Source organism: Drosophila serrata, unplaced genomic scaffold, assembly GCF_035046125.1.
Source record: "Drosophila serrata isolate PLE 108 unplaced genomic scaffold, ASM3504612v1 contig_320, whole genome shotgun sequence".
NCBI classification, from domain to species: domain Eukaryota; kingdom Metazoa; phylum Arthropoda; class Insecta; order Diptera; family Drosophilidae; genus Drosophila; species Drosophila serrata.
Genome location: NW_028257218.1, coordinates 28,196 through 97,505, shown reverse-complemented (window position 1 = coordinate 97,505; position 69,310 = coordinate 28,196). Strand labels below are relative to the sequence as shown.

General features: G+C 37.1%; 10 protein-coding genes, 2 long non-coding RNA genes and 1 pseudogene across 13 annotated transcripts in view; 6 read left to right on the top strand and 7 right to left on the bottom strand.

Annotated features, from left to right (window-relative positions):
- Window positions 1–9,159: 9,159 nt before the first annotated feature.
- On the bottom strand, window positions 9,160–9,709 carry LOC147642955 (uncharacterized). Its single transcript, XR_015272741.1, has 2 exons — window positions 9,625–9,709; window positions 9,160–9,558 (listed from the first exon to the last, which is right to left on the bottom strand). It is a non-coding gene; the product is annotated as an uncharacterized LOC147642955 (long non-coding RNA).
- A 4,192-nt stretch (window positions 9,710–13,901) lies between these two features.
- LOC147642954 (uncharacterized) lies at window positions 13,902–17,621 on the bottom strand. Its single transcript, XR_015272742.1, has 2 exons — window positions 17,481–17,621; window positions 13,902–14,345 (listed from the first exon to the last, which is right to left on the bottom strand). It is a non-coding gene; the product is annotated as an uncharacterized LOC147642954 (long non-coding RNA).
- Window positions 17,622–24,126: 6,505 nt separating this feature from the next.
- Ugt303A1 (UDP-glycosyltransferase family 303 member A1) lies at window positions 24,127–26,364 on the bottom strand. The gene is made up of 2 exons (XM_020957287.2): window positions 26,062–26,364; window positions 24,127–25,748 (listed from the first exon to the last, which is right to left on the bottom strand). The coding sequence occupies exons 1-2, from the start codon at window positions 26,321–26,323 to the stop codon at window positions 24,430–24,432; spliced, it is 1,581 nt and encodes a 526-aa protein (XP_020812946.2). The 5' UTR covers window positions 26,324–26,364; the 3' UTR covers window positions 24,127–24,429.
- A 123-nt stretch (window positions 26,365–26,487) lies between these two features.
- On the top strand, window positions 26,488–29,114 carry LOC110187808 (UDP-glycosyltransferase family 304 member A1). Its single transcript, XM_020957284.2, has 2 exons — window positions 26,488–26,760; window positions 27,176–29,114. Exons 1-2 carry the CDS (start codon window positions 26,514–26,516, stop codon window positions 28,549–28,551), a joined length of 1,623 nt encoding a protein of 540 aa, XP_020812943.2. The 5' UTR covers window positions 26,488–26,513; the 3' UTR covers window positions 28,552–29,114.
- Window positions 29,115–29,316: 202 nt separating this feature from the next.
- LOC110187809 (UDP-glucosyltransferase 2-like) lies at window positions 29,317–32,372 on the top strand. Its single transcript, XM_020957285.2, has 2 exons — window positions 29,317–29,566; window positions 29,725–32,372. The coding sequence occupies exons 1-2, from the start codon at window positions 29,326–29,328 to the stop codon at window positions 31,098–31,100; spliced, it is 1,617 nt and encodes a 538-aa protein (XP_020812944.2). The 5' UTR covers window positions 29,317–29,325; the 3' UTR covers window positions 31,101–32,372.
- On the top strand, window positions 32,367–34,420 carry Ugt35A1 (UDP-glycosyltransferase family 35 member A1). Its single transcript, XM_020957283.2, has 2 exons — window positions 32,367–32,827; window positions 32,926–34,420. The coding sequence occupies exons 1-2, from the start codon at window positions 32,533–32,535 to the stop codon at window positions 34,254–34,256; spliced, it is 1,626 nt and encodes a 541-aa protein (XP_020812942.2). The 5' UTR covers window positions 32,367–32,532; the 3' UTR covers window positions 34,257–34,420.
- Window positions 34,421–35,184: 764 nt separating this feature from the next.
- Ugt35B1 (UDP-glycosyltransferase family 35 member B1) lies at window positions 35,185–37,071 on the top strand. Its single transcript, XM_020957258.2, has 2 exons — window positions 35,185–35,559; window positions 35,620–37,071. The coding sequence occupies exons 1-2, from the start codon at window positions 35,322–35,324 to the stop codon at window positions 36,939–36,941; spliced, it is 1,560 nt and encodes a 519-aa protein (XP_020812917.2). The 5' UTR covers window positions 35,185–35,321; the 3' UTR covers window positions 36,942–37,071.
- Window positions 37,072–37,198: 127 nt separating this feature from the next.
- LOC110187858 (UDP-glucosyltransferase 2-like) lies at window positions 37,199–38,949 on the top strand (annotated as a pseudogene). The gene is made up of 2 exons (XR_015272737.1): window positions 37,199–37,513; window positions 37,618–38,949. The product of XR_015272737.1 is annotated as a UDP-glucosyltransferase 2-like (transcript).
- A 1,868-nt stretch (window positions 38,950–40,817) lies between these two features.
- Window positions 40,818–42,829, bottom strand: LOC110187692 (juvenile hormone esterase). The gene is made up of 4 exons (XM_020957125.2): window positions 41,775–42,829; window positions 41,376–41,705; window positions 41,183–41,315; window positions 40,818–41,123 (listed from the first exon to the last, which is right to left on the bottom strand). Exons 1-4 carry the CDS (start codon window positions 42,787–42,789, stop codon window positions 40,952–40,954), a joined length of 1,650 nt encoding a protein of 549 aa, XP_020812784.2. The 5' UTR covers window positions 42,790–42,829; the 3' UTR covers window positions 40,818–40,951.
- A 2,780-nt stretch (window positions 42,830–45,609) lies between these two features.
- Window positions 45,610–48,571, bottom strand: Ugt302C1 (UDP-glycosyltransferase family 302 member C1). The gene is made up of 3 exons (XM_020957526.2): window positions 48,059–48,571; window positions 46,970–47,229; window positions 45,610–46,901 (listed from the first exon to the last, which is right to left on the bottom strand). Exons 1-3 carry the CDS (start codon window positions 48,330–48,332, stop codon window positions 45,828–45,830), a joined length of 1,608 nt encoding a protein of 535 aa, XP_020813185.2. The 5' UTR covers window positions 48,333–48,571; the 3' UTR covers window positions 45,610–45,827.
- Window positions 48,572–49,887: 1,316 nt separating this feature from the next.
- Ugt302E1 (UDP-glycosyltransferase family 302 member E1) lies at window positions 49,888–51,788 on the bottom strand. The gene is made up of 2 exons (XM_086837544.1): window positions 51,524–51,788; window positions 49,888–51,332 (listed from the first exon to the last, which is right to left on the bottom strand). Exons 1-2 carry the CDS (start codon window positions 51,768–51,770, stop codon window positions 50,014–50,016), a joined length of 1,566 nt encoding a protein of 521 aa, XP_086693670.1. The 5' UTR covers window positions 51,771–51,788; the 3' UTR covers window positions 49,888–50,013.
- An 812-nt stretch (window positions 51,789–52,600) lies between these two features.
- On the top strand, window positions 52,601–54,665 carry Ugt302K1 (UDP-glycosyltransferase family 302 member K1). The gene is made up of 3 exons (XM_020957341.2): window positions 52,601–52,910; window positions 52,969–53,228; window positions 53,367–54,665. The coding sequence occupies exons 1-3, from the start codon at window positions 52,673–52,675 to the stop codon at window positions 54,426–54,428; spliced, it is 1,560 nt and encodes a 519-aa protein (XP_020813000.2). The 5' UTR covers window positions 52,601–52,672; the 3' UTR covers window positions 54,429–54,665.
- Window positions 54,666–68,534: 13,869 nt separating this feature from the next.
- mAcon2 (Mitochondrial aconitase 2) overlaps window positions 68,535–69,310 on the bottom strand; it is a 2,601-nt gene continuing 1,825 nt past the window's right edge. The window contains 1 exon segment of the mRNA XM_020957222.2: window positions 68,535–69,310. This exon segment is cut by the window's right edge and continues 326 nt beyond it. Within this exon segment, the coding sequence (XP_020812881.2) occupies window positions 68,668–69,310 (643 nt within the window). The 3' untranslated portion in view covers window positions 68,535–68,667.

Sequence of the window (69,310 nt, the reverse complement as noted above, 5' to 3'; positions counted from 1 at the left end):
CTGTTCCAGCAGATGAACTGATCTAGAAATTAATTCTTTTTGTGAATGGCTACCCTATTATTGGTATGTTTTAGAATGGATATTAATATGGTATCATCCGCGAGTCTTCCATAAAGTCATATCTTCTTTGTTGTTTACATATTTAAATACTAAAAAATCGTATAGGAATATAACGTACTTACACTTACCCACGCCTACTTTCTTATGGCTAATCTAATGTGATTACTACAATTAAAACCTTTTTTACAGATTAGAAATTATTCAAATTGAAACATATGCCTGAATCACGCTACTCAAAAAATTAGGTTTTCTCATTTGACGGCCTTTAAGTATGATTTTTTCCTCCTATTTTTTTGTTTGTCCTTGGTGTACCCATTCCCATTTCCTTTCCCATTTCGCATCCATCGCATTAAGGGGCCAACAACTGGCGGGCGAGATAAATGTATGCCCAATGCTGATGTGCATGCAAATCTCCATTTTTGGACGATTGTCAAAGCCGAAAAACTGGGTGGCTTCGCCAAAGTGGGTTGGTTGTGGGTGGGTGACTGTGGGCCCAGCCTGGTAGACAGATGTCAAGACATCAGACTCTCTTCTATGTATTCGTGGCTTAACATATGCGGCCCCAGCTGAAAAAGTAGGAAGGATATGGAGAATAAAGAGCAACTACATGAGCGCATTACAAGCACTAACAACAACGATGGTGGGGCCAACAAAAATGTTTGCAAAAAAATACAAGAAATAAGAAAAAACCACAAATAAGATCTTATTGGAAAAAGGAAACGAACACCTAATACCCTGTAATAGGTTTGTATACAAATTTTAATACTTATTCTATATTAAATACAACTTAAAAGTCTCTAATTGTGTGATGCTGAAGGTTAAAAATTCTTTCTTGTTCCATCCTTTAAATACAATAACGTGTACATAATATACCCTTAAACACAACTCGTTTTTGGGGTAGCATAAAAAGACAACGAAAAATGGAGGAAAAACAAATGAAAGTTTATGTTATAAAATGCCAAAGTGCGGTAGCACAATCTATTGGCGAGAAACAACAGCAGCAACATCAATGGACAAAGAGATGTCGTGGTATGGTGCAGGCATAAAATAGCGTATATAAGATAAAGGATATGTCCCAGACCCCCAACACTATACCATTCCCCCTCCTTTCCCAAAAAAAGTCCGTGGTGTCCCAGTTCTAGTGTGGGCCAGGATGAAAATTGTAGCAAAAGTCAACATATGGCGTTAAAGATGCGAACGTGCACCGAATCCTTGAAGTTTTCTGCCGAAATCCATTCCCTCCTTTATACTGACTTAGTTGCCTCTTCAAAATATTAGAAAGTTTAAATTTTTGTAGCTCTAAATTGTATACTTTTTTTAAAAAAGATTTTGTGGAAAAACTATTGTTTAGGCCTTGTTTATTTTTATTTTATTTGCATGATATCTAGATATCTTAATTAGTTTTTAATATTTTCTAGCTTTTCAGTTTGCTTTGGTGGTCAGCTTTATTTTTTCATATTTCCAATATGGTTTATTTTCACATATCGATACTAAAAATGTCGATTTAAATTTTGGCCCTTAAGGCCTGCCAAATTTTCAGGAAACAAATCCCATCAGCATTCTCTGGCCTAACAGAGAGAGAGCGAGAGAGAGAGAGAGTGAGGGAGGTCCTGCCATGAAGGAAGTTTTTATTTTTTTTTTTGTATTCTGCCTACATTTTCTACCCGTCCAATCGACCGACCATTTGGCTTAAATATTTTATGCAAATTTTCAATGTAATAAAAATTGTTTCTTCTCGTGCCAGCAGCAGCACACTCACATACCCGTGCTGGCAAATAAAAATTGATGTCAATGCCGTTTGTCTTTCAATACATTGTTCCTGATGCTTTTATTCGAATACCTGGTATTTGTAGAGCTAAAAATGGGTATATTGAATTTGTTTAAAGATAAATAATTCAGTCAGTGAGGGAGGATTGAGTACCTTAATATTGGATACAGAAACATAAAGAAGCTATAATTTAAAATTGATTTTGAAATATTGTTTTTCAACTTTTTGTTTCATAATTTATTTAATATCAATAACTTTCCATCAGTCTTTAGTATACTTCCAAAATAACGATCTTTATATTTCCTATAACTGCTTAAAAGTATGCAATGCTTTGAGTACCGGGTATTCTATAGTCTGCATATTCTATTTAGTTTTTTTCTTATTCCTTTTTTTTCGGCTTTTTCCCGCTCGAATGTGTCTGTGTGCAATGATTTTCAATATGTCGCAACTCTCGGCCGAACTCGACGCTATCTGTCCATCCCCTTAACCCCTGTAGCGTCCCTTAACCCATGTCGCCCTTCTCGGACTTGCCTCAGAGCAGCTTGAAACAAATGCCGAGTTAATGCCACGGCATATACGTCGCCATCGCCGCTGTCGACAATGAATATGCCGCATGGACATGGCAAGAACACACATACACACACACAGAGAGACGGACACACACTCTGAGAGGGAGAGGACACATATCCTCGTATTGGTTTGATCGACATCAATACGCAAGGGCCGTAATATGTGTGTGTTAACCCGCCAGGACCTCGCGTCCTTTGCCACTTGGCAACGACCACACCGTGGCGAGAATAACACATTGCCATCACTGTCATCTTTTAGGCTGACAAGTGCGAGTGCCGGCATTACGAGACTTTGACGTCGATATCGACAAGTGCAGCAGCAGTGGCAGCAGACCTGGGAGCACACTGAAAAGAATTTGTAGTACTTCAGTACTTTACTGAAACTATCAAATAAATTTATTCAAGGGATAAACACTATGCGTATTTCTTTCCTGATTTCCACGTATTTAGATTTTTAATATAAACTTATTTTCAAAAGAGATATATGTAGGATACCCGAAAGGTAATGATTTTAAATTACTATATATTATATTAACGGCATTCTTTATAAGTTGGTTGTAAAACCTAATATTATCCTATATACACTAACAAAAACTCCAAAATATCATTTAAACTGGCTAACTACCTCACTCCCTCAATTTAATATTTAATATCATTGTTTTAAATTTAAATCATTTAATCGAAAACAAAACTTCATTTTAAAACCCAACTAACTTTTCATGTAATACAAACTAATATTATCGTATATTTTATTAAATTATTAATATTGTATAAATGATCCATATTTAAACTGGCTAACTACCTCACTCCCTCAATTTAATATTTAATATCATTGTTTTAAATTTAAATCATTTTATCGAAAACAAAACTTCATTTTAAAACCTAACTAACTTTTCATGTAATACAAACTAATATTATCGTATATTTAATTAAATTATTAATATTTTATAAATTATCCACAAATCCCACAAACATTTGTTTCATCCTGTATTTTCTTGTGGTTCCGTTTTAAAGATCTCATGAAAATCTACTTAAAACAGCAACATCTCTTCCAGTTCGTTTCTTTTGTAAATACCAAGTATAATTTCGTTAATTTGTTCCTTGGAGAGTAACAAGATGAAGTTCTCTCAGAGCGTAGAAATTCTCTCTCCCGCTACTGATTGTACATTGCAGGCAAATTGTTGAACAGAGAGAAAAAATTCAGAGAGCGAGATAGAGTGTGTGCAAAAGAACTTTCCAAAAAGCAAACCGAAACCGGTAAAGGAAAGAGATCAACTGTGAGTGATTGATTTGATTTATTCGATATTTAATTAAGGAAGTAAGCAACTGTTATTTAACCGGAAAATGGAAAAGGGATCCCTTTTTCCCAGGCCATATTTAAACTAGCAAACTCAACATAAACAGAATTCAAATTGTTCTCTGAGAGATTTTCAAGTAATTTAAGATAAATCAGTGAAATATAAGTTTATGAAAAGAACTTTAAAGAAAATAAAATTAAGCCTGCAGCTTCCAGTGCAGTCCAGTTTTCCCTTTCCCCTTCCTGTTTTTTTTTGTGCAACTTAATCCAAGTCAGCCCACCTCGTCACCCCATGCCACCAGGTTTGGTTTAACATATTGTCAGTTGGCTTACGTTGGGGTCTCTCATCCTTTTTTGGGTTTGAGTTCGGATTTCCACGACTCCAGCTATCTCTCTCTCTCTCTCTTTGTATTTTTTGGTGTGATGAAAATTGAGGCGTCGACACTTTGCGCACAGGTAAACTCCCCTTCACATACTCGATGGCTGTCTCACTTGGCTGTCTGATGGGTTCATTGTTTTGCGTTTATGATGCACTTAAATTTAATATTTAATTTTAATGTGTTTTGCCAGCAAAGTTTCGTTTTTTTTTTCGTTGGCTTTGCGTTGATGGAATGGAATATATGTTTTGGCTGGCAGCCGGGAAATGTGGTTGGAAAAGTTGCCAGCTCGCTGACAGATGCTCTACAACAGTGAGAGGTAATAGGTGAACGAACTATGAACTTTTATTAGAAGGTAATAGGGTTTGGGTAATTATTGGTTAGTGAATTGTATATAATTTCAAAACCTAATTTCCTGTATAGTGTGTTTAGGGAATTTTTAAGACAAAAAGAACTTTGTATTTCTGAAAACTATTATCAACAATTATTTAGAAATTGTAAAAACTATGTTTCAAAATTAATTTACTTAGAATATCAGGTCTTTAAATGTTAAAGAAGTTTCTGACTTTTTAAATATATACTATATTTATAAAATAAACAGAGATCCTTTAAGAATTCTTTTATATCTTTTTTAAGTTCTTAAATCTACAGAAATCTTTTGTTTTATATTTCCTTCTCTAGTAAAGCTGACTTTAATCTCTTCTAGTTGAAGTCATAGGCACTTGTATAAATATTGTTACTCCATTAAACCAGGCGGCACACCTGCTCAGACAGCTCCCTGGAGTCCCAAGGTCTTCGTCCTTTTTCTGCTGACTCGCAGTTTTGTTGCATACTTTGGGGCGCCTTTCAAGGGACACGTGTATGTCTTTATTTATGTATATTTGCGACCTCATCTTCATCCAGTCTTTGTTCATCCTGTCTGTCTGTACAGCATAATTCCAATCAACAGCTTGCATCGATAAGTACATAACACTTAGCCATTCGAAATTCGCTCCCCTTCCCTCCCCCCGTAGATGAGACTAATGAGGGTCCTCGTGGCCTAAGCTACCTGCCAAAATGTCGAAAGGAAAAAAAAAACGGCAAACATAACTTTGAGTGTCTCGTAAAAATTTCAATTATCCTAAATGATTAACTTTGTTTATTACAACCGAAAAATAAAGACAGTCAGAGAGACAGAGAGGGGGAAAAAAACTGGGTAAACCGAGGAGAACCAAGGTTGCCCACTCATCCACATCCTCATCCTTGGTCCTGGGCACATCATTTATCAGTTTATGACTTGATTCTATTATTTATTGGCACTCGAATGGAAGTCGTCGGCTCACGGCTTCGTCGCAATTTCAATTATAATTATGTGCAAATCGTAAAAAAAAGAAGGAAGAAAATAAGAAACGCGAGGGCGGTTTTTCCCCCTACGCTCTAGATGAAAATCACTTAGCGGATGGGAAGGCAAGACACACACACGCATGAAAAGTTTATAGCTAACAAAAATCGTTAATAAATTAAGCGGAAATATATTTTCCTGTGCCTGGGGGTGGTGGCTCTTCCTCCCCCTGTTGCTTTTTTCCCTGCTCCAACATTTTTAGCAAATAATGCTTTTTGGCTGTTGGTAATGGTTTTTTAATTTTAGTGTCGTTGAAATTATGGTCGAAACAATAATTTAATAAGTTTGTGGGGGTCTTCTGCTCCCGGCAAAAGAGCTTCGTGGGCAGCGTAAACAATTTTCATTTTGCCCCAACTCTAGATCCCTCGCCTTGCCTCATATTCAGTGGCAACATTGTTATTTATATGCTTGCCTCGCTTGCTCGTTGTTATTGTTGTTTTTGTTGTGGGGGGAGGGGCCAGCAGGTGGGAATGTTATTTCCACGATGAGCAGGGGTTGGGGGGTGTATGTCCTAGCCAGAGGGTTGTAATAGTCCTTTATATGCGGGCGGTCTGTTAGTCCAAATTGTTTTCCACTCCGATCCCACTCCCTCTTCTTGCAGAAACAGGACACGCACATATAGCCAGCGGTTATTAGCCATTCAGGATACAATTGACTTTCACACATAAGTTTTTTCTCCCCGGAAAACCTATTAGGTTTAAATATTTGCTTTTGCAAGGAATTTTTAAGCATCGAGATTTAATTGATAAACTATAGGAATAGTAAGGTTTAATGTATTTTAAGCTTAACGATTAGTATTAATATAAATAAAGTTACTATCCTAAATCTTAATTAATTTCAATTGAATTGGAAAACATATGAGAAATGGAAGCTCCTATATTCAGACGATATATATCATATTTTGATATAAATTAAACCCTAAATATTCCATCAAAAATATCAAGATCGATGTTTTCTTATTTCAGCTTCATTTAATTTAATTATTATTTTTTCCCTATATATTATATAATTATAATTAATATTATATTATATAATTATAATTAATATATAATATAATTATTATATTTAAATATTTATATAAATCTTCTACTACGTTTTTGGTAATGCTGAGATTTTCTGATATATTTTGGACTTTGCTCAAAACTCGATATGGTATTGATATTTTTCATTTATTTTTTCTTTTTTTTTTATTCCTATTTTTCAAAACAGTCTTCAAAAAAACTTCCGTTTCTTAATCTTTATACGAACTTGCTTAAATTTATCAAGAACATACATTTTGCACATTTTTTCAGTAAAAAAATTCAGTAAAAACCTTTTATAATTAGGCGTACTTCTTGACTACTGAAGCATCTAATCCTAGCATTATTATTTACCTTTAAATATTTCAAATTCAGACAACTATTTTTATTTATTTATTTATTTTAATAATAGCACGAAAACAATTCTGAAATAAATTTAAACATGATCCAATTACTCTTTTGTCTCAAATTTTTCCTAAAGATCTGATGCTTTTTTGGCTTTTGTTCTTTCAGCTCACTTAGGTATTCATATATCATTCTGGCATCCACTCCATAATCGAGCTAATCAAATGCAATTTGTTCTAGTTACTTTCTGGCTGGCGACCTCCAGGTTCATTCCCCCTTCCGTCGACCTGAATTTGACCCCAGCAGAAAGCAAAGCAAGAACAAAGCATCAAAGAGTGAAGCTTACGCAGTGGCAAACAAACTTTATGACTTGATTTTTTATTATATGTAATTTCATATTTTATGTTAGGCTATGTGTTGGCCTGGCCAGAAGGCTAGCAAGCAATTTTTTGCATACATTTTTCAGCATTATACTTTATGATTTTTTACGATTTTGTTTTTATTCGCTTTTTGGGTTGAGCCGGAAAAATGTTTGAGAGGAAACATATATACATATATATGTAGAGAGAAGCAACCGAATGCCACTGAAACGATGTCCTGAACCACATGCCATGTATCCTGTCTAGGTATCCCAACATTTCCGGTTGTAAGAAAATCAAAAAAAAAGAAGAAGAAAAAGAAAACACCGAAAAAAACAGCAACATAAAACCAACTTCAAGGCAGGACACAAAAGCGACTCACACACATATGCAGCAACATAACCAATTTGTGTCATCATAATTGTAATTCGTCGTAGTCCTTTCCACCCTGCAACACGACATGTAGCTGTCCCACTCTCAGCAGGATACGGCTGTCAACTCCTTTGCCTCGCAGCTGTGTGTGTGTGTGTGTGGCAACATTTCCAGCATATTTTACTCGGCTTCAGATACAAAACATATGCATTCCAACATTTTAAAGAGATTTTTTTATGGTTAAACGCCCGCCAGCCAGTCAGCCTGCCGAGGGCTGATGAGGCAAACAGGAACATGCCCTCAATTAATTTTATAAAAATTAATTTGGTTAAATGAAACTTGGCCGTAATGCCCATGAAAAATGTCTGGCATTTGCCTTTAGACAAAAGTTCAACTGGAAAAAGGTTAAAAAAGAAAAGTAAAAGCCTCGACCAAAAAAAGGTAAAGGTATTGGGAAGACCTTTGCGGGCAATCAGCCGGAAAAGTCGTCATTATACTCTAAGTAAAAGAGTTAAAAGCATATTGAGTGAATAAAGATAATTATAAAATATCTAAAATTAAAAGGTTATGTCATATATAAGTATATCCGCTGTTTTAAAAATAGATTTTGTAAATCTTCGGCTCAAATTAACTTCTATTTCTAACCAACTAACTAATAAATTTAATAACTTATTCTATATCAATTCAAAATAAAGAGTATTACAGTCTTCGAATTCATAATAATACCAATTACCTTAGTATTTACAAGCATTTTCCCTTCTGGCATTGGGCAAATAATCGCCGATGCCACACAAAAGTATTTAGAAAGTAATAAAATGTTTGATAAAGAGTTTCGTGGCTTCAGCTTTCCAATCAAAAGAAAATTAATAATAAAAAGGACAACCATGTGGCATTCAAACTGAAAAGAAGAAAAAATGAAACACCCAATGAAATTCACCACAAAAGAGCAGAAATAGAGATGGAGATAAAAGGACGACCAATAGCCAATAATGATGGCAAAGTCAGGCTGCATGAAACAATCAGTGAGGAAGGACCCTGGAACCAGGGAGCAGGGAGCAGGGAGCAGGGAGCAAGTAGCAAGGATCTGGGAACGGGCTAATGGGCAGGAACGAGTAAGAGGAACTCATAGCCAAGCAATCAGCGCATAAGCACGCCCTGTAATCAAGCGTGGCGCCCGAGCACAGACCTTCAAGGATCCTTTCTCCTCTCCCCAGCTTCCAGGCCCGGCGTAGCAAAATGAAAAGTTTTGTAATTAAAATTGAAAAAAAGAAAGGAGAGCAAACGAAGTCGATGCGGAAGAACGAGTGAAGAATGTATTTCCGCTATTTTTGGACTTCCAGCAAAAGCGTGTTGTGTGTCCATGGCAGAAAGCACGTACATATGTGATACGTCTTAAATATCTTAGAGACAAGGAAAAGCCTGGGATGTAGCATAGTTTGGGATGAAAATTTAGACCGGAAGTCTGCAGCTTCTATATTATATTATTTAATCATTAATTAAACACTTTTTCAAAGAACTAATCCATGTAAGCTTTCTAAAATAATAAGAAATTGTTAAAACACGAAACATCTTACAAATCTTAAATCTTAAATAAATATAAAACGGCTAAAAATATGTTGCAGTTTTTTATTGTACATGTTTTGTTTTATATTTTTATGTTATGTAACAATTAACAATTTTTCAGCAGAAATGTCAAACGATCAATGCGAGGAAATGGGAAACTTATTACAGGAAAATGCGTTTGAGTCTTTTGTGGATCAATTTCTTCTTGCATAATGGACATTTGCGTTTACGGCGTATTGCTGCTTTAATGCATTTCTTACAAAATACATGGCCGCATGGTGTTGTCATTGGTTGGCAATTACTCACAAAGTGAAGGCAAATGGGACACTTGTAAGGTTTATGTAATGAACTATGCTTAACTGGAGTATCCATAGGCGAAGATGGTGGTGTATCCTCCAATTGGGTTAGATCTATAACTTCTGGAGTTTGATTTTCTTGATCGTCCATTCTATATGGTCAGGAATAGATGGATCTTGAGTTCTGGAGGAGCTAAAATTCTTAATAGATTTCTTACCTGAATGAATTCGGATATTTTTCGTTTTTTACTTTCTCTCTATCAATTTAATTCTTTGCTTAGCTATTTCAGTTTTGACATGAAATGAGAAGGAATCCCCACAATTGTCATAATTCTGTATATTTCTCTCTTTATATGTATGTGCTTAGGATTGGGTATTTTTCTATATATTTCAGAGTGTAAACAATTTTCAAAAAAATATATTTTCGTTAGGCTTTGAAAAAGTCGCAATTAAAGCTAAGAAATTAATGAGAAACATAATATATCTTAATATATTAATGCGCTAATATATTAAATAAAATAAACTAATATATGCTGTTTACATTGATACATAATGATATTTTAATATAAATTTGGTGCAAATTATATTAATAACTTAGTTACTTATCAGCAGTGGTAATTAAGCGTTGTAGGTCCGCCTTCAATGACTTAAAATTGAATGGAAAATTTGTTTTAAAAGCCTAAAGACAAATTAACGTAGAAAACAATAAGACGACTTAATAGTGATTGGAAAATGTCAGAGATTTCGGGGTGGCACTTGAGCATATCAATCATACGCAGTGTGGGCGTGATGATAACTTTTGTTATTAGCTCACAATTAACATTAATTTATGTGATAAATGCATAAAATCAATTACTGGCCAAAACCTAACATTCATATTGACAGATGACACAAATATTAGCAGTTATGCGCAATTCATTAAATATGCATTTGTTTCAATTATGTGCCAAGTACTCTGCTACGTATGTATGGCATATGTGTCCGTACATGTGCTTACGCTTGTGTGGAGCAAAAATCTTTAAAGCCCAGCCTCGAGCATTCGCTCAAAAAGTTATTTTCATGCTAATTACGAACACCGCAGACAACAAAAATCGCTGTTGCTTGTGAGATGCTGCGACAAGGAGTATGAAACACACATAGTATGTATGTACATACTTATGTGGCCACTTGTAAGACAGTTGAAGTTCCACACACTTAGGGCATTTAAATTTTCAAGTTTTAATGCAAAACACACATATACATGAAGCTACTTCATCCACACAAACTGCACTATACTGGCTGGAACTCAAATACATGCAAATGCAGGAGGCCTGCATATATGAGAAGCAAATTAACTTATGGCAACGATGTCTTCGTTTTCAATCCTCATCCCCAGCCTCATCCTCATCCCCATCATCGTCATCATAATGTCCATTGTTGTAGTTGGTTGCCGTTGACAACGCTGGATAATACCCAAGGTATACAAGTGTACCGGGGCTTGGGGCGTGGGTGGATGAGGCGAGCTGAGCTGACACAGTTGTCGTTTCCAAATGCCTTGACGAGGCTGCCAAAGTGGGGAAAATGTTCAAATTGAAAATGGGTTTAATATGAAGCTCTGGATGCTCTTTCAAATCCTATTCGATAAGCTGAAATTAATTTATTTCAAGCTTAAAACAGTTTATGCAAATTAAATGTTGAACTTTGTGAATGCTTATAGATTTTTAAAACTGATTTTAAGACATTTCTCTATGGAAAACCCTATAAAATGTATTCGAAAGAAGAAAATACCTACAGTGTCTTATATTTGACATGCTTTATGCATTCCTTTGGTTGGTGTGGAAATGCTTTTCCATGCTCACGGGCGTCTCTGTGAAATTGTGGCAATTCCAAAACGAAAGTGCGAGCATGCAACTCACTTTTTGCCTTGTTTTTGTTCTTAATTAATAATTAAGAAATAAGCACAAGGAGCAAAAGACGTCTGAGGCAGTACCAACCGAAACAGAGAACAGTAATCTGAAAAGGAGGCAATGGCAGAAATTTTACTGTTTCCACTCCTTTTCGTAGGTTTTATTATACTCTGTATATGTTTAAAGAAAGATTATACCATTTTCCATGGAATTTATATAAAGGAACATTTTCCTTTCTTTCTTTTTTCTTTTTCTTTTTTTTCTTTATACAAAATTTCAGTGAAAGTATTACCACATTTTCTTAAAACCCTCGATCAATCTTAAGACTAAAGTTTCTCAGAATTCAGGGTGGGGAATTTTCTAGTGAACTGAATATCATTATTCTTACCTGATGTATGAATGATAATCCTATATTTAATGTTTCAAGTATTTCAATATACAATTTCTACCATCACTGAGTAACTCCTGATCGAGACTCTGATATGTAGCATGCATTGCCTCGATTTTGCTGTCGAGTGTAATGCAACTTAAGGCGCACAATTCACGCGGTTTAATTAGACAGTTTGGTGGCCTTAAAGCGCAGTCAAGGCAACTGCTACAGTGTCCAATTGCAATGGCAAGCAAACCGTCTTAATGGGCAATGCCAATGGCTATCTAATTGCTAAGCCCAGGCCTTCAACAGAGAGATGAAATCCTGCAGGCCGCCGCCAATTCATTTGAGGTTTCACCATTCTTTTCTGGTTCCGCCTTCCATTCGATTCAATAAAATGCAAAAATAAAACCCAATGAGCGCGCGCGACGGCGAAACTGAAATGAAATGCAGTGAAAAACCTCATAAAAATGTAAAAATCCCAGCTTCGCGAAGCACTTAAAAATCAAACCGCAAAGTGTGAGGCATGGGATACCAATACATTGCCGATACGCGCGTGTCGGTGAGAGGGCGAGCGAGATGGCTGCCAACGCACTTCCGGTTTAATTAAACGGAAACTGATTTAATTGCATATTTGATGAGCTACGAAGCTGGCGACGCAAATCGTGGAATGTGCGGAGAGAGACAGTGAGAGGGGCTCACCAAACTAGCGGTTACTGTAATCCTCCCACCAGGACACCCACCAGGACACCCATCACCTCCAAACCATCTGCTGTTGCCTCAGCGCACTTAGTTATGCAACAGAGTATCAAGATATAGAACCCAACCGCCAAGACACACAGAGAAAATAAAATCAACAATTAACTTTTGGTGTCTTTATAAGTATTAAAGGAATCCAATTGGTAAATTTTTAAATTATTTAGTAAATATAAGGATTTTTAATTTAGTATTTGTACTTGCGTTAGTTTAAGGGAACTCTTTTTATTTTAAATGTTTTTGAATTAGATCATCTTTAAAAAAAATGGTTTTTGATTACATATTTATAATAGACATCTTTTTAGGAAGCTTATATTTATAGGTTATACTTTTTTGATAAGAAAATATAATGTTCAAGTTGCCTTTTCCTATTTAAAATAATTATTAATTAAAATCAAAATAAATTAACTGGAAAAAAACGGATTTTTTCTCTGAATGCGTTAAAATAACATTTTAAAATCAATCCTCTCTCTCAGTAAATATATTTTTGATATTATTTTAGAACCAAAAAATATTAAAAATTTTCAATTTTTTTAAAAACAAGTTATATATTTTTTTCACTATATTTATTCCGTTTTCCGAGACTTTCTCCCTGCCCTGTTCGGAATGCGAAAATGATTCTGGCGCCTTGTCATAGGCAACTTGATGCTTTGAGAGCTTAGCATAAATTGTGATGAATACTAAAAAGGCATTTTATTTATGCCTCACTTAATTACACACACAAAGCGGCAGAAATGGGGAGTGATGGAGTGAGAGATAAGAAGATAGAAAATCTGAAAGAAGAGAGCTGGGGAAAGTCTCCTCCAATGTCCCTGTCACCTAAGCGTAATAAATAAATAAAATGTGCTTGCTATTTTCACAGGCCAACACCAAAGGACATCTTTGTCCCAGGCTAAACAAGTATTACCAAGATGAAAGGTTTATACGGTGACTTTTTCCAGGACCAAAGGATACAATTAGAAAATCTTGTGATATGAAACAAATGAAGCTGATGTCTTTATGTTCTTTATAAATTTATAATTTAAAAGAAATATATTTTATAGGCTTTTATTCATTGATTTTATTATTGATTACATTTTAACTTGTACGATAATTGAAGTTAGTAATGTCATTAAATTATTTTAGTTGTTTTAGTCATGTTTAAAAGTATTTTATAACCGATTTTATTATTAATAATAGGCATAGCATAAAGTTTTAAATGAAAAACGTAGTTTACCGAATACTCGTATTAAATTATATACAAATATTTCATTTTAAAATTCCTGTCCAAATTGATTTTCATTATGCCAATAATTCCACATTTATTGTTATTTCAACTATATATGAAAAAGAAATAATGTAGAACATTTATGCTGAAATAATTTCTCATTAAATAAACGCCCTTTCTGTTCGAATTAAAATCATTCAATAAAATCCTTCCATAAACGTAGTTTTCCTTGTCTTGAAAGTCTCCCTTTTATATCTTTTTCTTTTCTCGGCCTGCTGGTTAATTTTTATTATTTCCTTTTCGCGCCACAGCCACTGAAATTGGTATTGGACTATCGTTGTCCTTCGTCGTGGCACTGCGAGGTCCTTCTGCAATTTCTCGCCTCCATCCTGGACCGCTTTTAATTTAATGTGCGCATTTTTATGAACATGTTAATTTGATATTCAATAAAGTTGGTTTGATTTTCGGCTTTTAATGGATTCTCGCATTTAATGGCAAGGCGGTTGGGTGCCTCACAGTTTCCATCTCCTCCTGGTGCTCCTTCTGCAGCTCCTCCTCCTGTATCTTCTCTCTCAGTTTTAATGCTTGTCACTTTCGCAACGCTTCGCTGGCGATGGCCAAGGATTCCTGAATCCGGAGACTGGACTCCAGTCCTCCTCCTCTGTCCCTGGGGCTTGAGGGGTGTAAATTGCTGCACAGCTTGTTGGATTTCTGATTTGTCTGTGGATTGAGTTTTGGTTTCAAACTTTGGTGAGGAGGCAGTTGGTTTTATTCGAAAAAAAAAAAATATATATATGAGAAGGTGGAATGCACTATCCTGCATATTGAATCAATAAAGGAGATTGAAAATGTTGTCATAATTAAATTATTTTCTTATTATTAACCATTAAGAAAGCTGAAGTGCCTTCCCTAGGACTTATATTAATTATTTGTAAACTTTATCTTGAAAAACTAGGAATCATACTCTTAAAAAGGAAATTCTTTTGACCAGTTATACTTTTTTCAATCCCTGCCCGAAAGCAATAAAAATTTTAACTTGATTAAGCCGAATTCTAAGTGAATTTAGTAATTAGCTGGAAAACGTGAACGTTTGGAAATTCCATTAATTCATTCATTCCATTCAAAAACTATTTTATAGTGGAAATTTCGTAGCTATATTGAACCAATTTCATGGCCAACATAAAGCAGTGGCAGTGCCAGGTGGCTAAGCCCTATAACTCCTTTTCGTTAACGGCATTCTTCAGCTGGTAACGATTTTTACGATTTGAATGCACATTATCGAGTAATTATGCGGCATCAAAGGGTGTCCATGAATAGCTGAGGAGCTGAGGAGCTCCGTTGACTCAAAAGTCCACTCAGTATGCACTCAGTTATTTTATGAACACTCAAAAGCGCTAACACACAACGTTAACAGACTCATTAACTGCTGAACAAAGCAAATATAATTTGTAGACCAATAAAGTCCGTTGCCACCCCATCCACCGGGCAGGTTCGAAATGGTTTCGAGGATGAGCAGGCGATGGACTCCAGGCATCCGGAAGCCACAAAACAAACAAAGAAAGAAAAGGAACCCCACTAGACAAGGACACCAGCAAAAGAATGAATGAACGGGGAGCGACCGAACGAACGAACGAACGAATGAATGAATGAATGGTAGCAAATGGAAAGAATCCTTTTATTACTTTGGCGCGGCAACAGATTTCGAAGGCACAAAAATGAATTTAGCATAAATGAAACATTTTTACGAGCTGCCATTATGGCCAAAGCAACATGACAACAATAAAAACACACACAAAAAAAAAAAAAAAATGAAAAAAGTAAATGAAATAAAATCAAGCGCTAGGGAACCAGCGATGAAATTGAAATTTACACCGATATGTTGAATATTCTTTTTAGCTTTACTATTGAAAAAATTAATTATATTTCGGAGGTGATTAACTAACCTAATTTAAATATTAAATATTTTTTATCAGAATGCTTTGCCTGATATAATGACACAAATTACAATAATATAACGATGAAAAAAGATTTCAAAACGTTGATGTTTTGTGATATTTTTAATATATGAATATTAAGTGTTCCATAGAAGAGCTTTAACTTGCATTAAGCAATCATTATGGAAAATAAATATATAAAATTAATGTATAATCGTGAAAAATTGACAAGTAGAAAAATGAAAATGTTTCTTTCGTTTATATTAATATAATTTAAATTAAATGCTATATGTTTCAAAAGTTCATTTTTTGACACATCGAAACTATATGATAATTCTAAAAATATTTTCTATAATTAGGCTGAAAATTTTTGTTCTTCATCTAAAATCTTGTGGAATTGTAATAAAAAAAAGGACCCTTTGAAAGAGTACAAAATGCCTATAAGACAGGCAATCATATACAGACCTATGGAGGGGAAAGAGATCACAAAAATAAATATTTGACTAGCCCCCGAAAAGAAAAAATATAAATAGAGTTAGAGTTAGGGGCAGGTAGACCGTCTGTGCGGAATGTAATGAACGAAATATGACCACTGCAAGTTGAAGTTTACGTATACGCAATCCGTGAACATATACATATATATACATTGTGTATATATAACATTGTTGGAGACACACACACACACCACAGTTGAGACAGCGATAGGTCTGGGCAATAAAAAACATCATCGAAGCCATTTGTCAAAAGACAACACGGCGAAACTTGGTAAGATACAGGGAGAGAGAGTGAGGGAGGGAATGCGATGAGATGAACGAGGACGAAAACGAGAATGGAGACCTTACAGCATTTCGTATTCATTGCCAAAAATCACAATAACAGTGTGCCGCGGCCTTCGTTCTCTCGTTGGGATTTTATAGCACTCGAAGTGCTCACACCTCCCAGAAATTACCACCCACTACCGAGCAGCAGCAGCAGTTGAACCTCATCACCCACACCACCTCACTTCATCCACATTGTAACAACGCCGCGAAGTAGGCAATGGGAATGCCACTGGACCGACTTCCTCCCAGCTAACTTCTGTCCAAACACGCGTGTCTACAAAATGCGTTTGGGCTTGGGGGGACCCACAGACTCTGGACTACAGAGCAAGGACCATGGACTACGGACTACGGAGGACGGACTCCGGGTTTCAGACCAAGACCAGTGATACGGCAGAGACGGGCCCGGGACGATTTAAAAGCGTGCTTGGGACTGGTCGAGAAAAACGCATAAATAATCTTGTTGCTCACGGCTGTTGAAATGGCGTGAAATCAAAAAGAGAAACTAAAGACCCTCATACTTTAGATTCAGAGGAGGAAATTTAAGAGTGAACTGATAAATAGGGTTTTTAAATAAATTAAATCAAATTTAAAATTAAAAGTTGATAGAAAAATAAAGTCAAATTCGTAAATAATAAATGAGTAAGCTGAAAGCAATAGCAAAAGTTGATTTCGATGAAGATTACTCAGATGACACATCAAAGTAATTTCTCATAATTAAAGATGCAAAAACAAAAAATGAAGGGCACAAGGAGGGAAAAAATAGGGGTTTTAAATAAGTCAAAAAAATTAAAATAAAAGGCAAAGAAACACATTAATATAGTTTTTGGAGGAAAATTAAAAACCAAATCCAAGTCAAGTGCTTAGTTTAGAAATATAATTCGCAATAAAAGCACTAACAACATTAAAACAAAGTTCTTATTAAAATCCAAAAAGAAAACCATAAAATATTTGAAAATAAAAAGCCAAATGCGCAACTCTGATGGCAGTGAGAAGCAATCGCAATGGCAACAATCGTGAAGGACATCGCATGGCCCAGAGCTTGTGTTTCTGTTGTTGTTGTTGCTTCCTGCTGCATTTATTGGTGTAGCCGTAACAGTTACCGTTAGTATCCTGGCCGCCGGCCATTGTCGAGAGTCGTGCACAAATCGCGATTTTTACTGGGCCACAATAGAAACGTTTTGCCATTTCACTGGGCTGTATCAACTTTGGGCGCAGGTCGAATACTCACAACATATGCCCAGAAAGCTGTACCTACAAAAGAATTTAGTGCAAAAATGTATAAGATCAAATTAATAATTAAAAAGTAATAAAAAGAAGTCTTCGAAAACCGTTTGAAACTTTATAAGAAAATTTTATTTCCATTTATAACGAATTACCATAATACTTAAAGCATCATAAAGACAAGAGTAAACAAAATAAATGTAAAGTGAGTTAAAAGTAAATTCAAAATAAAGAAAAAAAACAAAAAAATTGCAGACCAAAGGTCCACTCTCTTCAACGAGTGTGGATTAACTGAATCTATTGCAGCATTACTCCGTTTCCTCTCCAACCTATCGATTAAATTATCACGTAATAATTGTAAATCTTGTTTGATATATCGATATTAATAAATGAATGAAAGTGACATTTTTTAGATTGTGATGTTATTTACCAATCGCTTCTATGGCATATATGTTAATATGTTTAAATATTTTACAATAACGAAACCTATTATATTAATTTTCATATTATTTTTATGTTTATTTTTCAATTGTTGTTTTCTATTCTTATGGCAGCAATTCCGCCCTGTTTCTCTTTTTATAAAATTATTCAAAATCTAGATCAATATTGGTCTGATTTGGTTAAACTTACACTGAATTAATTCTCCTTCCGATCGATAAAAAATTGATTTATAAATATTTTCCATACTTTAGATAAATTTTAAATAATATTGATTTTAATTATTACATATTTTTAAGATCCAAATAATTTCAGGAAGGAAGTATAATAAAGCAAAATCGAAATTGGTTAAGTTATAATATATTTCGAGTGTTAATCGGTTAATAATCCATAAGCCGAAATTGTAATTTAACTGTAAGACTTATTTATTCCGATAAAGCTCATTGAAAATCCGCTTGAATTTGACAATAAATAAGAGAGCCAAGCGCAACCTTATTATTTTCTATCCAAACTGATTTTCCATCATATAAGCTCTGTCAGCGGTAGCCTTCCACTTGATTTATGTACCCATTGTTCCAAGGCTACAAATCCACATAGATAAACGTGGTCCTGGTGTGTATTCAAGCAATTTATGAAATCCCGCCCCGGGGCATGAAATTCAGACTCAACCCAAACCATCACAAGCCATTCAATGTCCAGCGGGATTAGAGACAAATTAAAATTGTAATATTTTATTTATGTGCGTTGCGGCTGGCGTTGCTTACGACAGTAGGAAAAACCACCTCAAACCGAAACTGGAATTGCGGCACGTTGTCCTTTTTGGTCCTTGGCTTGGCCTTGGGTATTACGGGTTAATTTGTGTGTTTATTGCAGTTGGCCAAGTTTTTTGTTGGTCCTGGGCTTTTGGACCATCTTTGGGGAGGGCCACAGACACTTGAACGTATTTACACGCGATATGGCAACAACAAGTGGAAGGCAAGCAGCAAAAACCAACAACAACAGTAATAACAACAAAATCAACAACAACAGTAATAACAACAACACCAACAACAACACCAACAACCACACTAAGAACATCACCAAAAAACAACACCAAGAAAAACACCAACAGCAACAACAACACCAACAAAAAACACCAACAACAGCACAAACAACAACAATAAAAGCAGTAGAAACAGAGATGGCAAATGCCGAACGGCAAAACGAAATATTGTAGACTATTTAAAAAATTTATGTGCGGATGTTTTGCCGTCGGGATATTTCCGGTTTATGATGATTATGTTTTGTGTGCGCTTCCTCTGTTTTCTCCGCTGCCACCCATCGCCCAACGCTTTTATTTTCGTTTATTTTTAACAAGCGGATTACTTGGCGCTACCCTCCCAGTTTTCCCACCCGACAGGACTCACTCCTTCAGCTTATTTCTCTTTTTCGGTTTTTTGTTTGCTCTGCCACCATTTTCGCTCCATCCCGTCAACTTCCAGCCCATTCATCGTGCATAATAATAAACATAATTTGGTTTATTCTTTATTTTTTGTTCACTTTCTTTCATATTTTTTATTATTATGTATATATACATTCGCCTAGCCAGTAAATTGTTGCGTGTGCATTTTAATTATTGTTTTGCAACTGTTTTTTATGTTTATTGGTTACTTTCTGCTCGAGTATTTTTTTCTTCCCTTTGTTTGATTTGCACGATAAAAGTCTCTTAGACATTTTGGAGCCCGTTTTTGCTACCGCATATTTCAAGTAATTTATGTCTTTCAATGGGAGTAAGTGGGTAATTTAAGGTTATATCGTAATTACAATTTTTAAGTAAAAAGTATAATTATGTGAAGTTTATCTTTATTATTATACATATTGGGTTAATATGTGTAGCAAGAGAATTATTAAGCTAAATGAATATAATAAAACGGTCTCGGAATAAATCTTTATTTAAAAGAAAACATCATTTCGGAAATATTCTCATATTGTGTTAATAAATTCTCTGTTCAAATATCCATTGATATGTAAGAATATTATTTGATTTTACCTAATATAACGAATATATAAAATAATGGAAGAGAGTTATGTTTAGAAATTGCATAACAAAATTTTAAAGAAGAGAGAGAAAATATTATAAATCTTTGCTTTTAAATCTTTACAATAAAATATATATTACGATTTTTTAAATATACCTGGTATTAACATTCAAATAAATTCTCTACTTTTAATTACAAACCCTTTTTTTCCTTCTTTAAGGCCTGCAAACGACAAATTATATGTCGCGCCAATGGAAAAAAAATATTTGAAGCAAGTGGAAATTAATTTGCCTGGCAACCACACACAAAAAAATAAAAATAAAAGGAAAAAATGTCAAAGGGGGAACAAGGAACCGTCGAGTAGGAAAGCGAGATACCAATAACAAGAGCTGAAACACAAAAGCCAACACAAATGTGAGCGGATTCGCTGGAAGTTGGGAATTATTTTTATTTCTTTATACAAAAGGCGACATCGTCGTCTGGCTTTTATTATGCCCGGTCATTCGCTGTTGCCGGTGGTGGAGATGATGGTGGTGATGCTGGTGGTGGTGGTCCTGGTGGTGCTGGTGATGGTGGCATTTGGTTGTGTTATAGGGCTTGGTCAATGGCCAGCAGCCACAAAAAGTAATCTCTGAGCATAAACGCATATCCTGGGCTGCAATTATGCCAAATGTTGAGCATAATGCCACCGCAATTTTCATTACCGCACACGACATGTGTGTTAGTGTGTGTGTGTGCTTGGGTGTATGTGTGTGTGTCCACCGCACCGAAAAATAAATGCTAAATTTTGATACACATTTCGTTGGCGGTGTTAAGCTCTGAAATGCTTATTAGGCCAGTCCAGCGCAAACACCGAAAACAACTGGGGAGTTCAGAGAACGAACAAAAAAAAAAAACAATAACTGGGCCTTAACCCAACAATGACTGAGCCGCCGTTGTTGCCGTTGCTGCTGCTGCATGTACGCCTCATAAAAGTCTAATTAATTAAAATCGTGCCCGAGCAGCCAGCGGCAATCCCAGAGCCAATGTGCCCAGCCTCGGCGGCAACCTCGGCGTCAACGCTGCGTATGCGTAATGCGCTCTGGGACTTTGGCCAGGATGGCTGGCTGACTGGTTGGCAGGCGCTAATTAAAAGCTTGCCGCATAACTTTTCTAACCAAAAAAAAAAGAATGTATAAGACTCATAGGAAAATGAAAATTACGTGAAGGTCTTATCGATGCAACGAATCGGATATGCTCTGTAATTGAATTTTGTGCCAAGATATGTAAAGTGGTGACATGCGTTGAATGCTTGAAATAGGTCAAATGCAGCTGTGTTTTTGTTTTTAATAAAGCAAAGGTCAATCAATAAATGTGGGGTTTAATTAAGTTAAGGAATATAATATTTATTATCATTTATTAAAGAATCTATTAGCTTAGATTTAGATTTATTTAATTTATTTTCATTACTTAGCTGTCTAAATGTCTTCTCTTGTTGGGGTTTTGATTTTATGAAGAAACATAAATTTTTACTTATTATATAGTTGTATTAATATATACTTATTTTTATATTCATATATATATATACATATTTTTTATTGTTTTGTATATGAATTTTGTGTAACAAATATTTGAATTTGAATTTATAGTTTCAAGGACTACAAACATTGTTGATTAATGATTAAAGTCAGCTATCCTAGCAGAATTAAGTACATTTTTATGTAAGCCTAACTTAAATTGTTGTATATTTTTAAAGATTAATAAATTAATTACATAAAAAGAATATTTCAAAAGTTTTCCTTATGCGTTTACCTTTATAATTTAAAGCTTTTTGGTTTTACGTTTCAAATTAAAATCAATTGAAATATTTGATATATACATATTTGATATGTATATCGTATAATACATTACTTTTTGAGTATTATACTATTTACTATCCATTTATTAATGAGCAAATAAAATGAAAAGAAATAAATAAAAAATGTGACCTGTTTTTCTATAGTCTTTCTAAGTCTTTCCAGAAGTGAATCCAACTAACACTATTCTTCTTGTATTCTATACGCCAAAAGAAAGGAAGAAGACTAGTAGTTCATGTGTTATAAAGTTAATCAGCCCTGGAAATGTTAGTTCCTGCCCCTACATTAGTTCCTGTTATCTCCGCACCAGCATCCATCCTCTCCTCCCCCGCGGAAACCCAAGAGACTTGGTCGTCGCAGTGATGAAAATCACTTTTAATAAACTTCTTTCCTACTATTGATGATTTTTATTGCGTAAGGTTTTCACGAGCTCAGTGCGGGATGTTAATTAGATTTTATTATGCGTGTGTCTGTGGGCGTTTTGTCCTTTGTGCGCTTATGTCGTGGGGGCCAGATAATGCCAGCGGGGATTATGGCTTATTAAAAGGCTTATGAAAGTCAAAAGAAAAGTTTACTTAATTTCAGTTAGTTAAGCGCCAATGAAAGCCGCCCACTTGAGTATTGGCCAAGAGCAGCAGCAGCAGCAACGCCAGCGAGGTTCCCTTGGCATCTTTTGCCAAATGGCCAATAAAACTGCCCCTGACTTGGGTCAACTCTGCCAGTCGTGGCGGGACTTTGGCAATTTTACAAGAATTTTTGGATTAGACTTTGGAGGCAGTTTATGGCCGGGACATAAATTCAAATGTTGCATGCATAAAATCAAATAAAAATCTGCAATAAACATCAAATTGACAACACGTTGAGCGCAATTTGGTTTCTGCTGGCATCTAACTTATTAGCAAATTTTTTGGTTTACATATTTATATATATATATAAGGTATATATGTATAATTTTCAATTATTAGTAACAGCTTGTAAGGGGACCAAAATAAATTTGATGAATTGGAAAATACAGTTGACATTGCCTAATATATTCAATAATATATTATATTTTTTACTTGAAATTTTCAGAATTTGTCTCTTAATCTTTGTAAAACATTTAAATATAACTTAGAATTATAATATAAATTTAACTTAACCTTTTTGGCATTTAGCTTTTAACCGAAAGAGCTAATCAAATATTGATAGGAACAACACCTTCAATTACCGTATCTTATCGGTGGTGAACTCTATAAACAAATGCTGAAATCGTTATCAAAATGTTTGTAATTATTGTTTTTCACTGATACTTAATGCTCATGTTACGGACTGTTCACTGTACATGGGTCTATTTTTATGCGTGAAACTTTTGTTACCTTGGCTATCGATGGACTCTCTAAACTTTTAGGAACATCCTTCGGTTTCAGGAACTCCACTTTGCCGAGAGACCACAGACATCTTCTGGTTCACGTTTCTGGGATATTTTACCCAGCAATTGTGAGCGCAATTGTGCGCACTTTTTTTTCCATCAGCTTGTCCTGCGCATTTTAATGTCCTTTTTTCTTCAAGTACTCCTCTTTTTTTTCAATTCCCCTTTTTCATTTCGATTTTTTCTTTTTTGTATTTTTGTATAAAAAGAGTTGAAAACATGCTGGGCACGTGCTGATTGATGTAAAATGCGTAATGAGCGCGGTTATGTTTATGGGCCAAAAAGTAAAAGGGAAGAAAAAAAATAAAGGAAGAAGTGAAAGAAAAAGGGTTCGAAAAGATAACGACTGGTAAAGTTTCTAATTAGAATATACACGTTGCTTGAAGGAGTGGCCTATCTTTCATTACTTTCCCTTTCCGTTTGTGCATTTAATACTTTTATTTATTTATTTATTTATTTACTAATAGATTAATATAACAAATTATATACAAATAATAATGTTTAATTGCTAAAAAAGAACTACGATTATAAATTATCAAAGCTTTTACATTTGAAGAAATGATTTTATTTTGCATTCTGTTGCTATTCCACCAACTGATAAGATAATACACTATCAGGCCTGATACAAATATTTACAATAAATACACACGATTTTTGAGGACGCTTATCAAGTTGTAGAATTTAGCTTAGTCAAAGGCAAGGTTATAGAAATTTGATTTGCTTAGTAGGTTTTAAAAAATGAATGCTTTTCACAAGCCATAATATTTTTGGAAAAATATTAATTAGAAATTAAATACAATAAATAAATATCGATTTTGGTTAGAGAAAATATCATATTCTATTTACATTTCTTTTTTTTCTGAATAATAAATAGGTTTAAACTTGTTTCAAGTGACAGAGATCTGTTTTTATTTAAAGTTTTTCAATTACAACATATATTTAAATTTTATCAAATTAATACGTTTTAAGACGATAAAAATTAACAGATTATACAAATTGTGACTTGTAACACTTTTTAAAACAAAAGGTTACTTTGTTTATTATTTACAAAATATAATTTTAAATTGTTTTGCAATTAGAGAGCAAGTTTTCTAACATATTCTTGGTTTTAAATGAAATATCTTTGTGGTCACCTTACCATGGGAACATTGAAGCGATACTCCAGGTTCCGCGATGCCAACGAAACCAGCTTCCAGCCGAGAAAGATCAGAATCATGGCACTCAGTCCGATCCTGCCGAAGAGCACCGAGACCACGTCAACGTTATAGTACTGCATCAGGGACATTTCCTGCTCCGCGATTCGCATGTAATCAGCTCCCTTGTGCCGCAGGACATACTCCGTCCACCAGATGGCAGTCTCTATGGCCGTCATGGGCTGATCGTGGAATCTGTCGGACAGTTCCAGAGCCTTTTGCTTGTATCTGGGATTAAGGGACATGTCCTCGATGGCCTCCACCACCATCTCTGGCGTGAATCTCCCTACATCCAAGCTCCGAGCCACTCCCATCTTCTCCATGCGATCGCTGTTCTGGAACTGATCAAAGAAGATCGGTATGCACAACAGGGGCACGGCGTAATGGGTGGCCTCGATGGTGCTCAGGAGACCGGCATGGGTGATGAAAACCTTGACATTGGGATGCTTAAGGATCGCACGTTGCGGCAGATATCCTTTGGCATACACGTTCGTCGATTTATTGGCCATTCTTGGATCGTTGCTCTTCCAAACCACACGCTGTTTCAATTTCTTGAAAGCTGTCAACATTGTGGTTAGCATTTCCGACGGCAGCCACCTGTCCAGCATTTGCAGGCCCATAGAGAAATAGACCACTCCGTGCTCCGCTTCATCCAGAAATTGTTGGAGTTCCCTATCCAAGGGCTCAGGGGGGCTGTGCAAATGCATTCCAGCCACCTCCACGAGATTTGGAACATTACTTCGAACCCGGCCCATACTGAAGTGCTGATTGATCAGGATCAGGGAGAATCTACGGCGCAGGTCATGGAGACTGGTTGATATGGTGGGGAAATGCTGTTTATACAAATCGATTTGGCGGGGCAAATAGATAAAGCGCTCCACCAGTCGTTCTTCCGTTATGAAGATCAGATTGTGCCACTTTTCCAGCAGGCTAAGACCTGGCGAGTAGCCCAGGGCTGACATTGGTTCGTAGACACTTGGAGCGGAGTTACCAGCCAGAAAGTCAATGTTCCAAGCCGATCCATAGGCAGCGATACCCACCAGGGGTGCATTAAAGATTTGCGAGAAACCATACAGGGCATCTGTGTGCGAGGCCTCCAAAACTACCATGGAATACTGGGCACTGGTATTGCGAATCAGCTCCTGCACTCCAGGATCCTCGAGCACGAACTTCGAACAATTGTAGAAATAATCGGACACAAACTGAGCCTCCATCCACTTGCTTAGCTCGGGATCAAAGTCGAAATCCAAGAGTACTGTGAATGGATTTTAATCGCAGACATTGTAGAAAATGTTGATAAATAAATCATATTAAAAAACAACTCTGACCTAGTGTAACAAAATTTAAATTAAAGCAACATTGATCAGTTGGGAAAAACTTTTTTACCGATTAAATTTGCTTCACAGTTCAAAATAAAACTTAATGCGCAAATATTTATATACAATTTGTTATTATTATTACTCATAGTCCATTTCACACGCAGTAATCCATAAAACGATCAAGAATTCATGACACCAAACTGATTAAAATTAATTTTAGTCAGTATTTTAAATCAAAAGCTTTATTACTTTTCATAAGCATATCCAATTTGGCCACACGAATATGATGCACTCCCTCGATTTCGGGCATTTCGGTTCTGGATGATATCAGGGTCACCTGATGACCCCGCTCCACGAGGCTTCTTATATACGGTGTGATCAGCAGGTAGGATGACCCAAAGGTGTAGGAAAATATGGCCAAAATGTTCTCATTTCTGGCCAATTGAGGGCACAGCAGGCCGCAGAGTAAAGCCGCGAGCAGGAGACCAGCAATGCCCAGGCCCCTCGTCATCTCACACAAATCGACCGCACATGTCGCCGCCAGAAGTGAAACTGCCTTGTCCAGGGGTCGGCCGGAGTGTGCTCGGCCAGACATGGTCGAGGGAGCAATCTAATCAGCCGGAGCAAAGAGCGAAAATGCCGAAGAGTTCCAATCGGTTGGCACTTCACGCAGTCAGTTGAAAAGTTGACGTTCGATCGATATGTTCGCCCCGGGGCGATGGCTTCTCCAGCTGCTTTGGCTGATCGGCTGGACCGATGGTGCCCGAATCCTGATAGTAGCCCCCTTCGAGGGCTATTCACAGTGCCTGCTGATGACACCCTACATACAGGCCCTTGTCGATAGGGGTCACCAGTTGACGGTGATTCATGCATTCCAGCATTGCCAGCATTCTAGCATAGGAAATACTACATACATACGCATTACGGATAATAATAATGTATATTCAGGTATGTAAAAGCAGTGATTTATTGCCATAAACTGCGGGAAATTCGCCAATAAAAATATGACAACCAGATAAGAGCACTTCATCACGTAAAGTGAGAAGATCAAACAACAATCAAAAGTTTAGATTGCATTGGTCGGAAAAACTAGTAAAATAGTGTCTCTATTCAATATTTATAAAGAAGGACAATATAAAAGAAGCATATAGAAAAATCTGAATAGAAAAACCACAAAATTTATATAGAATGGCAATAGAGAATCAAACCGCGGTTTAGAAACAAACTAACAATCGGAGCGAGATAGAAACAATCCTGAAACTTCCATGTTTTTTTTTTATTGAATTTTGTCTATTTATTATATGTTTTAAAGTTGTAAAATCATAATAATTCATTTGATATTATTTACCCACAATTATTCCAGAATTCGAAGAGATCCTGATACAATCTTTAACGGCAAATAAATGGATAGAAATGAATTCCATGACCAGAATCATGATTAATGTATCACTGAATGTGCTTCATAACTCTGAGGTTCGTCAGTTGGTCCATTCAAATACCACTTTCGACCTTGTAGTTGTGGAACCCTCATTCACCGATTTGCTTTACGGCTTGGCAGCTCAATTCAACGCCCCCTTGATTGGTCTCTCAACTTGCGGAGCGGATTGGAATCTGAACAGTCTAGTGGGTCAATCCTCATCCATGATTGTGGAGCCGTTAATGCCCTTGGGCGCAAGAGCCGTGAAAAACCTGTGGGATCGGATGTACAATTGGTACTACACCACCGAGGAGTGGCTGTTAATGCAACTGGTTTTCCTTCCGAAATTGAAACAAGTCCACGATCACTTCTTTGGGCACTTGGAACGGAGCTTCTTGGAGATCCGACACGGCTTCTCCCTGATGCTACTCAACAGTCACTTCAGTCTATTTCGGGCCAGATTGAGTGTTCCGGGAATGGTAGAAGTGGCCGGATTGCACATCCCAAAAGAGGACCCAAAGCTACCAAAGGATCTGCAGAAGTTCATCGATGAGGCGGAGCATGGGGTGGTCTACTTTGCCTTGGGTGTGGAAATGCAGATCAGGGATTTGCCAAAAGAAACGCAGAAAATGTTTCTGGAAACTTTTATGCAACTGCCGCAGCGAGTGATTTGGAAATTTGAAGGTGAGCCACCATGTGAGGTAGCCGGTAATATCTTCCTGGCAGAGCTGTTGCCACAACAGGCCATCCTGGCCCATCCGAATGTGAAGGTCTTCATTAGCCATGGGGGCATGATGAGCACCATTGAGGCAGCCTACTATGGAAAACCTGTGCTGGGCATGCCTGTGTTCTTCGATCAATTCAGGAACTTGGAAGTCTTGCTGGAGGACGGTGCTGCCCTCCAGCTGAGCATTAACAGCCTGACTGCCAAGGACTTCATGGAGACTTTGGATAGTTTGATAAACGTGCCAAGTTACCGAGAAAATTCTTTGGCCATATCGAAAAGATTCCGGGATCAGCCCATGCATCCCATGGATGTGGCCATTTACTGGACGGAGTATATCATACGCTATAGGGGAGCAAATCATTTGAGAGTTTGTCCCTCCCATATAAGGCTGGTAGAATATTATGCCGTGGACAAATTCCTGATGGTGGGAATCCGACTATCCCTGGTTGTGGTCATTGTTTTCATGGCTCTTTCCAAGTGGAGGTGCCTCCTGGCCCATTTCGTCCGTGTGGCGGAGCGGTTTTGGCCCATTTATATAGTGATAAGTTGCATAGTTAAGATATGTAAATATTTAAGTTTAAAGATTAATTTTTAAATAGGTTTGTTTATACATTTATATTGAAATAGGAGCATGTTGGTTTAACTGCGTAATAATACATTAGTGGTTAGTGCTAGAGGTTAAATATCTACAATGTTGTCTGGTAAGATCAACAATAATTCCAAATTTATGCAAGTAGAGTAAGACTTCTGCAACTTTGGGATACAGTTTTGAGCGAGTTATAAATTTTAAAATTATATTATACTAAACAATAAGTGGTATCCTATTATTAGAGTGATTTCAATAGAATTGAAATACCTTTTGTTGTTTTTTCGCTTGATTATAGCTGGAAAAATGAATGATAAGGTTTATCTAATCTTAATTATACCCTTTATTTATGATGATTAAAAGTGTTTCCAGGTTTATATTTGGAATCGATTAAGTGCTTTTGTCTAGGCGCCGTCAGACAAACATACATTTCTTCTGTAGTCTTGCATTAATTTCTATTTCTAATTTGTTAAATTTATATTAAGGTCATTTTAAATACAGGAACCTAACCCAATAAAAGTAAACAAGCATGTGATATGCAAAAGATTTGACTGGGCTTTGCTAAAGCAAAATTATTTTATTTTTATTGATTTTTTTTAACCCAACATAACTTAAAATTCAAATAGATAGCGGTACTTCAAGAGCTTGCCATTATTGTATTGGCCAGAGACAGACACGCTTGAAGGGATTATCTAATCATTGGAGAGAAAACCTGAAAGAGTAGCCAATCGTTGGCTCTTCTCACATTCAGTTAGTCAGTCGAAGAGTTGACGTTGGATCGATATGTACGCCTTGGAGCGGTGGCTTCTGCCGTTGCTCTGGCTGATCGGCGTAACACATGGAGCCCGATTACTGGTCATCGCCCCCTTCGAGTCCTATTCGCAGTGCCTCCTGATGACGCCCTACATACAGGCACTCTCGGAAAGGGGTCACCAGTTGACAGTGATTCATGCCTTCGATCATTGCCAACCCATTGGCAATGTGACATATATACGTGTACTGGATAATATGAAAGTTTGTGCAGGTATGATGTTATTTACGAGATAAAACCTTTTGAATTGAATAACTAATGACACTTTAAAGATAACAAATCCACATGGTAGTTCAGAATACCTTTCAATAACGTTGATTTCAAAGAACTTAGTTAGTTTTAGTAATTACTTTCTATCAAATATATTTTAGAATTCGTAGATTTGATGATAATTTCCAAAACGATAAGCAAATGGGAAGAATGTACTTCTCTGACGAGACTCATGATTAATGCAGCAAGGAATGTGCTCAATAATTTTGAAGTTCGAAAGTTGATTCAATCGAATGCTACCTTTGATCTGGTAGTTGTGGAACCAACCTACACTGATGTGCTCTTTGGCTTGGCACCTCATTTCAATGCCCAGCTAATCGGTCTTTCCACTTGCGGAGTGGATTGGAATCTGAACAGTCTAATGGGACACGGATCATCCTTGGGTCTGGAGCCACTGATGCCAATGGGAGAGACATCTGCTAAAAGCTTTTGGGATCGCCTCTACAATTGGTACTATAACACCGAGGAGTGGCTGCTAATGCAACTGGTGTTCCTTCCGAAATTGAAGCAAGTTCACGACCACTTCTTTGGCCACTTGGAACGGAGCTTCTTGGAGATCCGACACGGCTTCTCCCTGATGCTACTCAACCGTCACTTCAGTCTGTTTGGGGCCAGATCGAGTGTCCCCGGAATGGTAGAAGTGGCCGGATTGCACATCCCGAAAGAGGACCCAAAGCTACCCAAGGATCTGCAGCTGTTTATTGATGAAGCGGAGTTCGGTGTGATCTACTTTGCCTTGGGTGTGGAGTTACAGAGCAAGGATTTGCCGGAGGACACACTGATAATGTTTCTGGAAACTTTTAGGCAACTGCCGCAGCGAGTGATTTGGAAATTTGAAGGTCAGCCACCATGTGAGGTGGCTGATAATATCTACCTAGCGAAGCTCTTGCCACAACAGGCCATCCTGGCCCATCCGAAGGTGAAGGTCTTCATTAGCCACGGTGGAATACTGAGTATCATCGAGGCTGCCCATTATGGGAAGCCCGTGCTCGGCATGCCTATGTACCTCGATCAATTCCGGAACTTGGATGTCTTGCAGGACGAGGGAATTGCTCTCCAGGTAAAAATAGGAAGTTTGACTGGGAAGGAGCTTACGGAGACTTTAAACCGTTTGATAAGCGAACCAAGCTTCCGGGAAAATTCTTTGGGCGTATCCAAAAGATTTCGGGATCATATGAATCATCCTCTGGATGTGGCCATTTACTGGACAGAGTATGTCCTGCGGAACAGGGGAGCACATCATTTGAAGGTATCTCCGTCCCACATTAAGCTGCTCGAATATTATTCCGTGGACAAGTTCCTGCTGATCGGTGTCCGTTTGACCCTGGTAATGACCATCGTTTTCTTGGTTCTTTTCAAGTGGACATGTCTCTTCAGTTATATTGTTAGACTGGTGGAGCGCTTTTGGCCTATCTATGCGGTGATAAGTTGTATAGTTAAAATATATAAATACTTAATTTTTAAATGTAGCTTTTAGAGGTGTTTTTGTTATAAGGCAGTAACAAATATATTAATGATTACGTAATAATAAATGAATATTAATATTCAATGCTATACGGTAAGAAATTAATCAATATTTAAAATGTGGCGGTTATAGTATAACTTTATAAGAGTTATGGATATTCTATAGTTCTTTAATTTTATATTAAACAATTTCATTTAAGTGTAATCAAAGAAAACTTACTTTCGATAGTTCGTATTGCTTTTATTTAGTTTTCAGCTGTTGTAATGAATAATAGAAGCCGTGAAAAGGGTATCTTATCTTAATTATACTATTTATTTCTGATGATTTGAAGTGCTTCCTAGTTTAATTTCGGCATGGTAACTCTATAACTTTTATTTTGCCGAAAATCAGGCCATTGAACGATTTTAGTCTCATAAAAATTAATCAATTAATGCTGAAAAAGAATATTTTAATGTTTTATGATACTAAGATTTTAAAAATTAAGATATCGTACTCTCAAAATTTTAAAATATGTATAACAAAATTAATTTTGCACTTAAAGTTAACTTAAACTTCTTTGTTTTCTTTGTATTTTTTGTTAACCAATACAAACTTGTATCCCCATAAAAAAATTTTATTTATTTTAAATATTGAAAGAATTATATAATTTAACTGACAGAGTTACTAAATGTAAGCTATCGCTTACGAAATATGTGCAATTAAAGATTAAGTTTTACAGTAAATATGCTTTCTTTTATCGAAGCCTTTGTTATAATCATGAATGTTTATATTTTTGTGTTAGTAAGCAAAATTTCTGTCCGTTTATGTTACAATTATTATTAAATAAAGTTCAAGTTCAAGTTTGTTATTAATAAAATCAATATAACGAGTTTATTTCTCCCCCGTAGATCTTGAAATTGATAAGATCAACAACTCATTGGGAGTAAGGTAAACACTCATGAGTTCTCTGAGCACGAAAAACAGCGTCTAATTAAAAGTTCGCGTAAACAAAAACAAAATATAAAAAACTAGAAAGAGAGAGATAAGTAGGGAGATAGCGTAGAGTTTTGATTTTCTGACTTAGTTGTCAGTTCTCAAGAGAAACCTTTGACCAAAGAGAACCATTTTCATTTCTCTTATGGCTTGCATAACAACCAAATACTGAGAGTAAACGTAAACAATCAACAAAGTTGTTGGCCGGTGACGCCGAATATATGTATACATATACACATAACTATATGTACATAAAACTAAAAGTTTATAGAGAGAACTTAATTACTTTTATTTAAAAAATAAAAAAACAAACTTCTGTCTCGCTCCAGTGAACCTCCAATGTTTCGCTGTTCAGAGCGAGCAAAATTTGGCAATGCTTTTAATCATTGTTTCCCGATAAATATATGGAAATGTTTTTTTCTATTCGAGATTAGTTGTCGTTTGCCAGCGAATCGTTGTGGTTGCTTTGAAAATGAGAATAAATTGTTTTAAACTTGTACTGGGCCCGCTCCTCGGGTGCCTGGTATTCATATTACTGATTGGTTTAGGACAGAGCGCCACCGCTGTCGAGGAAGAGGTTCAAAGTTCAAGAATTCTGGCCGTGTTCCCCTTTCCAGGCCGATCGCAATATATATTCGCTGAGCAATATCTTAAGGAGTTGTCACAACGCGGTCATAATGTTACCGTAATCAACACTTTTGGTAGCGATAAAATCGAGCCCAATTTTCGAGTAATTGGAGCCAAGAAAATACACGAAATAATGGCGGGTAAGTACTTGAAAAATGAAGTCCGTTCTTCTTCTGAGCGAACTATTTTCATTTGAATTTAAAGAAATATATACTATCGAAACCCGCTTATATTTCAGCATTTTCAAATTTGGCCTACGACCAGACAGCCAGTCAATGGACAGTGTTGACTATGACCACCGATTTTCTGAATCTGCTGACCACAAGTGTCCTAGATGAACCAGCTGTCAAAGATTTATTGAATAGTCAGGAGAAATTCGATTTGGTCATAATGGAAACGGTGCAGAATGAGGCTCTCTTCGGTCTGGCTCAGCATTTTGGTGCCCTAACAATGGGCATCTCTTCTTATGGAACTGATCGTCACATTGATGAATTGATGGGGAATATATCACCATTATCCTACAATCCCATGCTCCTCTCATCCCGCACAGAGCGAATGGGTTTCGAGGATCGTTTGTGGAATGTTTGGGAGGCCGTTGTCATTTGGCTGCACAAGAGGATTGTCCATATGCCCACCCAAAGAGAGTTGTATGCCAAATACTTTCCATCTGCTCGGCGATCTCTGGAGGAGATTATGGATAGTTTTTCCCTGGTGTTACTGGGTCAGCACTTTTCCCTGAGTTATCCACGTTCCTATCTGCCCAATATGATTGAGGTGGGCGGACTTCATTTGCAGCAGCAGCGAAAGGTGCAGGATTTACCCATGGAATTGGCCGAGTTTGTGGATAAATCCGCAGAGGGAGTCATATACTTCTCCATGGGATCGAATATCAAGAGCGTCGACTTACCTCCAGCACGGCGTGAGGTCTTGATGGAAACGTTTGCCAACTTGCGGCAACGTGTCCTGTGGAAATTCGAGGATGATAAGCTGCCCGGTAAACCGGAGAATGTTTTCATTAGCAAATGGTTTCCCCAACCAGATCTGCTGGCCCATCCAAATGTGAAGCTTTTTATCACCCACGGCGGATTACTTAGCACCATTGAGAGCATTTACTTTGGGAAACCGGTTCTGGGTCTGCCCGTCTTCTACGATCAGCATCTGAATGTCCAACGGGCAAAGCAGGCGGGCTATGGCCTCAGTGCGGATTTGTGGAGCGCTAATGCCACGGAGCTCACATCCTTGATCCAGGAACTGTTGAGCAATCCCAGCTTCGCGAAAGCAGCCCAAACCAAATCCAAACTATTCCGAGATCAAAAGGAGACCGCTCTGGAGCGTGCCGTCTGGTGGACGGAATACGTACTGCGGCATGAAGGAGCTCAGCACTTGAGATGTGCCTCCAGAGATCTCAGTTTCATCCAGTTGCATGGCCTGGACACCTGGGGACTACTCATCGCAGTCACTACTGTCGCCATACTGATCTTCGTGATTGCTCTGAACTATCTAGTGAGGGGCCTCGGTTATATCATCGCCTGGCGTCGTGGGTCAGCGAACAAATTGAAGACCCAGTAACCAATTAAAGTCCATTAACTAGTCGCGTTTATACTGTCACCGATCTGTTATATGTTATCTTTTTGTTTTCGAAGCACTCTTAACCAGATGATCTTAATACTGTACTTATAGGAATAAGAACAAACATTTTATTTGAGATTAAAGGCCATTTTATGAAACATAAATATAGGGTATTATTTTCTTGAATGGGAATATGTATTCAAAGTTTCAAACTTTACATCTTAATTGGTATTTAATTTGAACATAAATTAATGAATTTATATATTTGTTATTCATACCCAGGTTAGGGTATGAAGCAATTATTATTAATATATTCTAACCTATACTGTCGAAGCATCAGGTATAATTATTAACATTATTTTTCAGCACGCATAAACTTCAACTTTTGTTTATCAAATAAATTCGGTCTATCGCAAATACAAACATTACACTTCGAAAAAATATAGAAGGAAAAATTATTATTAAAAATAAAAAAGGGGATTAGATAAGATTAGTAACACTTTAATTTAAGTGATATAAATTTTTTGTTTTTACTTATTATAATATTAAATATAAACAATCTCTTTATTGTTTTTCTGAATGCAATCAATTGTTAATTCAGTTTAGCAATTCATTGGTATACCCAGCACCTAAATTATTATCAGGCTCCATTTATGTATATCGTTACCAGGCAAGTCGATATAGTCTCTTCATTATTTAAATATTTCAAAAAAAAACTCTCTAGAAACAGGTTGCTTGGTGGCCGCAGATTGATTCCTGCCACTGAAACTTGTTTAATTTTTGCGGAATTTTCCTATATAGGTATACCTTCTATATTAATTAACATAATCATTTATTTTTCAAGGTATCTCAAAGTCTAGTATACCCTAATATAGCTTTCTTATTGTTTGTTTCGATGGGGTGCGACGGTGAGATGTGGTTCGCCTACAAAATTTCCGTAATCGCATCTCAAACGAATTGCCATCGCATGTTACTGCCTCTAACAACAATGTCTTATCTAATAGCCGTATTTTTCCATGTTTTTTCCAGATTCAGTTCATAGCTTGAGTTTGCCGGACCAAGACCATGTTGGCTATTCGTCTGTTCAGTTTTGCGTTGATCCTTCCCACTTGCCTGGAAGCAGCCAGGATACTGGCCGTATTCCCCTTTCCAGGACCATCGCAGTATATCAATGTGGTGCCCTATTTAAAGACCCTGGCATCTCGGGGTCATGAGGTGACCTCCATCAATGCCTTTCCACAGAAGAAACCGGTAAAGAACTTTCGAGATATTCCTGTCTTGGAAGTGTTTAAGAACTACAACGGTGAGTAAGATAAGAGTGATCTTGAATCTCATAATTTGTTGTAATCACTTTCATATTTAGATATCATTCACGAGTTTGACAATCCCAAGAACATATGGGAGGAGAACAACTTTGTAAATAAGTTCTTTTTGGGTGTCACGCGCTCTGTTCTCACCAACAAGGAGGTGCAGGAGACCCTCCTGCCGCCCGGAAAGGATCACTACGATCTTATTATTGTGGAGGCTCTCCGTACGGATGCCTACTACGGGTTTGCAGCTCACTTCAATGCTCCCATCATTGGCATCTCCACCTTTGGCACCGATTATAATATCGATGAGCTGGTCGGCAATGTCTCACCTTTGTCGTATATTCCACTGGTGACAGCGGGTCTCACCGATCGAATGACTTTCGCAGAGCGGGTTATCAATTTTGTGGATACTTCGATTGGCTGGCTTAACTACAGGTATTTCCATATGCCGGAACAGGAGAAAATGTATGCAGAGCACTTCCCATTGGCCTCGGCAAGAGTTCCACTCTCAGAGCTGAACAGGAACTTTTCGCTGGTGCTTCTCAATCAGCATTTCTCGTTGAGTTTCCCGCGACCCTATGTTCCGAATATGATCCAGGTCGGAGGTCTGCATATATCCCACAAGCCGGCACCATTACCCAAGGAAATGGAGGACTTTATTCAGGGTGCTGGGGATCAAGGTGTGATTTACTTTTCCCTGGGCTCGAATGTCAAGAGCAAGGATCTGCCGGATGAGAGAAGGGAACTAATACTGAAAACCTTTGCCAGTCTGCCGCAACGCGTCCTGTGGAAATTCGAGGACGATCAGTTGCCGGGTAAACCCGCAAATGTTTTCATTAGCAAGTGGTTCCCCCAACCCGACATCCTGGCCCATCCGAAGGTGAAGTTATTCATCACCCACGGCGGATTGCTGAGCACCATCGAAAGTATTCATCATGGCAAACCGGTTCTGGGTCTGCCCTTCTTCTATGATCAGTTCCTTAATGTCAAGCGAGCCACACAGGCAGGATTTGGCTTGGGATTGGATCACAAGACGATGACACAGGAGGAGTTTAAGGAGACCATTCTGCGGCTGCTTAAGGAGCCTCGATTTGCTGAGACAGCCAAGCAGATGTCGGATCGTTATCGAGATCAACCCATGACGCCACTGGACACGGCCATCTGGTGGACAGAGTATGTCCTGCGGCACAAAGGAGCATATCACATGCGAGTCGCTGGCCAGGATTTGGGATTCTTTGCCTACCACAGCGTGGATGTCATTGGTACCCTCTTGGGTGCAGCCCTTTTGATTATTGTGATAATTACAAGCATTCTTTGGAAAATATCAAAGTTAGTTAGACCTGGAAGTTCTAAGAAGAAACAAAAAGAGCAGTGAAAATAACATATGTTTTTAGGATTATTAATATTTCAATTTTGGTGCAGTTACTAAACATAAGAATAACATAAAAATTGTAAATTATTTGAATCAAAAATCAAATACAAACAATATAGAAAATGGGCTGCCAGATAGGAGTTTGTTGATTTACAGCCCACTTTAATAAGGTTCTTTCCCTGGTGTCTCTCTCTTTTATTGGCTCAATGGGAAAGTTTAAAATTTATGGTCCCGATGCCCAAAGAACATTTTGTGCTTAATCTTATCGTGCCTGGCTGGTGAGCTCTACCAGTCTTTCATCTGAACTCGAGGGTAGCGCATGGCCAGTCCAACTATGTTACGTCTGAGATGGTTCTGCTTCCTGGTGTTTCTTATTCCTGGCTATCTGGACGCTGCTCGCATCCTGGCCTTGTATCCTATACCAGGTTACTCGCACTACTATCACTCGTTACCGTATCTTAAAGGTTTAGCCTCCTTGGGGCATGAAATAACCTTGGTGAGTCCGTTTTCGTTGGAAGAACCTTTTGTTAATATTTACGAAATTCTTGTTCCGGAACTATTTGAATACAATGAGGGTAAGTACCCTGAAGACCATAAAAAACAAAGGTCTAAAATAAACCTTAAAAAAGAAGAACTACAAAAGAGTGTTAGAAATGTTCTAACTAAAATTAAATTCCAGAACTTGAAAAAATCTTAACCACCTCGCCTGGCACTTGGGAATCTAATGATTACATCAACAATTGCAACTTGAATCTCGCAAAGAAAGTGCTAAACAATGACGGAGTGCGTCGGGAGATTCTTAAGCCCGGAAAAGCACAATTTGATTTGATTATCATAGATCTCTGGCGAATGGATGCTCTCTATGGCTTGGCAGCCTACTTTAAGGCTCCAATAATTGGAATAGCTTCATATGGCATCGACTGGAAGATAGACGAATTGGTGGGCAATATTTCGCCGATGTCTTACCTTCAATCTCCCTCTATTAACTTTCACAATCTGAAGACCTTTTCTGGTCGTCTAGCTCACTTTGTGGAGCGATCCATATCTTGGGTTAACTGGATATGGCGGTACGAGGACAAACACGAGGCACTGTACAGGAAATACTTCCCAAAAATCGCCGATAAGAAAACTTTATCTGAGATTACCCGAAACTTCGCTCTGGTGCTTGTAAATCAACACTTTACACTGTCTCAGCCACGACCATTGGCTCCGAATGTGATTGAAGTGGGAGGCATGCATATCAATCATCAGCCAAAGCCTTTGACACAGGACTTGGAGGACTTTATTCAAGGTGCAGGTGAAGATGGAGTTTATATTTTTCTCTTTGGGCACCAATGTGAGGGGCAAGACACTAACAGAAGATCGAGTGAAAGTATTGCTGGAAACATTTGAAAGTCTACCACAACGAATCCTGTGGAAGTTCGATGACGAACAGCTGGCTGGAAAACCTTCAAATGTATTGATTAAGCAGTGGTTCCCGCAGCAGGATATCCTGGCGCATCCAAAGGTCAAGCTCTTCATCACCCACGGAGGACTACAGAGCACTGTCGAGAGTATACACCATGGCACACCTATGCTGGGATTGCCATTCTTCTACGATCAGTTCCGTAACATGGACTATATCAGGCAGCAGGGTTTGGGTTTGGTTTTAAACTTTTGGGAAATGACAACCGAAGAATTTAGGGGCACAATAATGCGACTGTTAAACGAAAGAAGTTTCGATATTACTGCGAGAACCATAGCAGCCCGATATAGGGATCAACCCACGAAACCTTTGGATAATGCCATTTGGTGGACTCACTACATCCTGCGGCACAAGGGTGCAACTTATATGCGGGTAGAAGGAAGGGAATTGGACTTCTTTACCTACCATAGTCTGGATATCTTGGGCTTTATCTTACTAGCCTCTTTGATAATATTAATAATGTGTGTCCTTTTTGTGCTCAAGTCACTAAGAATGATCCTGCAATGCGGAGGTCCTAAGAAGAACCGAAAACAGAAAGTACATTAATTGAGGAGTTAAGCGGTTATTTAATTGAAATACAAATTATAATTTCCTTCATATTATATCACTTGCATTTTTATAATAACAATTGATTAAATGGGATAACCTTTATAACGAGGGGTTGAATGTAAGTTTTATTTTTGAGTCGTAAATATTGTTTTCCATGGCCAAAACTTGATTCCAAGTTTTTTATTTGAAGTTCTGTAGAATTTTTGTATAATACAAATCCAGATAATGATATTTATAATAAAGTTAAAGTGGAATTATCGAGAACTTACCACAAAGATGCTCAAAACTTAGATTCCCAACAGGCTTTATTTAAACTTAATAACAATATGTATTATCTAATACTTATTCAATACCAACTTACTGGATGAAAGTTATTTTAAATAAAAACTATAAATCGTGTAATTAAATTGCCACACCTTTTAGTATTTAATTCAATTCTACTAACATTGCTTGAACAAAAAACATTTTTAAACACCAAAAAACATATGTTTCAAAGATATTTTATTGTAAGCTTGCTCGTGATAACCATTACCTATTTAATGGTGGCAAAATAAACCCGAAACTAGCTTGATTTTGGCGTAGTTTGAGCAACTTTAGCTCACATCTACACTCGATTTCCAGTGACGCTTTCACCGCAGATAGCACAGGCCGCGACCAAAATGATAGGATACTCATGATGAGCGTATTTATCATATAACGATGCACTCTGGTCACACACAAAAGCTGCTCGATTGCCGTCCAGTGAATTATGGAATACGCATACAAATATTTGCACGGCGGTGGTATGTATACGCCTGTTGGTTCGTATTTATTAACCGCTGCCAATCAGCTGCATACGCTGCGTATGCGTAATATTAAATTGCATGGAGTCACTTCCGTTGGATTGGTTTGGCTCATTTGGGTTCGGATGCTTTTGGCCGTTTTTGGCCGCATTGCCAAATGCGTAATCAAAAATTCATGAGCTATATAAATGTGGTGTGGCTGCCACTGCCATTAGCTCTGGGTGTGTCTGTGTGTTTTGTGTGTTTCGGTATGCAAATGTAGATAATTTCATGCGATTTAGGGTTCGACCTGATCCCATTCGATAGCCCCACATTCCCACAGATCCCTTCAAAGTGCCGAGTGTGGTCGAATGTTGGATATAAGGCAATTTAATGATGTCCTGTTTTGTGGTTCGACGCGTTTTTAATGAGCTGTTGATTATCGATGTTGGTGATATAGCAAAAAACTCTTATTATTGGCTTCTGAATCCTGCAGGATTCTCAATTTAATTGCCAAAACATTGTCACACTTGCATCTCAAGCAAACTATTATTTACCCAATGTCAGCAATTCCAATTTGCACTCTCGGAAATGTGTCGAAATATCAGCTGACTTCTTTCGACTGAATCTCATCTGTAAGTTGTCGCAGCAAATCGGTTGGTGCACAGCATCTCTCTTTTTTATTAGCTCACATTTTTACTCGCATATTCTTTTACAACAATTTGGGCAGGGCGAAAGTCGAGAAAAGTCGTCTCTAAATTGGTGAAAAATATGAATCCAGTGCCATGCTCGATGCTCGTTCACCTGACAATAGTTATGCACTCATGCATTTCGTCAGGTTTTTTGTCTTTTAATTTGTGTGCAATGTCAGACAGGAGATGAGGGTGTCTTCCGTTTTTAAGGTTTCCGATTTGCTGCCTTTTAAGTTGACATGTTTTACATTTGTTGTGAGAATTCGATGACTAATGGAACTAATGATGGACTTTTTTGTGGGGCTTTGATTTAAGTTTAAGGAATGAAACTGTATTATTTACTTTACTATAATGAATACATTTCATAAAACCCTTTTACTATAAGTCCCTAATGTATAAAAAAGATATTAAATTAATAAGCAGGCTGAATAATATATATTTATTTCACTCCATTGCATAACACCATTTTATAGATATTTTGTAAAATGTTCAAGATTTAAATGTAATCAAAAAATAATAATAAAAATAATGGAATAAAAACAGTAATTAAAAGCTGTTCAAAGGAAACAACTCATCCCAAATATGATATCGATTTAGAAAAAAGCCACCAGTTTTTGCTGTCAAATCGTTACCAATTTCCAAATAATCTTTCTTTTCGGCACAGTATCGCGGCCAGTTAAGGTCTTTCAGGTATTCATCGTCCTTGTTGTGGGGATCACTAATTAAAAACAGACATAATTATAAATATAGTTCGATTTATTTAAATTTAATACTCACCCCTTTTTAGCAAATTCCATCCACATGCGTGTCAAACGCTCTATAGTTAAGTTCTCAGGATCCTCCCGTTTTAATAAAGGACCTATGAGACCCACATGGAACAAATACAAGAGCTCATCATGGTGTACCGGACCTACAAGTAAATAGATGATTTATACAGCACATAATCCCCCGATTTAAAGTGTATACTTACCCATTGCTTCTTGGGTATCGGTGTTTTTCAGGAAACTATATCTACCCTTGTACCGAAACAGATACGTGTAGATCGGTGTATGCGGGGCCATCAGGCGGAGAAATCGATTAAAGGCCACTCCAATCAAGGCATCGCTATAGAGTTCTCCTAAACCCTTAAGCGACTTTGGATACTCCAGTTTGTCACGGCTCTCAGGCATATATTTCTCTCTTAAAATGCGACTGGCTGTACTTGAATGATTCGAGTCACGATCCAAAATCAAAGAAATGGGAGCAAAATGTTCCCAGTCTGAATTGTATTTGCTAACGATGCTTTGGTTCCGGAGATCCCCTGGAAAGAGGGTATAAAAATTATAAGTTTCAATTATAATACAATGAAACATCGATAAATAATACTCACAAAATGCTGCAGATATAAACTCAAACTCAGTGATTCCAGTGATAAGAGGCACCTTGTAGAAGTCACCACGCCGGGCGGTCTTAAAGGGATCCTCGATGAGAAACCGCTCCTGACCAAAGTCCTCTTCGATTACGATCCTCCAGTTGAGCACGGGATTCCAGCCAAACTCGAACATTCCATTGTAGGTGCTCACATAGTCCAAGTAAGGTTTCCGTCTCATGCACTCCACCATTTCCGCCACAGGTTCCTGGGGACACTTCAATAGCCTCGCCTGACGTTGGGCCAACTGAAGGTCATTGCCTTTGTATTTAGCAGGTCCATATGGAGAGGCACTCATGCAGATTCCGCGATGGAAGAGACCCCGCGACATTGGTGAGATCATGTGCAGACCAATGCTGATACTGCCCGCACTGTACCCCAAAAGGGTTACACTTCCAGGATCACCACCAAAGCGATGTATGTGCTTCTGGATCCAGCGCAGTGCCATTACCTGATCCTTAAGACCCGCATTTCCGGGTGCTTCCTTAGTGCCGGTGGCCAGGAATCCCAAGCTGCCCAGGCGATAATTCAACGAGACCAAGACACAATCACGATCCATGAAAGGCTCTGGTCCAGCCAAGTATTTGCTCTGCCCGGAGAACACATAAAATCCACCTGGATGCAGGAAAACAATCACCGGTTTTCGTGCCTTTAAATCCTTTGTGTAAACATTAAGACGCAGGCAATCCTCCGAGACATCGGTCATATTATCCCATGGCTGCGGACACATTGGTCCATCTTCGCTGGCATCAAAAGTCTCGGGAGACCAGGACTTCACGGGCTGAGGATTCACGAAGCGCAAAGCACCCAAAGCCGGTTCTGCATACCGAATACCTCGAAAAGCATGGAAACTTAAGCCCAATCGGGAGGTAAGATTTACTCCTCGAATGCGACCCAGATCTGTATCAACTTCGATGGAAAAAACCGATGAGCTGGCCAGCAGAACCAGCAGTTCCACAACCAACATCTTGTTCATCTTGCTACACGATTTTGACTGAGTTTGTAAAAGATTCCGCTGTCACCTTTATAGTAAGCTAAGTAAGTGCCTGAAAATCGCATCTGGGGCTTTACCCACCGACGATTGGGTTCTGAACGGGCATAATAATGAGATCACTTGGACATTTTTGTAAAAAACGATCAGTTTTATACCTATAGAAGACGTTGCCGAACAGCTGAATAGTCGTTGCAGATAAGAACAAAGGAATGAAAGAAAGAATATTCTTTTTATAACATCAGGTGGTAAATGATATATATATTTTTCATCTTTAAGTATAAGTTTTAAAGATTGCGAGCGCAAAACTAAGTTTTCATTCATTAAGAATATATATATTTTTTTCTTAATATCAATTCTAATACTTAATGAGTGATGAGTAAATAAACTTAAACATTTAATAATTAATATTCATAAGGAAATATATATTTAATTATTTAATAATTCATTTTATAATATTGTGACCAATTTCATTAATTCGTAATTTTAGTTGAGATCTTGTTCTAAATATATGTCGTGTGGTAAATATTAGTTGGCGTCAAATTGAATTAGTTTCTGTGTCAATCTATGGGAATGTCCCCAACAAGTTTATAGTAAGTCAATATTCAATCACAAATTAATTATATTGTGCACCGAAAAATTTTTTTTTTGATATTTATATTAAGAGACATTAATAATTAACTATTAAAGCATTTCTATAAAATTAGTATTTTTTATTGAACTTCAAATGTCTACAATACATACATATCTATTTTATGTGGCTATAATATGAAATACAGTAAGTAGTATTTATAATAAAATAATAACAAGAAATGAAGCTAACTTTGGCACGCTGAAGATAGAACTTCTATGACTAGGAATCCATATAAATTATATATATTTATGTTAAAAAATTATGAAGTAATACCGGCTTTCATTTCATGCACCTATTCATATTATATATGCAGTTTTACATTCACAGATTTGCATTTTTCCTCTACATCAAACGATCGTTTGTATGGCACCTATATGATATAGTCGTCCGATTTTCATGAAATTTGACACAAATTTAAGACTAATATAAATAAATAAATAAATTATAATTTTTAATTGAATTCATTTCGCGATCGTTCCTATATGAAATAGTAGTCCGATTTAAACAATTTAAATATAATCAAATAAATAAATAATAAAATATTACACAAAATTGTAGAGTATAATAAAATGGCTATATCTCAAATTTGATCAAATTCTGTTGAAAACTAAAAATGTTATATTTTTTTTTGTTAAAATTTTCCGATTATTCCTATGGCAGCTATATGATATAGTCGTCCGATCTGGCCCGTTCCGACATATATATGAGTGAAAGTATATAGAAGGCTAACTACAAAGTTTCATTCAGATACCTTCAAAACTGAGAGACTAGTTTGCGTAGAAACGGACAGACGGACAGACGGACAGAAGGACAGACGGACAGACGGACAGACGGACAGACGGACAGACGGACAGACGGACAGACGGACATGGCTAGATCGACTTGGCTGTTGTTCCTGATCAAGAATATATATACTTTAAATGGTCGGAGGTGCCTCCTTTACTGCGTTGCAATCCTCTGACTGAAATTGTAATACCCTGCAAGGGAAAAAAGTGCGAATTTTGTCAATTTTAAGGTGACGATGGCAAAGCCTTATTTGTTTATTCTTCATTAATCATTTTCTAATTATTTAAAATTTTCTTTTATTCATTTCTTTGTTTCTATCTAAAGAACCCAATCTCCCATGGTTTTTATTTATATACCACAAATTTAATGGCACAAAAGCAAGGGCATCTTGGCCACACTTTTTACAGTTGGTTCGGTATTAAAGCCGTCAACATTTCCGCGACGGACGCTGATTTTCCAGCAGCATGGCCATGGCCCAAAACAGTTTCAATAAGTTGCGCTAAAACTTTTACACGCCTTTTGCCAGCCCAAGGGATCGGGGGTAGGGAGGATCAAGGGGGAGATTGGTGAAAATAGGGGGAGGATGCACGGTAAGGAAAATAAAAGCATTTTGCCTGCGGCCCTTTTGTGGGAGTGGCAGCGTGAGTGGGCGTGGCACTCAGTTTGGTTGCTGTTAAAAATTTGAACGCGCTGATGGGCATTTTTACAACTGAAGCGTTAACTATGTGCAACTTGCAACACAAGGGGGAGAGCTGCTGATGCGGGCAAAGAGAAAAGGATCCAATGAAGAAAACTATAAGCCGAATTTTCAATGCTCTGAAAAATAAAAGAGACAATAAATTACAGTCAAGGTTTGCATTAAGTATGCCATTTCTTCAGAGGGAAAATTATTTTAAAGTATATATCAATCAGAAATCAAAATGTTTGATTTTAGTTTCTAAGCATTTGTCATTTGATTTTATAAATAATTAATAATATAACAATTAAACTTATGCAATTCATTATAAATTCATTAAAAATGGAATCTACTTCTGCAGTAATAAAATATACTCATTATTGTTTTACTAAATTCCAAACGTTAAAGTTCGTTAGGATCTATTTTATTGTAATTTCTTCTTTGAATAAAATATAAATAAAGGATTCAAAGTCTTCAAAGCAAATATAACATTTTTTAGGGTATAAAACTATAAAGAGGAATAAAATCAGCAGAGAAAGAGAAGGGCAAAAGAGAGAATGGTATGGCAAGGAATTATTTTTTCGATAGAAGTTCACAATATTTTCCGTTTTAGTTTACAAGTTTTGAGCCGCAGGCTGGAACCAACCGCACAACACACTGAAAAATCAAATAAAATTTTCACGACTTGTACAACAACATCAATATCATCTATATATAAAGTATTTTTTTATTTTAAAAAAGAAAACTGAATCGAATTGTCTGTCTTGAATTATTAAGGTATACAATTTTTTATATTTGCTTGGGCTTTTTATGACTGTAGAAACAATATCTTTCTGCTTCCCTCAGGATATTAAATAAATACAAACTTTTAAAACATATCACCGTATTTATTCTAAAGGTATTCTTACTTTTAACAGTTTCTGGTTCTTAATTACGCTTGACCTTCGGCTTTTGCTTAGGAGTATCATTCTTTATAAACAATTCCTGCAGAAAGCGGAAAATTCGACGTATGAGCAGCATAATGCAGAATATCACAAATGCAATGCCACCGTAAAGGACCAGCATAGTATCCAGGCTGTGATACTGAATGAAATTCAGATCCTGAGAGGCGCTCCTTAGATACTTGGCACCCTTGTGTCGGGACACATGCTCTACCCAGAACACGGCTCGCTCGAGGGGCTTCTGCGGTTGATCCCGATACCTGTCGGACATGTCGCGCACCTTTTGGGTGGCCTCAGGATCCTGAATAAGTCGCTGAATAGCTGCCAGGAGTCTGGGAGCAGTCAGTTCCTCGTAGTTTACGGTCACACCATAGCCATTCTGCTCAGCCCGGGCCATGTTCAAAAATTGATCCCCAAAGATCGGGATGCCTACAAAGGGTTTGCGATGGTAAATCGATTCCGTGGTACTCAGAAGACCTCCGTGTGTGATGAAGGCAATCACATTATCATGAGCCAGGATATCGTCCTGGGGGAACCAGTCGGAAATGAAGACATTATCAGGTTTACCAGGCAAGTTGGTATCCTCGAACTTCCACAGCACTCGCTGCTTCAGTTGGGCAAAAGTGTCGATCAATGCCTGCCTCTTGTCCAGCGGCAAGGTCTTGCTCTTCAAATTGGAACCCATAGAGAAGTAGATGACTCCATGCTCGGCTCCCTCGATAAATGCCTCAATGTCCTTGGGCAGAGGGTTGCGTTTGCGGTTAATATGCATGCCGCCCACCTCGATCATGTTGGGGGAGTAGGGTCTCGGGAAACTGAGTGAGACATGTTGATTCAAAAGCACTAGAGCTGTATTCCTGCGCATATCGTAAAAGTCCTGCTTGTTGTTGGGGAAATACTTTCGGTACAGGACCTCTTGTCGTGGCAAATAGATAAAGTTGAGGAACAGGTACTCATAGGTGGCAAAGGCCAGATTGGCCACACGTTCCACAAAGGACATGTGATCGCTAAACTTGAGCATGGCATGTGGCACATACGACGGCGGGGATGGTGTGCCAACCTATTAAGATTGAGGAAAAGGATTAATTAGTTTAAGGAGCTCTTAGTAATTGTAATATTTCTGCTCACCAGATCTGTATTCCAGCTAATGGCTCCAAAGGTGCCCACTCCTATCAGCGGGGCCTTGAAATGCTCGGCCAGGCCAAAATGGGCTTCATTGAGGAAAACCTCACATATCACAGCATCAAAAGTCTGATTCGTTTTCATAAGCTCAATCACACCGGGATCACTTAGCAAAGTATCGGTTATTTCAATTCCCATTTTATGAAACTCCACGATCTGCTTGATTATCGGCTGCTTGGAACTTTCGAGCAAGTTGGTCATTCGTCCTGAAAATTTTTAAAAATTAAAAAAGCAGCTAAGGAAATGTGCTTGTAATCGTAGTTGATTTCAAATATTTTACATAATATTTCCAATCAAAGAAGCTTAGTTGTTATCAAAAGTGTGATAAGAAGGCAAGATAATATTAAGCTATCAGCGTAATCTTTTATTGTATTCAGCATAAAGTAATTTTAGACTGGGGTTTTTATGGTCCACAAAAAAATGAAATATTAAATATAATATAAATGCTTAGCTATTCACAAGACAAGTCTATAAAGAGGACTTTGTACTCTTGTTTAACTGTTATGTTAACTTTGGATAAGGTAACTTGAAATAAGTCAGCATGGAAAATATGATGAAATATTGAAATGTACTGCGTAAATATTAGTAGTAATTATATTTGTTATAAATATTTAATTAAAATATATGCCTTCGACAATTTTATTTCGTAAAAGTTAGCAGACCTCAAGGCAGAAAAATTATTAATTTGATTTTATACAAATCGATATTATGTTTTATTTCAGAAAGCTAAAAATAACTTGAACCAGTTGTAATCTTGTTTTCTTTTTCATTTAAATAAACATATGGTCTAAGCTCTAAAACCTTTAACTGGTGACACTTTTGTAAGACAAAGCTGAGCTTGTTTACGCAAAGAAATATAATTACTTGTCTAGGAATTTCAGTTACAAACAAATGAGTTAGCGTGAAAATATTATAGAAAACTACAGAAATAACAAATTGCAAAAATGAATTATAGGTGGTAATTTACAGCACTTCAATTACCAACTATTGTATAATTCTCCAATCAGAGAGAATTTTACTCGGAACCAAACTCACCCTCCATGCTGGCTATAATGCCTTTGGCTGTCACATCCTTTATATTTTTGATGGGCTTCTTTAGCTCGAAGGGTGACACAAGGGTGACCTGATGCCCGGCACTGGCTAATCCCTTGGCCAGGGCTGATCCCACATGGTAGTGGGATCGGGCGGCGGTATGGAGCACAACCAGATAATTATAGGCCGACACGCAGCTCAGCAGGCAAAGCAGCAGTAGGCCCAAGAAACTCGTTTGACCACCTGTTGGTTTCATTCTCACTGTTCTCCGGCTCATAAATTCTAAGCAATTAATGGGACTAAATTGTCATTAGTTGTGAAATATATGCTCTTGCTTATTGTTATCAGCGGACGATGGTGTTTTCGGGAGCTGCTATCATCGATACTGAAGGCTTGGCGCCTTGAAATAAACTGAGCTGACTTGGGACTGCGATGAGGTAATTATAAGCGTTGGGTTAGGTCTCACAGTTCTCTCTCGTTACCGCTCTGACCTGTCGATAATCAGCAAGTTTATTCTCCCTGTCGCGCCATATTTCTATATTTCAGTAGTTCTCTTTTCATCATCGTTACTCAGCCAAAAATGCCCCCTCAAAATCATTTAGTCTGCTCACGATCGAAAATCTATACAAGGCGGCAGTGTTTTCGCTTCTCTCTCTCGAATTACGGGTTCTGTTTCGTTTTCTATCTATATTCTCTCCTTTGTTTTGTTTTGGCCGCTAACTTTTGATAGATTAAACAAGAATTTTGTTTGGATTTTATACGTGTGTGTATAATATAATTTATGATTGTTTTTTGTTCGATGATAATAAACGGTCGTCTAGTGTTATGGGTGTAGTCGTTTTAATTTTAAAAGGGTTCATCTAGGCCAGCAACAAAAATGAAAATATAATTAACACCTCGTTGACCCATTGTGTTTATACCACAAAATCTAGATGTAATGAATATTATAAAGTTATTATAGTAAATGTTGTATATTTTTTCATAATTATGTTCCTACAGATTCGAGAACAAAATATTACTTTAGCAATGGGATTTTTATAAACTAGCGGGTTATTGAAACGCTATGAAATAGTTTATTCCGACCCTATAAAGAAAATAGTGATCAGAACCAATAGAAAAGTCGGTCTAGACTCTAGGCATCTGCAGCAAACCAACAAAAATGTGAAATTTTTTGAACATTTCATAAATGGTTAATATAACAATGCCAATTTATTAACCTTATAACAAATATCATGGAAAAGCTTTATAAACTAATTGAATTAATGCTTTCTTGGCTTATTTATGATTTTTTAAAAACTTTGATTTGCGGGTGATTATATAAAACAAATCAATTCCAAAAATTCTAATATTTTTAGCTTAGTTATGATGAATATCCGATTTGATCCTATAATTTAATTTAAACTGCAAGAATATATACATTTCGGTTTCAGAAATTAGTTGTTCCATTTGTTGTATAACTTTTATAATATAAATTTATTCATTTAATAATCTTAATATATAAGTATGGTTCATCTTTTTCAATATGGCTTTTGTTCGCTATTATAACAAATTTTTAAAACTGTCAGTTTCTTATTTTTTTTCTTAAATTTATTACGAATATAAATATATTTTTTTTAGAAACCCAACCTCAAGCCCTTTTTTTTTAATCTTGAAACACAAAAATATAAACTCAGCAATTTGTGTTATCAAAATAAAATAAATATATTATTATATTATTGTAAATCGTATTCAATATATTTATAAATTCCCAAAAGTGATAACATTTTCTCATTTAAACTATTCATTCTCGTTTAATATAAATTCGAACTCTTAATTAAAGTAATAAAATAATGTTTTTTAATTGTCTCTGACAATAGTTTATTAGTTTTTAAATGTATAAAAATATCTAAATATAAATTACATTTCAATATTTGTACTAAATATATATTATTTATTTTGATACACATTTAAAACTATGTCTAATTAGTCTTCTGTTTTAAAGTTTTCGCTTTAGAACCTTTCACTTTAATAGAAACAAATCGTATTAGAAGCATGAATAAAACCAAAACCAAACCCAAAATAGCGAAGAATCCTGCCAAAACGTCCAAATTGTGGTACTCTACAAAACTCAGATCCTGCGAGGCACTCCTTAGGTACTTGGCTCCCTTCTGCCGTGTCACGTGCTCCACCCAATAAACAGCCCTCTCCAGGGGTGTCTCCTTCTGATCTCGAAACTGGCTGGACATGGCCTTGACCCGCTGCATATAGCTGGGGTCACTGGTGATCCGATCGATGGCGGAACGGAAACGAGAAGCTGTGAGTTGGCCATATCTTACAGTGATTCCATAGCCCAATTGCTCAGCTCGTGCCATGTTCATAAACTGATCCCCAAAGAAGGGGATCCCCACGACCGGTTTACCATGGTAAATGGTCTCCATGGTGCTCAAGAGTCCGCCATGGGTTATGAAGGCTATGACCTTCTCGTGGGCCAGGATGTCGTCCTGCGGGAACCATTTAGATATAAACACGTTGGCAGGCTTGTCGGCAAAGTTGTCATCTTCGTATTTCCAGAGCACTCGGAACTTGAGACCCTTTAGGGTCTCCACAAAGGCCTTTCGTTTTTCCTCTGGCAAGTCCTTGCTCTTGAGATTGGAGCCCAGGGAAAAATAGATCACACCATGTTCGGCTCCCTCGATGAATTCCCGAATATCCTTGGGCAGGGGCTTTGGATCCTTCCGACTCACGTGCATTCCACCGACCTCAATCATATTGGGCGAATAGGGACGCGGATTGCTCAGTGAAACATGATTGTTTAGCAGGACCAACGAAGTGTCTCTGCGCATCTTATAAAAGTCCTGCTTATTGTTTGGAAAGTACTTTCTATACATAGCGTCCTGTTTGGGTAGATAGACCAAATAATGGTAAATATATTCGTATGCCTGGAATCCTAGATTCTGGGCTCTCTGCCAGAAATCCATATGATCGTCGAATGGCAATAAGAAGTGCGGAACATACGAAGGAGGAGAGGGTGTGCCCACCAGATCTGAGGTCCAGCCAGTGGCTCCCAGAGGGCTCAGCGTGATAAGTGGTGCTCCAAAGTGTTCAGCAAATCCATAGTGGGCGTCGTTCATGAATGTCTCACAGATGACGGCATCGAAGGTTCGATTTCGTCCGAGGAGCTCCTGCACCTCCGGGGCCACCAGAAGAACTTCTGTCAGATCCAATCCCATTCCATGCATGAGGGGATAGCGCAAAACCAATGATTTTTTCATATTTTGTAAGATCCTTGATTTGTAAGCTTAAGGGTTTAAAGGAAACAAATGGATATTAATTACATATTATATTTGGATCTTTTTATATTTAGATAACATTGTAGTTTCCTTGATTACCAACTGAGATTTCGATGCACGTTTTTATTATCAGTAAATGTTGTGACGATAAGCCATACGTGACAGATCGAGGGAACTCCCAGATAATATTACGACTCACCTTCCATTATTTTGATAGTGTTTGGCGTGTCAATGTCTATGAGGTTTTTGATAGGCTTCTTCTGGGGAAATGGTGATATTATGCTGACCTCATGACCGGCAGTTATTAATCCTTTGGCCAGTGCCTCACCCACAAGGTGGTGCGATTTGGAGGCGGTGTGCATCACCATCAGGTAAGAGTAACCACATGCCTGACCCACCAAGGCCATGGTAAGCAGAAAAGGCAGAAAATTAAGAAAGCAACGCATTGCCACACAACACTTTTGAATTTTCAAACCAGACTGTGAAGAACCAAGGGGTGGCACAGCTACTTATAGCCCAGATAAGAAATAAAAGGCGAGTGGATTAGGTCAGTGATAAGATTCGAGCGGTTATAATGAACTTGATTCCAAATTTCTATATAAATAGAAATTAGAGTCGTAACTTGTGATATTAAGTTAACATACATTATTTAGAGAAGAAACCTTATTATAAATCTGTCTCTTATAATATGTTTTTTCTAAAAAGCATTTAACAAATTTTTGTTTTAATTGTCAGTCAAACTGGTTCTCTTAAATGTTGTTATCTGTGCTCTTTATTTATACTTTATCTCTTAGATTAAAAGCTTTGAATTGAGTCAAACACGTTTTGTTTGGCAGAGAGAATGAGAGAGAGGGAGAGCCCACATGGTAGGAACTTAAGTTACTTAATTCAAATTCTGATTGATCGGCACTTTTAAGATCTACATAATTCTCTTAAATATACCCTAACCTGATATAAAATAATATATATATAAAGGTTATATAAAAAATAAAAATAAATATGTAGATGATATAATTGCCTTCTTAAGAAACAAAAATCGATCGCCCGTATTTATAAATTTTTTAATCTATTATAATTTTAAGAGTATTCAAAAGTCCACTTAAACGATTTATGTTTTTCCACAATCAAAGCATTAATATTTACCATTTGGCTTGTGTCCAGTCTGTGTGCTAAACCTCACGCAACCGAGAATTTCACAATAATCGAGTGTGTATATATATCTATTACATATATACTCTTGATATCTATATAAATTGTAGCTTCAGTGCGGCAAACATTTTTAGTCTTGTGAAGCAGCGTGTTCGGTTTGGTTCTCGGTGTTGGGTTTCTTTGGTTGATTTTCATCACCATGCGTTTATTTACCTTGATCTTGGCGCTAATAATTAGCTTGGGATCAACAGGTGGCTACAAGTTCCTCATGATCTTGACCTCTCCCGGCCGTTCGCACTTCAATGTGGGTCATGCCCTGGCCAAGGGATTGGTCCAGGCCGGTCATGAGATCACTGTGGCATCTGTGTTTCCTTTAAAGAAACCCATACCTGGTTATCATGATATTTATATACCAAATGTTATAAATGCAATGAAGGGTGAGTACTAGGAAAGGCAATTTAAATGTTTTATGAAATAAATTAAATCTTGTTATAGGTGACTTGGCTGGCTTATGGGCTTCTATTCAGAAACCTGTCACACAGAAACTTATTGATCATTATCAAATGGGTTTTCGGCTGACCAGAGCTCTATTTGAGGAACCCAACTTCCTGGAGCTCTTAAAGAGCAATAGTACCTTCGATGCTGTAATATGTGAAACCTTCTATAATGATGCCCACTATGGCTTGGCCGAGCACTTCAAGGCTCCACTAATTGGACTAAGCACCGGTGGTGGTCTTACCTTTATTACAGATATGGTAAGATATGGTTTAACTTACATTTATTATTGTAAATTTCCTAAATTAACAATATTCTCTTTAATGAAATTGTTAATTTTTTAATCTTTAATAAGATTAAACCAAAATCATTAATATTCTTATGAATTTTTATTACAGGTTGGTTCCCCAGCTCCTGCTTCCTTTGTGCCCCACATAATGTTGCCTTTCAATGATCACATGTCTCTATACGAACGTCTTGCCAATGTTGCCTTCCTGGCCTATGAAAGACTGCTCCTGGACTATTATTACCTGCCAGGACAAGACCAACTATACAAGGAGTTCTTCCCGGAAAATAAGCAAATTTTCTATGAGATGCGTCGGAATGCCTCTCTGGTGCTGATCAATCAGCATGTGTCTCTCAGTTTTCCGCGTCCATATGCACCCAACATGATCGAAGTGGGTGGCATGCATATTGACGGAAAGCTAAGTCCATTGCCCGAGCGCATTGAGAAGTTCCTCAATGAATCAGAGCATGGAGTCATCTATTTCTCCATGGGTTCCAATCTCAAGAGCAAGGACTTGCCACCGGCAAAGGTTGAAGAGATCCTGAAAGCCTTTAGGGGTCTCAAGCAGCGTGTTCTGTGGAAATTCGAGCAGGAGAATCTGCCCAATAAGCCGGATAATGTCTACATTTCCGATTGGTTTCCACAGACCGACATTCTAGCCCATCCGAAGGTTTTGGCCTTTGCCACACATGGAGGCATGCTGAGCACAACGGAGTCTATTTACCATGGAAAACCTGTGATTGGTTTATCGATTTTCAGCGATCAATTCTTCAACATGGCTCATGCCGAGCAAACTGGATATGGCATTATGTTGGATTTTAAGGCGTTGAAGGCTCAGGACTTCCGGGCGGCCATTGAGAGGATTACCAGCGAAGCATCCTACACGGAGGTAGTGCGGGGCATGTCCTTTAGGTATCGAGATCAGCAGCAGACGCCCTTGGAGAATGCCGTGTACTGGGTGGAACACGTGACCCGGCATCAAGGAGCTGCTTATTTAAAGAGTGCCGCCCAAAGGCTGAACTGGTGGCAATATCACAATGTGGATGTCCTACTTATACTATTAGGAGTTGCAATTTTCCTGCTAATTGTATTGCCATTCGCCATTTTGAGACTGATGAACAAACTAGTTTCGGGGGGAAAGAACACTCAGGGGGGAAAAGTGAAGCGAAACTAAAGTGTAGTTTTGTAAGTCAAAATAGGTTTTGTATTTTTACAAGCTAATGAAATTGTTATTACCTTTACGTCAAAGTTAAGATTGATATTAATTTAAATAAGACTTTATACTTTGTATATTTTCAACCTTTTAAAGACTGTTTTATTCTGTAAAAACAGATATGTCAAAGAATAATAAGGATTTGCTTAATTTTCTTTTAAGCTAAGGCAAAAATAAACCAATCATATTTAATTAAAACTTTTAATTTTTTTACATATTCTTTTGTATAAATTCTTCCTTTAGTTTGAACTAACAATTGATGGTTTTTTAAATTTCTTGAACTCTTTTCAAATTTCTATTATTCCAGTATTTTCATACACGTATAAAAATATATTAATCCCTGCAAATTAACTTCTTTCTATAATATTTCATTATCTGAATCAATCAATAATAATTACCAAAATTTTAAATTTGTAGCCAGGCATCCTTTGATGTTGTTCAAACTTCTCCATTCCCATTTCCTCTGAAAAGAAATTATTCTGGCCAAAAGTGTGCTACACACAAATTGTTTTCATCTTTTCCAGCCATCGCACAAACAAACACTAACTCGCTGCGAAAAGTTGAGATGTATGTATTTTCATGGGCTGCCAAAAATACATTTCTCTTTCCTATTATTGGCAATGTTATCAATGCACACACGTGCCGGTCGCTGATTGATTTCTCTGCGAAACGAAAGGAAAATATTATGTATAAAACCAAACGCAAATGACAAAACAATATTGGAAATGCAGACGCGGCGATGAGGGACAGAAATTTAAATAGGCACTCGAGCATTAAATTAAGCAACAACAACTAGGGTGAAAATAAGAGGAGACACTGTAACGCCCACATAAAAACAAAAAATGAATAGAAGAAAAGAAAAGGAAAACCCCTCCGAGGTGCAAAACGGCTGAAATGAAGGAAATGAAATGCCAAAAAGACAAAGTTTCCTCTCCTGCAGCACATACGGGAAATTTTCCAAGTGCGTTGAGGAAAAAAGAGGGAAGCAGAGAAAGAAATATGTTTCTATTACTCAAATTTAAGAAATAAATACAAAATAAAATTACAGCAGAACTTAACTATTTTTATACATATATATGTATATATCATTTATTGTTATATTATATTTATAATAGTATTTGACACAAATTTCCTTATTCCTGTAAAAACTTTTTATCAGTGTTGGAGTGTGTGCAATGACATTGAAAAGGCACGTAGACCAAAGGAGGTGACGGGCAAGTGAAGCAGGCAAAATATGGAAAATATACGTAATGTGAGCCAAAAAGTTAGCTATGCACAAAAACTTTTTTGATGGCGCGCTGAAAGTGAAAAGTAAATTTACGCTAAAGTCGCTGAAATGCACAGTAAAGAGAAAATAAAAATTGAGAGTTGAGTGGGTTTTCCCGAGCGAGAGGAAAAGCGGTGTGCTGCCGGAACTTGCAAAAGAATATGAAATGGCAAGAAAAAGCGAAATGAAACGGAAGTTCAAGTTGATTTGTTTGCAGGCAAAGTGGAACTCGGTGCCGCTCGTGCTTTTCCTTATTTTTTTTTTCATTTTGTCTCACCCTAACGTTTTGCCTCCTTTCGCTTTTTCCGTCATTCGCCTCCCGCCATCCCCATACCACACATTGACAGCCATTTTGCGGAAAGGGAAGTTGCGTTTCAATCGCACTTTTGATGAAGTTAACAACAACAACGCAAACAGCAACGACAGATGGCTGCGAGGGCAAATAAATTTAGCATAACAATGCTCGGAAAATTTATGAATGAGAGTGTGCGTGTGTGTGTGTGATGGGTACAACGGTGCGTATACGTATTATGATGGGTTTGATTCAAATATAATACGCATAAATTTTTGTACAATTTTAAATCATATTTCGAAGCGACTGATTTGTTTTTTTTTTATCTAGGCTAGTTTTTTGTTTTTGAATAATTTTGGGGTTTTTTTTTAAACCAAATTGCCAATTTTGATTGAAAACTAAATTATGTCATTGGCAGCTGTCATATACTATTTTATTTTTTATAATTTTTATTTATATTTTAAGAAATACATATATATTGTAACGATCGAGATATGAATAGCATTTCTCTTTCCATTAGAAACCAAAAAATATTTTATTTTGTGGTCTATTGCAATCTAAAATGAGAGGTAAGTGTAAGTGGACGGCTGAGCTAATACGATCGAGTTGACATTCTGTCAGTCTCAATCATAGCCACATTTATAAATTCATATAATTTTTTAAATATGATTAAATAATAATTATAAGGTAAAAGACATTAAGTTATATATTTTAACCAATTACCAAAAATTAGACAGAAAAACGGCATTAACATGACATGATTTCCTTAAATTCAGCTGCTGAAAAAGTAAAACACTTTTGTTTAATCAAACAGAGTGGAGAAGAGCTGAAATCTGATAAGCTCTGCTCAGCTTTCAGTGTGCGGGTTCTCATACAAGAAGTGCGTTTGTTTTTGCAAACGGACAAGCGAGCTTATCAGCTCAAGTAACGCACATCAATAAAATAGATCGTGGTTCCCACGTTCTCCAGCCTCCGAAATTTGGGACGCAAAGCTTCGATTTCCTAATATGGGAAAGAGAGCTGAGAGGAGAGAACTGAGAAAGACAGAGTGCCGCTCTCCAGACTTCGTTGCTCCCAGCTTAAGCTCTTATCGCTTATCTCGACGATCTCGCTTATCTCCGATATTCCAATAAAGTCGTCAAATTGCTTTTCATTTGCATTTGCATTCGGATAGTTCGGTCGGGAATTATGCAGCGGGTATGGAAAAAGTGCGAAAAGTGGGAAAACGATCGGAAAAATTGTCGTCGGTGGTGATAATCGCCTCGTTGTGAAAATCCAGCCCTCTGGAGGATTTAAAAACTAATTATCGTGCGAAAATCCATATAAAAAGACTCAAAACCTATGCCCAGGTAAAGTACACTGTAAACTTAGTTTGTGTTTTTGGCCTAAAGAGAAAAATAATTGAGAAAGTGAAACAAAATAATCCAAAAGTGCAAGTGTTTTAAAAGTGTTTTAAAAGTGTTTAAAAAGTTTCTCTAGTTGCCGTCTCGGTTCTGATTCTCCTTTTTTTTTTTTTGTTCGGTGCAACTCGTTATATTTCTCTGGCCTGACTTTTTTCAGTGTATAGCTTTGTGAATGAAATCAAAGAAGAGTCGAGGAAGAAGCCTTCGTCGTTTGCACCTGCATTAAATCACAGAGTGAGTCAGAAGATCATTCATATTTCTTTTCCCCATTGAAAACGAAATTGATCGTATGGGATGTATGTAGATCATAAAATACGATCCACTTTTGTGGATTGAAAGCCTTTCGTGGTGAAGAACGAATAATTCCAAAGCTGCTAAATGTATTACAATTACTTTGACGATTATTTTTAATTTTTACATACATACATTTATTATTTGAACTCCTTTAAATACGTACTTTAACTTAAAAGGATGTCCCTGACAGCATAAAATTTCTCATCCTTTTTCTCTGCCGTTTGTTAAATATCTTGTGTCTCCATGATTCATGTATGTGACGTTTGCGGTCCTTAATGTCGCAGGATCGTAATTAAAAAATGCACTGCGTCGCCGTGGGGATTTTGTTGTTGTTGTTTATTTTTTTTGGGTTGATTTCATTGATATATCTCTTTCTTTTTCACCCCACTGAAGCTTTGTTCTTCTCCCTCCCTCTCTCTTGGTATATGCAGAGATTTCGCTTGAAATGACAGTTGCACTTGCACCATGACAATGCGCCCGAAATGGCATGGAAGGGAAGGGAATGGGCATGGGCCTGTGCCTGGGGGTGTGGGAAAATCAGTGGGGGTCTTGGTAGCCAAAGGAAGGGGGGGATGCTATGCAGTGGGGCAAATTGATTGCGATTGTTGAGTTGATTGGCAGGCGACACACACACACACACACATACACGCGGACAGTCATACATAGATTGACTGCATGCGACACTGGCAAACAAAAGCGCCGTTTTGTGGTTTTTCATTGTTGTTGCTTGATTTTTTGTTGCCCTTCTCCAATCTTTTCTTTCGCCTTGTTAAAGCTTCGTTTTTTATTTTTGCTTGTCGTTTAAATTAAGTTCGTATTTTTTCCCTTTGATTTACAGCTTTGGCTTCTTCGTTTTGGCATTTTTTAACACGCGAAATTTACAAGATGACAGATAGTTTTCTGCATAGCTTAGAACAATAAGAAAAAGTTTACTGTGTGTGTGTATAAATGTATAAGTGTATACGAAATTTTCTTGGTTTTGTTAAACTATCCTTTGCAGTTAGAAAACATTTGTGTTGATTGTCAGTTTTTTTTAGCCATGAATAAATTGGTGTATTTCGAGTGTATTTTGGGTTTAATTTTGGGGTACTATAAATGAATTTATGATATTTTTATGGATGTATTTTGGGTGTATTTTAGGTGTATTTTACGTGAATTTATGGATGTATTTTCAGTGTAAATTAAAAGTTAAAATTCTATATGCTATTTTTTTTCGAATGAAACTACCGTCATCAGTTTTATGTCACCTCGTAGAGTTTTATTTTTGTTTTATTTATAGCTCATGTATATACCCAAAACGATAATATATCAGATTGTATTTTTAATGAAAAGCTAAAATCACAAAAAAAAACAGCGATTAATATGCTTAAATTTTAAGTTGAAACGCTGCTGCAAGCTCAACTTTTAATATACAACTCTTTAGCTTGTTTATTATTCCTAAATTAACCAATTTTAATTTCGCTAAACAATTAAATGTTTGTTTAAAACTCCCGGGCTGGCTTTGGGCCAAACACTTTTAGAGTTGCATACAATTGAATGAAATAATATTTTTCAACCATATTGCAATTCACTGATGTTTTTTTAGGGCGGGAATTAAATTGATTAAATTTGTCCTGCCTTTGGCGATTGTTTGAAAGTTAATTGTTGTCGCTGGCGGCGTAAAAAGAGTTTTAAAATGATATGAATGAATTACTGCGAGACGCATTTAATTTAAGTTTAAAAGCAAGACAGTATAATATTCCTTTGGCCGGAACGCACAAAAAAGCCATCAAATTACTGTTTCGGCTTTGTGCCAAAAATGTAAAGCTGTCTCTCCGGCTATTTTGGCCCGTTCTTCGACTTCGTTCAAGCCCATTTCCTATTGGTGGACATCAACGGAACAGAAGCAGCTCCGCTTTTTTTTTACAGAAATGTTGTTTTTTGGCTGGCTGCGCTCTTTGAAATATTAAAATTAATAATAAATGTTGACGGCATTCATTTGTTGCTGCTGCTACACAAATATGAAGTCTTCATTATGGCCAACGCATTTTGTATAGTCTATTTTTTGGCGTTACTTTGCTCTCTCTGTCTCTCGTTGACTAACTATGAGGGGAATAAAGGTAAAGACTGGAAGTAAGATTATTGTTCCATTAATTTATTAATAAGCTCACATTTACTTTTTATTCGCAAAAAATGTATTTTTTATAGATATACTTATATTTTCATACATTTATTACTATTTTTCTTATTTTTTTAAGTAAGTAAATAACATTTTTGTTTAAACGTGAGACTTAAAGGTATTTAAAGATAAGTTATTATTATTTATTGCTATTGCTTTGACCTCGATTGTGTGCCAGCTTACTTCTCGCTCACTCTTTTGGAAAAGCTACTGGTTTTTTGTTTTCATCTGGTTGTGATTTTTATTTCTTTTGGCAATTTGTGCAGTTGTTCTTTTTTCTGTTTTTTTCCCCCCGCTCTTCTACCGTTTTAACTCGCATTTGCTTCGTTTTTCTGCTAAATTAAATTTTATTTAACTGTTATGCGTGAAATTGGTTACAGTTTTTATTTTCATGCTGCTTTTGGCTGCACTCCCACACACACACATACACACAAAATGGCCGCTAATTTCTTTTTAAATTATTTAACAATTTTCGACTGCCATTTTCCAGTTGTTTTTGTTACTGTTGTTGTTGTTGTTTCTTGAACAATCTAATTAGATGGCGACAAAGGAATAACAAGAAGAACGATAATAACGATGACGACGCCGATTTGTTTTATGCCAATTTACTTGGCAACATTTGTCGTTAATGCGACTGCCAAGAAATTTGGCACTGACTTGAATCCATGGGAATTGCAAAAGGCGGAAGTCCTGTCTAATAGTTTCTGGCATAATTGGCCGAAAATACATAAATTGAGGTGAATAGATGGTAGTGGAAAAATTGTTTTTCACAGGAATAAGTTACGTTTATTACCAATAAAACTTTCAATAAATATTTGGAAGATTAGAAAAATAAATGATGTTAAGTTATTCGTTTTCTGAAAAGATATTTGCTTGTGTTTGTGGTTTGGAAAATGTCGTTCATCTGGAAAAATGTTCTTTATTATTTTATAGAAAATTTACTATCAAAAGTTCAATTTAATTTGAAAGCTGTGTTGCCTTCGAATTCTTCCCTTCAGTTACATATAATGAAAATTCCAACATAATCTCTGCAAAAAGTGCATTAAAATACAGAGCTTTAAATGTCTGGATATAATGAAATTACAATGGCTGGCGGCTTTAAGGGCCTGTTGGCTGATTGGATCGCTGCAAGAAAAAAAAGCAGAGAAGACCTCAATTGGCAATTAAAGCGCATCAACATTAATGTCCGGCTGCCTGATAATAATGATTATAACGCTGATGATGATGATAACGAGACGTCGAGCACGTATTTTTCCCTTGAAAAGGCGGGAAAGAGCAGTGAGTATTTTCTCTCAGGGCGCTGACATGTGGTCATTGTTGTTGTCCGTGACGTCTGATGGTAAATTAAAAAGCATAAAGGCTCTCTTGACAGCCAACTGCATCCAAAGGAGCAAGCAGAGGAGGAGGAGGAGGAGAACGAGAGAGAAAGGACGAATTCTTGGCCAGCAACAAGAACAATAAAATTTATGCACGACTTGCATATTAAACGTGTGTTAATTTTAGAGCAGTGTCAGCCGGACAGCCCGCTGGCCAAGAGTTGGCAGGAGGTTCTGCTATCTGTCCCCTCTTGCATTGGAATGACAGGCTGCGGTCAACGCCATTTGCTTTTGTTGTTAAGAACAAGGAGCAGGAGGAGGAGGAGGAGGAGGAAAATAATAGGGGCCGAGGGAGTATGAGAGCTCACAAGTGAGTGCCACTCGTTGATCTCTTCCTCTCTCTTCCCTCCCCCCCCCATTCCTCGGTGAGCCATGCAATTTTCCAGTTGAAAGGCTTAAAACTAAATTAAACTTTATGACTTGGCAAAGAGCAACAGGATTTGCGTCAACTACAAAAAGGATTACACGCTGTCCCTTCCTTCCCATGGGATGCTGCAGCAGCTTCCAACGAATATGAAGAATAATGTTTTGGCTTCCCTTAAGGGGATCAATATACTCTCTAAGGGATTCGCTAAAAGGACTACAGGGCAATGGATAACTTTGTTTTGTGTATGCGGATAAATATTTAAATAAAGACTCCATCAGCGAACTTAATGAATGTATTAACTTTGTAATTGTCCTCGTAGCTTTGGATTTTATTGTTGGGATAGTTTCGTGGATTCTTATTGAGAGTTTTTTATTAATGATTAAATTTGGTACCACAATTTTAAGGGAAATACATTAAATTAAATTCAAATTTCACACCTTATTAGCAACTATTTTGCAGACAAATCAACCTAAGAATATTTTGTGGCGCTATTACTTTATTTTTTAAGTCTTATTTTCGGTTACAACTTCTTGGGAACTATATATTTTATAAATATTAAATAGTATAATTATATAAACATACTATGAGTTTACATGTTAATATACCTTTGGTTTGTCTGCTTTATCAAGCAAATAAATTAAGCTCAATTTATTTTCAGAACCTGAATCGTGTTCTTTTCTTTATAAAATACTTATAATTATTCTACTAATAAATATATACCATGTGTTATTTATGTATATAAAGGGAATATTATAAATATTCCTACAGATATGTATACATATTTAATAACTTCTTAAGTAACCAAGTTAGAGCATATTAAAGTTCGTTGGAAATCAGAGGACAACAGCGAATGTGTTAAGCACAAACAAAGCAACAATCGTACGAATAAATGTAATGAGTCTAAGTGGCACAGAGACAGAAATTGTCTGACATTTTATTGAGCAAATATTAAAAATATTACGAATCGTTGACTATTAGGAGCAGCCGTCGCTCCCCATCTGGAGGCCAGGCACAAACACAAATACCACTTATGGGGATATCTGCGGAGTTTGTGCCCGGCTGTGCTGCTACGAATCTCCACAGATAGCCAACTTAATGTAATGACCGAGAAAAAATCCAAGCTCACAAACATTTACACAGCTCCCGGGGTCCATGGATCCATGGTGGTTCTTGTCCTTGTCCGCTTGCTGGACATGTGTTTCCAATGGTTTTCCCAGCTTTTCCTTGGCTCTCCCCTCGATTTTCTTGCTCGTTTTTGTTTGAGCCACCAGCCCGGGCCATTTAAAAACGCACAAAACTTGGCGCAAGGCGAAAACAAACTTTTTCACCGAGAAGAACAAAAAAAAAAAAAAGAAGACAAAATAGAGGAACTCAGCTGGGGGCAAGCTTTTCCTTTAGTGGCTGCCGATGCAGTTGCAGCGTTTATTTGATTTTTACACACCGATTTTGAGCTATTCTCTTATTAGATTTTTCATGTTGGTTTTTTCTTTTACTCTTTCTATTGGTTTTTTCACACTTCTTTTTTGTATTTTTTCGCTTTTTTATTCTTTTTGGTTTTTGTTGTCAGTTGTGAATTTGTAAGATTTGATTTTGAAAGTGGCCAGATAAAAAGCGAGCGAACGGGGTAAAACGAATTGAAAATGGTTGGAAAGATTAGAAGCTGCAAAAGGGGTAAAAGAGTTTGGGGGGCATACAGAAGCAATTCCCTGCAATTCCCTCTTTGCAGATGGAGTGTGACAGATAAGTTGCCGTCATTGAAGCTAAAGGGTTATGGGTACACCGAGGTTGGACGATATGTGATTTGGATAAGTCTGGTTGCAATGGGAATTTGATGTCAAAGGCATTGAAATCAGACTGAAACTAATCGAAATATATTTTAAAATGTAAACACTTATATATATTCCAGGATAACTAACCAGAAAAGTAAAGAATACTTAATACTTAAGCAGTGATTAAATGGTTTAAAGAAAGCCAAATCTAAAACTTATATTTACTTGTTTTTAAAAGTGCTCCTGAAGGATCATCCCATCATAAATTCATTCTGAGGTGCATCAAAAACGCCTTAAATCTCTACTCAATCATTTAGTGTTCATCGCATCGTTTGAAAACATTTCATCTATATGTAATATTTAAATGGCAATGCACAAGCATAAATCTCGGGGTGTAAGGGATTCTCGGCTTGAGCATCTGCGCTGGCAAATTTAAAGCCATTACACTAATAAATAATCTGCCACAAATTTAGCACATTGCCATCGATATAATACACCAGCATCAGCGTCAGCTTGAGCGGAAGGAGCCACAACCGCAGAGCTTTCCGCTAAAGACACGCCCACCGACAAATCCGAAACCGAATCCGAACCCAATCGCATAACCCCCACCGAATCCCTGCACACACAGACAGACATGCTTCATGAGGATGTTTATGCCGAAGGATGAGCAGGATGCCAGGGCTCAAGGAGGTTTATGCCAAGTGCTAAAAGGGAGCCAGGAAAAAATTCATATGTCTGCTACTGCTACTGCTACTGCTACTCCTGCTGTGACTGTGGCTGCTTTCAATTGCTTTTGGACGAGTTCCCAGACGACGGAGCGGAGTGTTGGCCATCATCATCGATGGCTGCTTTCAATATCTAATAATATTGCGCATACGCCACGTTGCGAGATTTCAGCTCGCAGCATCCACAGTTGATGCCGCTGAAGCTGTTGCTGGTTCACTTACATCGAGTGCGTGTTGGCGCAATAATCAACAGTTATATTATGAATGCACAAACAAATCGACTACAGTCGAGGTCAAGGAAATACGTATTTTCTAAATTAATTTTATGTTTTCTATTTTTTATGCAAAGTAAGGGATTAGTAAAGCAAGATAATACATCTAGACCGATTACTTGACTTTGTCTGTATTCCAAAATTAAATATTCCTATCCTTTGGATATACATAAATGTTTAATGATAATATAGATATATCTTCTGACCACAATTGTAAGTAAAGAACCACATGGTATATATGTTCATAATGCGCACTTTAACCCCTTTCGAAAGGGGGAAACACAACGACCAAAAACACACACACACACACACCCACACACACTCATATGACACTCCATCTAAGTGATACGATAAATTTGGGATTTTCTTTGCATTATGTGCAGATTTTGCAGATTTCCCTGTGCCACACCCAAATATTGTTGCCCCCTTCTGTTGAAAACTTTTTTAATAATAAATAAAAGTGCTTAAGTTAATTCGTGCTCTTCTCTTTCGCTCGCTCTGTATGCTCTGTGGATTTTCCACTTGTTTTTCCTCATTTTATTTGTTTCTTTGATTTGACACGCCCCCAATGCTCCTGTACTCCTCCTCCTCCTCCTGCTCCTTCTCTCAGCGCACACAATGTGTGGAAATAATTTTTCGATTATTGTCAAGTTTTGCTTTATTTTCCTACCTCGCTCGCTCTATCGCTTGGGGTTTTTCTTCTATTTTCATGTGGCATTTGTGGCTGTTTACCTCGCCAGCGGCCAAAATGCAATTTATGTGTTGAGAGCGAGTTTCGCTTTGGCTTTCATTTTATTTTCGCTCACCATTCGCTTGTTTGTGTTTCTTCTTTCAATTTTTCTTTATTTTCCGAAGGTTTTGCTTTTATTTTGGATGCTCTCGCTTGTGTTAGGTTATTGGCAGTTGTCATTTGTGTGTGATTTACGTTTATCGCTTCGAGTCAAGCGTGTAATTTTCTTATTGCATCTGACAAATGGGGAGGTAATTTTTGGAGGGATGTGTCCATAGTTGGTGGTTTTTCACAAAACTTGAAGAAGTAGTAAAACAGAAGAATGATTATAAAAATTATCGGGATTCTGTAGAGGTTGCTTTCAGTGAATACTATATCGATTTGTTGGGACTAATGTGGATTAACTCATGTGAGTTTTTAAATGTGTTTGTAATTAGCAAATAATTTCAGTATTTTATATTGAACAGGAAATTCTTGACAAACAAATACATTAAATTTATATTAGATTAAGGTTTAGAATTTATTGGTATCCATAAATAGCATTAAGAACACTTTATATTAAGTAAAAAGCAGTTAAGAAATCGAAAACAACCTTAAAGGAGTTTAAAACAGAACTATATTAAAAATAAAAATTAATTTTATGTAATAAAAACGAAGCAAAACAAAACAATTATAAGTTATTAAGCTTAATACAGCTTAACAGTTTATAAATTTATAACAATAAAATATCTAAGCCCACCAATCAATAAAGGAAAAATATTTGTAAAAATATGTATTTATTTTGCAAGCCTTTGGCTAAAGGACACTTTCTGAGGCTTAAACATTTTCCTTCGATTTACATTTCCCTTCAATATTCTTACGATTTAACAACCTGATTGACTAACTTGCAATTTCCATGGCGAGCGGTTGAGAAAATTTTTCAGTTCAATTGGAAAATCCATTATTACCCAGCCAAGCAAATGGAAAATGGGAAAATAACATGTACAAATAGGTGTGTGCATGTGCTCGTGTGTGTGGCTTGAATTTTTCCGTTTTCATCGCTTTATACATATATCAATGAACTCTTCCTAGATGTGTCTACGCATTGACAAAACATTTTCCAAAAAGCAATTAAAATTTTAATAAAATAAACTAAGCAAGGAAACGAAATACACAGGAAAAAGGGAGCTACAGACACATGAATGATACAAAGATGAAATGTGGAAAAGCTTCGATACAATAGATGACATTAAAAATCCATACAAAAGATAAACACATTTTTCTGCTTGCTCAGGGCAATACATACATCGAAGAGGAGCATGGAGAAGAGATTAAATTCACTTAAGTGCAAAGTATGCAAATGACAAACCGAGAAAGAGACCGATAGAGACTAAGAAGAGTGAGAGGACCGAGAGGAGGTTATGGAGGAGACCCGACATATATGAAGTGCCTGGCATGTCATACTCACAGAGACACACACATCCATATATAGAACCACATGCCTGCATTTGAAGCCAGAAATATTGTAAATTCAAATTGAAATGCATGTGTGACATTTGCCGTGCACTCACCCACAGACGGGGAAGGAGAGAGAGAGAGAGAGAGAGGAGAGGGAGAGTGGAGATGGAGGGCAGCAGGAGATCTTGCAGATTCATAGATACAAATGCTTGTGGCGGAGTCAGAATACAAAGGAGTCCTGCCTTCCTGACTGCTAGTTGGAGCTCTGACAAAATTGAATGCAATTTGACAAAAATCATAGTCTATAATTTCGGGCCGCCAGCTTAGCTAACTTCTTACCAACTGGACCTTTTGCCTGGGTCTTCTGTGTCCTTAGCTCCTCGTATTGCTTCCCTGTGCTACGCCTGTGTCACACACATCCTACCATTACGAGTTAATAATTGAACATTTTCGGTTTTAGGCAGAGCTAAATTGCTATCATTTTTTGTTCTCCTTTTTTGATTGGGGGACAGTGGCTTCTTTTGGGCTTACAGTGCATATTATGAGTGTATAATGTGGGAAATTGAAATTATATTTCATTTATTTGAAACTTTTAGTATATAATAATATACAAATTTATTCGCTCATGGTACCATGATAAGCGCAGATTTTATTAAGAAATACAGGCAATATGTTAAACCATTTACATATTTCCTCAGAGATAATTATAATTCTCTGATATAATTATATAACTAATTATACAAATAATATAGATAAAATTCTCAAAAATTAAATTTGATTTAATTTTTATTAAATATTCTCTATAATATGAATTCTAGAGTTCTGTTCTACTTTTCCTAAGAATATCTGTAGTAACAAGCTTTTCACAGAATTCCGACTTGGGAATTTCTAAGGCTTCTCTTTGCAACAGAATTGCAGCTAAACACTCGGTGTCTTTATAATACTGAAACGCACTGTAATGCCACATGTACCGCATTCATGACCCGCTCATTCTGTCGGAGGCTGTGCAAATATTGCCGCAAAAAGCAGTGGCAGCAGCTCCGAGAGCGAGACAGATACAGATATACATATGTATATAGACATTTTTGTATTTGCTCGTTGAACTTGTGCACTCTGGTCCCAATGTCTCCTTCTCTCTCTCTGTGTCTCTCTATCTCTTTCGCTTCTTATGTCTCCTTCCCTTGGAGCACTCCCTCTTTCTCTCTCTCTGGATTTTGTGAATGACTTTTTGGCACTAATTAAAAGTAGCAAATAATTTTCTATGCCAACTCACATACACATCTACCCGCACCCGCACACACACTCACACAGTCGTCGAGTGTTGGAAAGAGAGAGAAAATGCAAATATGGCACAGCCTCGGCTCCAAAAAATCCCCTTTTGCACACCGCCCCTGTGACAATGACAATGCATGTGACAGTTTCGGTTGGCACCGTTGATAAGCGTCGCTTATTGTGCCTCTCTCTCTCACACCCTATTACCATCCCTCTCCCTCTCCCACTCCCTCTATATATCCCATTTGACAAAAAAGTTGGGCAGCTTAAGTCGGAAAATTTATTATTATTTTTCTGCATTGCAGTCTGTGTGCAATTTTAAATGGATTTTAATTAGTTTTGAATTATTTCGGTTTTGGTTCTTTGGCATTTCATGTGCCATTTTGGCATTAAACTTTTGCCCATTATAGTATCCTGTGGTTTATGTAAAGTCAGGTTATTTTTGCAGAATAATAGATTACGGAGATATGTATTTAACTAGCAGATATCACAAATAATTGAGTTTGTTTGTAGTTAGCATAAGTCAGAGTCAAATCTAACAAATCAGAGGCAATATTTATGTCGAAGCTTTGATTTATGTGATTTGAGTTTAAAGTTAGTTAGATGCTTACTTTATGTCTTACTGTATAAATTAATAATTTTAATTTTGTTACCCAATGATACTTTTTAGTACCCCTTCCAAAGGAGTTCAGTTTTCAAAAACCATTTAACTGCTTAAAAATTTGGTAACACTTTTATTACTTGCCAAAAAAACATGTTTATAATTAAAATAAATATTATTATAATTTATGTGAATGCTGGCTTAAATTTTCCATCTTGGTGTTGGATATTATTTCTTTCAACATACCCCGCCGGTCGCCTGCTCCTTCATGAGATTTAAGGCACTGCCGGCCCTAAACCAAAGAATCTGTCCTTCGTTAAAGGAATGGTTTAATTGGATTTTCTCCGAGCTCCCATTGTTCTTGATCTCGCATTCCACGGGTTTTCCAGGTGCAAGATCCTTCAAATTAAGCAGCGATAACTTGCTCGAGGGTTGGATCTTATCGTAATCACCTGGATTGGCGAATGTCAGGGCTAGCATCCCTTGTTTCTTGAGGTTCGTCTCATGGATGCGAGCAAAGGACTTGACAATGATGGCCACTCCACCCAAATGGCGAGGTTCTAGAGCAGCATGCTCCCGGGAAGAGCCCTCGCCGTAGTTGTCCTCACCCACGGCGCACCACTTGATTTTGTTGGCCTTGTAATCACGTGCCACGGCAGGAACGGCATCAAATAGACCTGTTTTCTGGTTCTTGACTTTGTTCATCTCATTATTCTCGGCATTGGTGGCTCCAATAAACATATTATTCGATATATTATCCAAATGACCTCGGTACTTGAGCCAGGGTCCGGCGGCACTTATGTGATCCGTAGTGCACTTCCCCTTGATCTTTATTAAAACCGCCATATCAACGTAATCCTGGCCATCCCATTTCTCAAAT

Excerpts from the sequence above, each read along its gene's own strand:
- Ugt303A1 (XM_020957287.2), bottom strand. The coding sequence starts at position 26,323 with ATGACGAGGGGCCTGGGCATTGCTGGTCTCCTGCTCGCGGCTTTACTC. Across the intron at positions 25,749-26,061 it reads ATTGGATATGCTTATGAAAA|TACTCTTGGATTTCGACTTT; the intron begins GTAATAAAGCTT and ends ATCCATTCACAG.
- LOC110187808 (XM_020957284.2), top strand. The coding sequence starts at position 26,514 with ATGTTCGCCCCGGGGCGATGGCTTCTCCAGCTGCTTTGGCTGATCGGC. Across the intron at positions 26,761-27,175 it reads TAATAATAATGTATATTCAG|AATTCGAAGAGATCCTGATA; the intron begins GTATGTAAAAGC and ends CAATTATTCCAG.
- LOC110187809 (XM_020957285.2), top strand. The coding sequence starts at position 29,326 with ATGTACGCCTTGGAGCGGTGGCTTCTGCCGTTGCTCTGGCTGATCGGC. Across the intron at positions 29,567-29,724 it reads TAATATGAAAGTTTGTGCAG|AATTCGTAGATTTGATGATA; the intron begins GTATGATGTTAT and ends AATATATTTTAG.
- Ugt35A1 (XM_020957283.2), top strand. The coding sequence starts at position 32,533 with ATGAGAATAAATTGTTTTAAACTTGTACTGGGCCCGCTCCTCGGGTGC. Across the intron at positions 32,828-32,925 it reads AATACACGAAATAATGGCGG|CATTTTCAAATTTGGCCTAC; the intron begins GTAAGTACTTGA and ends CTTATATTTCAG.
- Ugt35B1 (XM_020957258.2), top strand. The coding sequence starts at position 35,322 with ATGTTGGCTATTCGTCTGTTCAGTTTTGCGTTGATCCTTCCCACTTGC. Across the intron at positions 35,560-35,619 it reads AGTGTTTAAGAACTACAACG|ATATCATTCACGAGTTTGAC; the intron begins GTGAGTAAGATA and ends TTTCATATTTAG.
- LOC110187692 (XM_020957125.2), bottom strand. The coding sequence starts at position 42,789 with ATGAACAAGATGTTGGTTGTGGAACTGCTGGTTCTGCTGGCCAGCTCA. Across the intron at positions 41,706-41,774 it reads GTTTATATCTGCAGCATTTT|GGGATCTCCGGAACCAAAGC; the intron begins GTGAGTATTATT and ends CCCTCTTTCCAG. Across the intron at positions 41,124-41,182 it reads ATGGAATTTGCTAAAAAGGG|TGATCCCCACAACAAGGACG; the intron begins GTGAGTATTAAA and ends GTTTTTAATTAG.
- Ugt302C1 (XM_020957526.2), bottom strand. The coding sequence starts at position 48,332 with ATGAGCCGGAGAACAGTGAGAATGAAACCAACAGGTGGTCAAACGAGT. Across the intron at positions 47,230-48,058 it reads CATTATAGCCAGCATGGAGG|GACGAATGACCAACTTGCTC; the intron begins GTGAGTTTGGTT and ends AAAAATTTTCAG. Across the intron at positions 46,902-46,969 it reads TTAGCTGGAATACAGATCTG|GTTGGCACACCATCCCCGCC; the intron begins GTGAGCAGAAAT and ends CAATCTTAATAG.
- Ugt302E1 (XM_086837544.1), bottom strand. The coding sequence starts at position 51,770 with ATGCGTTGCTTTCTTAATTTTCTGCCTTTTCTGCTTACCATGGCCTTG. Across the intron at positions 51,333-51,523 it reads CACTATCAAAATAATGGAAG|CTTACAAATCAAGGATCTTA; the intron begins GTGAGTCGTAAT and ends TAAACCCTTAAG.
- Ugt302K1 (XM_020957341.2), top strand. The coding sequence starts at position 52,673 with ATGCGTTTATTTACCTTGATCTTGGCGCTAATAATTAGCTTGGGATCA. Across the intron at positions 52,911-52,968 it reads TGTTATAAATGCAATGAAGG|GTGACTTGGCTGGCTTATGG; the intron begins GTGAGTACTAGG and ends ATCTTGTTATAG. Across the intron at positions 53,229-53,366 it reads TTACCTTTATTACAGATATG|GTTGGTTCCCCAGCTCCTGC; the intron begins GTAAGATATGGT and ends TTTTTATTACAG.